The sequence below is a fragment of the Lepidothrix coronata genome, unplaced genomic scaffold, assembly GCF_001604755.1.
Source record: "Lepidothrix coronata isolate B3197 unplaced genomic scaffold, Lepidothrix_coronata-1.0 Scaffold206, whole genome shotgun sequence".
Taxonomy (NCBI): domain Eukaryota; kingdom Metazoa; phylum Chordata; class Aves; order Passeriformes; family Pipridae; genus Lepidothrix; species Lepidothrix coronata.
Genome location: NW_016690386.1, coordinates 171,508 through 243,596, shown reverse-complemented (window position 1 = coordinate 243,596; position 72,089 = coordinate 171,508). Strand labels below are relative to the sequence as shown.

Here is a 72,089-nt window from a genome sequence, read left to right as displayed (position 1 = left end):
TAAACATGTTAGCATTTCTCCCATAACCAAAAATTCATGTCTAATCTCTAGATATATCTTACCTTTGGCACTTCTAGACCTTTCTACAATATTCATGCAAAATAACAATAATATTGCTTAAAAGTAATTAAGAAATAAAAAAATAAAACTAGAACTTAGCCTTTAAACTAAAGCCTTTGGACACTTCTGCTTCTGAAATGACCACATTGTCAAAATGATAGTGATCCAAGGTTTAAAATGTTCAAAGCAAATTAATTGATCTCTCTAAAAAACGTTTTCTTGAAGCATCAAATAAAGTAATGTTTCCTGCTAATTCATTTAGAACTGTGCTGTTATCTACCCCACAGCTACTCAGACACAGAACTGTGTTTCTGTTGATAAATTCGGTTGGAATTTTGTTGGTTTGTTTTTTGGTTTTGTGTCTTCTGAATATATTAAAAAAAAAAAATCTTTGTTCTTACTAATTTAGACAATTACATTCTCTGCTGGAAATATTTAAATAGGATTCCCAACAGTTTGATACGAAATAGATTCTCCCTGTGCAATGTCTACCATAAAGTTTTTTTGTTTGATTTTCAACAAAGTAAGATTAAGATTAAATAATTAAAATTAGAATAACAGCACACATTTTTCATGTCAGTTATCTGGCATTTGATAGACAGACCTACCATAAAAATATCAGATTTACTGACGACTTAATTTAAAACCACAGATTTTCAGAGTAAGGTATTGTCTATATCAGCAAATAATTTAAATGCAGACACATCAACCAATAAGACTGTATATTTTCATTTTAAAAAGTGATGAGAAGTATCTTGTAGTAACTACTAAATCAGTAAAACTATTAAAAGACAAGGAATTTTAGAATATCTTTACCTTGCTTCTGTACATCAGAGATATATAAAATATGTTACATACACAGGAAGATTTTTCCCTGCACTCAGACTACCCTGAAAAAAATGTGCAAGGATTCCTGTAGTGTCATAAGGACGATAAATAGCATAGTCAACTAAAATAACCAAAAGCTCTATTTAAAGTTGAAAAAGATGGAAATTTGAATAAAAATGATTGCTAAACTAGCAAAAAGAAAAAAAAAGGCATCCACAGTAAAATTAATGTTATTTTCACATTTTTAAAAAACACATTTTCAATTATGTCTCTTAATTTAGTCAGAAAAATCTTTGATGACGTTTTCCCATTAATATGAAAATACATATACTTCCTGGAATCATGCTAATTTTTTTCAAAGAAGTCACTTAGACGAAAGAAAGAGTAGATACAAAATATTCACTCTTTCTTGTCATTAGGGGAATGAAACATTTTAATGTTAGTTTGGGAATTATTCTTAAATTCAGCATTGTGTCATGCTTTGATTCTGTTGAAACAAAATGCTTTTATCCCAAACCAGTCGTACACACGTTGTTTAAAAACATACAGATTTTTGAAAATGAAATAAAAATAATTTAGAAAAAGAAATACAATTGAGCTTTGTTTTATTTACCTGTACCTTTGTGTGCCTTTCAAAATATTCAAGTATTTTTTTGCTGCCTATACCCAGTTCTATGTTTTGAAGTTACATTTTGTTGAACATTTGAGTAATTAAGACGAACAACGATAATCTCTCGACACAGTGCACGGTCTGTGACACACACATGCACTGTAACATTTTGTTCAATTTCAGCCACAGCAAAGTACAACTTTGCTTTTGCCATGTTGAAGAACTCATGCAGAGGGAGGGGCCTCCTTGCTGAGCTATTGGCATTGAGCAGGGAATCATACCAAAACCTGACCACGTGTATTTTTCCAGCATTGGGAAACTGCTATTTGATATTTACAAGCTGCTTTTTTTCCCCACATTTCTCAAGTATGTCCAGAGTGGCTTAATTCATTCATGCTTGTTTGACAGTTGGAAGAAAATATATTGTTTTTCTTTATTACAGTGTGGATCACCTGCAAATGAGCTCATAGGCATTCTTAGCATTACTTGTGAGCTTAGTGAGATAATGGTTTTAAAATCTTCAACAAACCAGTATTCAGAAGATAATACACTTTATAAAACCACTGACTTTAGCTTACCACAGTTTAAATCCCTCTGGCATTTAGAGAAATTGGTGTCATTTTTTCCCAATAAAATAACATTTGTAAGGTGTTAAAAGTTCACTTTAAAGTACTGTTAATGCAGTTCACAGGAATTTGCCTTAATAGCTTTTGTAATCCCTGAGTAAAAAAGCAGACCATTTGCTTTAGCAGATTATTTGTTTGTTTGGTTGGGTTTTTTTTCAAATAGAAAGCTGTGGAAGGGATTTAGTTTACTGACAAAGCAAAAAAGTAAAGTAATTTCATTAACTATGCTAATTTAGATTTCCCTAGAAAAAAAAATCTGAAACCATAGTTTATTACATTTTCAATTACAATTAATCTATTTTTGAAATTCTAATTAAACGCCTGAGTGACAAAACTACTGGTTTTGGTTTTTTTTAAAGAGAGAAGTGTAGCATACGTTTTATGCTTTCCAAATTTGAAGTTACTTAACAGATTCTATCTCAGAATTACATTCCTGATGCTGGTCTTGAAATATAGCTTTTATTACTTTCTTTTGCAAACATAATATGTTTAACATAAAGTTTTGCTTTTAGGGTCCTTTCTGGCAGAGATGAAAAGGAGCAGAAAAAATTCTCTACTTAGACATTTTAGCTTAATGTACTCACAGTGCATCAAACCCATGTAAACTTCCTACTATTCAAAGTTGAAATTGCCAACTTTGAGTGATCCTTCATGGGAAAACCTCCCATTACAGGAAACTAGGCTCTGGGATGTAAGGCATGCAAAATACTTGCTTCGAAGGGAAAGGCATTAGGAAATTGTCTCACTACATGTAAGTTCTGTGATGGTACTGGTAATAATGTTACTTATGATGAAATAAAATGTGATTCTTTAACCTTAGTCTGTTGTTAAGGAACGTTTTTGGCAGAAACATTAGATGCACAGAGGATTATTATACACCATAATCAGAATTTAAGTAATTTCCACTGTAACACATGGGGAATTGGAAAGAGAAAGGATTATTCACTCTTACACATCCTTTGTACATAAGTTTTGAAGAGAGATTTCTGTAAGAAAAGACAAAAAGATAAAAAGTAGAATGAGGGTGGAGGAAAAATAGGCTTGATCCATACATGTCACACTAGAAGTTAAACCGCTTGATCTCACAAACCCATCCCCTTAGGGTATTTTTTATGCAGTAGTGTCAGCCATTTCAATGAGACAAAATAATTCTATGATAAAGTATTTTCTAGTATTGAGAACTACAGAAAATGCAAAATAAGAACATTCATTAAAACATGTCTTGCTGACATATCTAACAAATAAAACAGTGTATAGTAAACACTGCATCTGTGAAGGAGAGTTAAGATAGTCATGACTTCTTTTCAAACAGATAAATCAGTGAGCATGGCTTCCTCATACTGAGATTGATTCCAGAAATATAAAAGTTCCATTGACACGTTCAAATTAATACATTATGCATTACTCCTTCCTTTGTCGTCAGCCTGTTACTGAGAGAAGACAGAGTCACTTTGCCTCCCTGAATTTCCATGTCATCTTTCTCTCTGATTTATTTTAAGACAGCACTTTCCTGAGCCTGGAGAAGTCAGTTTATGCCCTTTTCCTGCCTAGTGGTATGGACTTGCAGTATCTCCCAGGTTCTCTGGAACTGTTAGATTACAATTCATGACAACAGAGATTCATTTGTTGAGGTATCTTAGCAACTCTTTTAACAAAAGAAAACAAAGACAAAATGGCCATCTCTGACATAAAAATATAATCTTATTTATCATGTAATAATAGCATGGTTTATAGCCATCTAATGAAAATAAGATCTGTATATTAGACTTCTGAAAGTTTTCATGGGCAACAGAGGGAAATGAGTCTTTCCTTTCTTGATGCAATGATGTTTGATAACCTACTTTGCACATCCTTTGTGGCTACAGAATCATGTCCTCCTGGTTGAAAAAAGAAGTCTTAATTGAATATAATTTAAAGTATGTTTTACCTGTGTCAAATTGTGTCCTCCTGTTCTGAGTGTAAATAAAAATCCCATGACAGAACTAAAATTACTTCAAAATCTATCACATTCTGACAACGTATCCCCTGTAGCATTGAAGAGAATATGCAAACTGGGCTTTTTTTAAAGCATGAGATGGGCAGCTCTTCATCCTTCATCATGGGAACACAGAAGTATATTTTATAGATTTTAGTGAGTTGAAACAGGCTCTGCACACCTTTCTGTCCTTGTACAAGGCAGTGTCTAACAGCTCCCATACTCTCCTGCCACTTCCCCTTGCCTCTAAGGAAATCCCAACTGTGCTACCAGTACAATCATGATCAGATTTCAGGGGTGTGATTTTCTTCCTGGGTTACGAAATGACTTGCCAATATCACTGCCTTTTTGTCCAGCTTCACTGTCTGCAACATCTGGGAAACTGAGATTTATTCTGTTCAGGGAGATGTATCTGTTAAGATCGATATTGTTAACAATACTGCTTAGACAGAGCAATTTTGGGGAAGAATTTTTGTTTGTACAGAGCACAAGTTTTACATCTAAGACAGGGTGACAGAGTATATATGCATTCTTGGAGCATGGCTTCTGTTAATCATGTGGGAAATAACATATTTTTTAAATGTTAGAGTTTACTTCCCAAGAGAGCTATTGCAGCATTCCTGTGTTCCCACAAGCTTTCCTGCTCAGAATGCAAACCAATTTCAGTTTGCCATACTTATTCATATTTTAATTGATTTAATGAATTCCAATTTGCTAAAGAAGGCATATCAAGTCTATATTTGACAGAATGAAAGTTTTTTATTTTAGTCCTTTGTGGTTGTCACAAAAAAACAGCTTAACAATTGCAGTCTGTAAGATGTATAAATTTGACTTTCTAGAAACTATATTTGCCAACTTTATGCAGTGAATGAGGAAGAAACCAGAAGAGAGTTTAAAGTTATCTATCTGTAAAAGGAAAAGCCCTTACAAAAAAGGGAAATCATAGGTAATTTCTTCAACTGACTGAGGATTGATTCCTTTAATAAGAATAAAGGCCTAGTAAGTAACAGTATTGTTGATCCTGTGGATTTAGGACTAGTCTGTAAATATATATTTTTTTACTGTTTAAGTTGGTGCATTGATTTTATATTGATATTTCCATTATCTTTGCAGTTTTTCCTTAAAAATCCATTTTTTGATTCAATGTCTCACTCAGGCAGAAGGAAGTGAATATTAAAAAAGCAAAGTCAAGTTGATAGTGACTACTGACAGCTCCCTGAGAATACAGAAACTGCCAAACTTTGCCTTTTTTCCAGTTTTGCACATCACTTTGGCAGTCCTTTTTTGTTTATGTTGTACACAGGCACCACTTTATTGCATCTCACAAAAACAATCCAGTGCCCATTGATGCAAGCTGAGGTGCATTTTCTTTAGTGCTTCATTGGCATTTGTTCTTGTCATCCAGTGGAATAATATGACAGAAACAAATGACGGCGTGCTTCCTGCTTGCTAAATACAAAATGGTCTGCACCTAGCTAAGAGAACTCTTACTTGTTTTGTTTTTGAAAGTGTTTTGTGGAAAATCAAATGCCAGTGAGAGATAGAACTCCTTTAACTATTTTCAGATTTCATGTAGACCTGACAGACCTCCTGGGAAAAGAAAATCAAGGGGTTTTTTTAACATTTTTTGATTTTTTCAGCTGTTTTATACAAAAGAAAGTGGCACATACAAATGGAATTCATATAATGTGAAATAGATAATCTATATCATTCATATAAAAAAGTAAAGAGCAATGCCATAAAAAATAGTCTTCAGAAATATGAAACAAGGAAAAGTATACCTTAGAAAAAAAAGAAGTGTGCAGTGATTATCATCATAATTATATTCGCTGTGTAGGTTGCAGTTTACCAGTAAAAAAACTGAAATAGAGCAAGATAATATTTGTAATTTACATTTAAATGATTTATATAAAACAAACAGTCATGCAATTAATACCTTAGGGAATACATCATCATAAATACTCTACTCAGATAATAACAGAGTACTTATAATTCAAAGCCTACATATTTTTATTAGTTGCTATCAAATGAATAGCAAAAAATGTGTATTTCACAACAGTTCATTTCTTTTTTTCCTAAAAGTCTTAGTTTCTTTTCAGTAATTTTTTTTTTATTTAGTTAGGAATTAAATCAATGAGGTTTAAGGGCAACCAAATATGATTGCTATAACTTTCCCAGGAGAATGGGTAAACATGCATGCTCAAAAGAATTTTATTAGAAGATCTTTAAAAATGTGGTAAAGAATAGTTATCTTTTGAATGGAAATATGAAATTTCCCATGGAAGTTACATTACTGGTATAGATTTCTGATAGATTGCTTTTCATGCATAAAAAGTTTACATTTTGCATTGCAAGACTGCAAAAACATAATTTGGAGAAGTGATGATACTGTGGGAATTTGGAATGCAGAAGTAATTTTTTCACTTCTGAATAATAATTTGTACCTCCAAAAAATACTGTAGAAGTCTAGTGGAGATGTTCTGGATGCTCATTTATTAATAAGGAAAACATTAAGCCTTTTTATTATTTGCCATCTGTCCTGATATAATAATAATGAACACTGGAAGTTAGGCTGTGATGGAAAATGCTAGGTCCATGTACCTAGAACATTAAGAAATTATTTACTTTTGGAAATGCAACCAGACTTGTCTATCTCGTATTGGCCTTTTTAGCCACCAGCACACTTGTAGCAAATGTAGGTAGAGCCCTTCCCAAATCTTCGTTTGCGAAGCTTAGCCATGATGACTTTTGGAAAGCAACTGTATTCTGGGCTAGGATTTGTTTTGTTTTGTTTTGGGTTTTTTTTGACAGAAAGCCTTAGACAACTGACAGACTAAAACAAAATAGTAACTGTGATCACTGCCTTCAGCCAACCTTTTCTCTTGGGAGATGTTTCACAATAAGGAGAGGTTATCTGTTTCAATAACTTCTTGCTAGCATTTTGGAGACAAAAAGGAGGGACATAATGGCTTCTAAATTTTCTTACTGCCAGATTTTGTAAAATGTTCCCATTCTCCTAAAGGAGGTGAAGAAGAAAAAGTGGCCATTCTCTTTTATTCACAGTGTAGATGTCAAAATGACCTGTCCTATTCTTGTCAGCTCCCTGTGCATGTGTGTACAAGGAGCAGTGCAATCATGTCAGCAGTTTTGTAATCTCAGAGACCAGAATCATAGAACCATAAAATGGTCTGGGTTGGAAAGGACCTTAAAGTCCTAGTTACAACCCTCCCTGCTGTGGGCAGGGATGCATTCCACAAGACCAGGTTGCTCAAAGCCCCATCCAACCTGGGCTTAAGCTCTTCCAGTAATAGGGCATCCACCACTTCTCTGTGCAACTTGCTCCTGTGCCTCACCACTCTCACAGTAAATAATTTCTTCCTAATATCTAATCTAAACCTACTCTCTTTCACTTTGAATACATTTCCCCTTGTCCTGTCATTACATGCCCTTGAAAAAAGTTTCTCTCCATCTTTCTTGTGTGCTTCCTTCAGGTACTGGAAGGATGCTGTAAGTGTCTCTGGAGACTTCTCTTCTCCAGGCTAAACAACCCCAACTCTCATATAGAAATCATCTCTATTGTGGTCATTCCAGCAAAGTGTTAATATATGATCGCCAAGTAAGACAGCACAAAAACGTTTCACCCTGCTAATAATACGGTTTCTAATTCACTTTTTATACAATAGGCAAATTAATTATATTACATTTACATCCTGGTCTGGATGTTCACAATCCCTCCCTACCCCTAAGGCACTGGGTTGCTTCGTGCTTACTAACTCTCTTTGTTCCCATTCTTCCAGGCTATGCACCTGAACACAATTTCTATAGCTTTACTACAGACTATCAGGTTATGTTCTTACTTTCAGCTAAGCCAGGAGGCATAGCTATATCTGAATATAGGAGTGCATTTTGGATAATTAACAGAAACAAATAGCCTTTTAATCACAGAAATGTAGACTCATTTTCAGTATTTTATAAAGTCTAGTTTCATAACTATTCATTTAATAGTTGTATAACAGTAATTTACACGTAACTGTCTTACATAAAGTCAGATTTTCTACAGAAAACATGCAATAGTTCTGGAGGAAATAAAAACTTGTCAATCTATTCCAGTCACATCTTCTTGAAATTTATTTGTAAATACATCTCAAACCAGGGTCCTCTGTTCTCCAGATGTTTCATTCTTCCACTGAAGTTTCTCTAACCTGAGCAGTGATCTCTACCCAGGTTTGACTTTAATGGACAATAAGTTGATGCAGAGAGAGAGACTAGCCATAATTAAGCTCTGTATTTTTAACAGTTTTCCCCTTCATATCTTCACTTCCAAACCATTCTTTTTCATTTGTGGTGATTTTCCATTTCACTGATGTCTGGCTGCAATTTGAACATTATCTGAGATAAGAGTGAAAGGTTTTTCTTGTGATAGTTTCATGAAGCACACTGACTCATTCCTTCTGTATATCAACGTCTGAAATAGATCAAATAAAACCAGTCTGAGAAATATTTCACTGTCTTTTCTCCTCTCTTGGAGACATTGACGTACATCTCTTGGAAAAAAAAAAAAGTTCTGCTCTCCCATCCATGGTGCTGACACATTGGTCTTGTCACTGCACAGTGACTGATAATAATAAGGGTTGAAATCACTTTCAGATATAACCAAATATGGTCTTACCTGAGCTTGAAACATTGTTCATGCTATAACTGTTAGAGGAAAATTGCCTTCATGGTTTCTACTGTTCCTGTTTTTTTTTGTTTTAGTTTGTTTTTTTAAATGTCCCTGTCTGAACTGTGCGATGAAGCAGTGAGAAGACTATGATAGTGAGAAGTCTATGCCAGACATGAACTATTCAAGTTTATATCTAATTCAGATTTATCTTCTATTTTTGAGATACTGAGATTTGTCTATATATCTATAGATATATTTATGGATATAGCTAAGTAATTGTATTTCAGATTGTTTCTCTAATCTTTAGAAAATGGTCCATGATTTGAATCTTCACATGATCTCATTTTTGTTTTCTGACTAAGCCCTACCAAGCTCAGATATTTTTTTGTGCCTTTGGTAATTGGAGCCTTGCTGGAGTGCTGATTACCGTTCATACAGAGGCTTTAGTAAAGCACTAAAATGGGTCCCCAGAAGCTGTGACCAATAGAGCACTGGCCAAAACAAGACCTCTTTAGGAGGGCTCGAGGTTGGTAGAGGTATATTGTCTTACAGACTGTTAGGATGACAATGTCAAGACAGCTCCTGGCAAACAATATTTTCAAGATACTATTATCATGAAAAGGAAACTTTTAAACAGCAGTTGAAGTGCCAAAGCCTTAACGGACATGGAATCAGAAGTGCCCCTTAGTCATTGTTAATACTAATGTCTGAGAATAAGGTTGCTTTTGTGTTTGAAAAAATGGACAGAAACATAGAAACTTGAGGCTCAACTTGTTCTAGATATGCCTCTCACTGATGAACATGACTTAATGGTGCTTTTCTAACAGTAAAATAAAAATAGCCATACTCAGTTTATTAAGAAAACTGGAGAGCCTCTCTTTTAACAGGTGGCTTGAAGAGTTTGGTTTATTCAGAAGAATAAAAGAAAGACTGAGAAAGAATATGACTGCTGTCTCTGAATAGCTTTCTGGGCTAAACTGCAGAATGAGGAAAAATGTCTTAAGTAAATATGTTATACCAGTAGAAGAGCCCTGATAACTGGAGTGAGATAGATTCAGGCTGGAAATACTCTAGCTTACTAGAGGTCACTGAGGTTGTGGAACAATATTTCAGAAGGAGGAGCAGTAAAAGATTTCCTTATTTCTTAGATAATTTATGTAAGGGAGCATAGAACATAATTTTTCACCATGACAAATAATGGGATTTAGAAACTTTTAAGTTCTTGTACCTATGATCCAGGCAGAGCAGCACAGAGAAGCAAGCTGGTTAAAGGAGGTGATTGCCTCACTCTACTCTACCCTAGTGCAGCCTTGCCTTGAGTACTGTGTGAAGTTTTGGGTGCCAGAATAAAAGAAAGATATTAAGCTATTAGACAGCTTCCAAAGGAGGGCTATAAAGACAGTGAAGGGTCTACAGGGGAAGCTGTACGAGGAGCAGCTGAGGTCACTTTGCTTATTCAACCTGGAGAAGAGGAGACTGAAGGGAGACCTCCTCCTGAGGGTGTTGTAGGCTCCAGGGTGAACAGTGACAGGACCCAAGGGGAATGCTTGAAGTTGTGTCAGGGGAGGTTTAGGTTGGATATTCGGAAAAGGTTCTTCACCCAGAGGGTGGTTGAGCACTGAAACAGGCTCCTCAGGGCAGTGGTCACAGCACCAAGCCTGACAGAGTTCAAGAAGCATTTGGACAATGCTCTCAGGCACATGGTATGATTCTTAGGGCTGTCCTGTGCAGTGTCAGGATGATGATCCTTGTGGGTCCCTTCCAACAGCATATTCTATGATTCTATGACTTTGTAACTAAGACTTTGTCACCGCCCTCTATGACATTGCTATTTTGGAACAAATCAAAATGCTCCCATTCATAGTGCTGTTAACCTGACATATTTTATGGATACTAAACTATATTTAAAATAAAACGCCATATGCAGAGCCAAAAGGAGCTGTTATTCCAATTGTTTGTAAGATGAATAGGTAACTGTAGTCTTGGAGATACAAATATCCAGGAGGCACAAGAAACTACAAAGTTTAAAATTAAAAATAGCATGCCATTGAAGTGTGATGAAGTTATAACAGCTTTATGGCCCTTTCTCCAGTAGACTGCCTTTGCTTTGCCAGCCTTGGTGTGCCATTAAATTCACTATGAAAAACAAGTTGGGAAAAAGCAGAGAAATTTCATGTCAAAAAATATATGGGGAATTAAAATTGTTCCTTGTTAGGGAGTCAAAGGATTTGGTTAATAACAACATTAATAATTTTCTAATTCTACCTTCTTTTCAGTGAGTATATGGTTGTGGTCTTATTTTGAGGAAACATTTGCTCTCAGTAGAAAATTTAAAGAAAGCAGATTAGCATTATGTACTGCAAACACTACATTTTCCAGTGCCTTTATACCTTAAAAATATCACAGAGGAAAAAACAAATCAGTCTGAATTCCCAGGGAGTATGTTAATGCCTAGATTCAGGAGAATCGTTAAGGCAAAGCTTTTCCATTAACTCCGACATTCAAAATTAAATTTTACCCATAAGAAAACTACTGTGCTTTTTGCTGTTGAGATGTACCAGTTTTTCTAATATACATATAGAAGGCTTGAGGAAAACAAGAAGGAACAGTCTCAGTCCATTACAAGGTGAGTAGAGGATAGGTTGCTTCTGGGTATTAATAAAAGCTGAAAGTAAGGAAAAAAACCCCTTAACAACCCCAGACCTGTAGGCCCAAGGTCTGATTATGTTCTGTGGTCCCGGTTTGTTACTGCCTGAACATGATGATTTGCCCTGGGACCTTAGAGTGGCTGACAGTTTTTCAGCTTGATTTTAATATTATCTTAAATCACTGAAATAATTAATTTTAAAAAATTCTTCATGCTTTGTTATTGCTGTAAAGGATTTTATTAGACAGGTTTAGTGACGCTTACCAAGCTTTAGTTTTCAAGAAAATGGCAGTCTGCAAGCAAGGCTTTACTTTGTATCGCAAACATTTTTCACTGGCACTTGACAAATGGGAATGTAACTGAAGGAGGCTTGAAAAAAGGAGATTTTTGAAGGCAGAGGGCTAATTGATAATCCAGTTTGCTCATGCTCAAGAGAGATTTTCATCAGCTAGTCACTTTTTTTGCACAAATCTTGTCATACATTTAGCCAGAAGATTCCCAAGAAAGATAACTCATTTATCTTATTTTATATTACTTTATTGATTTTCTGCTGTGCCATATCAAATGATATGATTAAAATTTGAAAAGCATCATATCTGAGACTTGAAAAAAGAATTCTTGAATGTCCTCTAACAACAAGATAAAGCACACTGTTGAAATTATATCTATTGTAAAAGATTTCTGATGGTAGGAGATTACTCAACTTAGCAAGCAATTTATTGAATTAGCGTAGAATTACAGTAAACTCTGAGGTTAAATTAGTGTGGAATTCTGTGTTATAACTGGGGTGCAAAAACTTCTTTATATCTTCATAGTTTCAACCCTTTGAATGATCACCTACTGTCATGAGAGTACAGTTAAGACAATGTCATGTCCTTGTGAGATAAGTGCTCTAAAAGGGGAGAACAGTGCTTCCCGTGTTTTTCATCTGTTTTTGGTTTCTATATTTCTTTGAATGAAAAGATGTGATTAACAGAGGTCCATGAGTTGATATCTCACAGTGTAAAACCCAGGATGCAGCTACTATCGTCTGTGGTATGACAGGTCTTTGGCAACAGCCTTTATTGCCCTCTTTGGAGGTGAGCATAGATGAGAGTGGGTAGGGGCATTGCATGAATAAAGTTGTCTGTGACAACTGAGTGAGGTGGTTGCAGGCTGTGAAATCATCTCTTGTACTGAAGAGTGAGAGAGGGAAAAGATTCATACTGAGAGGGAGCCAATGTCTCCCTCTTCATCAGGAAGGTTGTTAAACAGTATTGATTAAATGTACTTTTGGATCCCTAAAAATAATGCTAATTTCAAAATCCTAAAGCAGTTAGAGTTCATAGTAAATATATGGTAAATTTGGGTTTCAAGATGATGATTGTTTATGAACATCATACGAATTCATAGGCTAGAATATACAGTATGTGATGTAAAACTTGTGTCTGTATTGCATTTCATTCCTGATAGCAATGAAAGAACTTTGGATACCTCTGCAGTATAAAATAGAATCCTGACCAGCACAATTTTAAAAAGGATATGCCAGCAACAGACTTCAGATTTAAAAAAACTTTTTGCAAAGGCATATTATCAGGAATAATGTCCCGCAGAAGTTGGTTCTGAGATTGTCCCGATTTCATACATTCATTAGTAACTTCATGGTATGAACTAATACAAGTGTGTGTGTGTGATTTTTTGATTTGGGAGTCCTTGACCATGCCAAGATGACCAGAACATTGTACAGGTGTGAAATGTCCTTTCTAACTGAAGAGTTAGAAAATTTTACATAAAGTGCAAAAATCTAATAGTCCAAGCACTTCTAGTCTGAAGTAGCAATTAAATAGCTAGAATTAAAGAGGGGGGAAAGAGACCCATCTGTTTTGAATGATCATATAACAGCTATGAACCATTGATGTGGTTTGAAGCTGGCTCCCTGCCAAGTCTCCAAACCTCACCACAAGAGCTCCCCCTGCCCTCAAACCAAGGGAAAAGGAAAAAAACCCAAGAGAACCAAAACGAGAGAGAGAGGCAGCTAAAGCAATCTATATAAATATATTTACACTTATATTACATTTATATACAATTGAAATATATGTACAATTTCAAAAGGAAAAGGGAAAGGGAAGGGGGAAGGGAAAAAGGAACACAAACAAAATAAAATATACATGATCAATAGCCCAAGATCTAGCAACTAAAAGAATTAGCAAAAGAATATCTTACTACTCTCCTTGGGACAACAGAAAGTCGTGCTGGAACAACCGCCGGCAATCTCCGTCTCCCAAGGTCGGCAAGGCCTTACCAGGCCTCGCTCCCCAACATGACAGACTCCACAGCAGGGAAACCCGCACCTCAAAGCTGCCGGAAGGAAAGAGAGGATGAGGCCTCTCCTCCTTTCTTCTTATACCCTGGCTTACGTAAAAATCGTAGGGAATACCGGGTAAAATCTGGGCACTTCCTTGGTTACAAACTGGTCACCAAGAAAGGCCCGGACCAAACTACCACAAGCATCAATATGAAACAGCTTTGAAAAAGTTTCATGAAATTAAAGGATGAAGTAGGTGAAATACCTTTAGGGTCAGAGGTGGGACTGATCATTTTACAAGACAGTGGTAAAACACTGCTGTGTTCTGGTATACCAGGGTAAATGGAAACAAATTCTTAAAGAGATTAGTAAAATGATCAGAGCACTGAAATAACTGTATTACGGAGAAATATTAGAAGAGATTGGATTCTTAAGCTTAGTTTGACCAAATTAAGGTTAATGAATTACATGAAAATTCTTCATATTTGTGGCAAATACAGGGGAAAAAACCAATTATTGAAATTAAGCTTAATGTTGTAGAAGATCAATGTTTAGATATTAGTGTTGGTGATGTATTTCAGCACTCTTCTGCTATTATTCTGAACACAAATCATGAATCACAAATCATATAATATATTGAGTTGTCCTTCACTGCGTTTGTGCGTGATATTGGGTGCCCAGGAGAATTTTCACAATATGGCATTACGGAAGACTATAATTATAGTAAAATATTTCCTTCTTTCAGCAGTGTCCCCTTGGCACTCTCAGTCTTTCCAGTCAAGCTCTATCTTCATTACGTCAGACTCTTGGGGCTTTTATGGTGTCTGTCTTATAAAGGGCTGAAGGGTGTCCAAGATATCCATCCAGTATGGTGAACGAATACTGTGTGTAGTCCCACTCAAAGAAAAATGGAGTTGTGTATGGCTGGAATTTGAAGGACACCTGCAGCTCTAGTTGAGAATATTTTAAATATGTTCATAAAATTACCAGAAGAGGTGAATGAGAAGATATAAGTTCATGGACTAGTGTTTTCCTTGTTTTCTCATAACTGGGTCCTTTGATTTTCACTTGAGATAAAAAGATGAACATTTGATCCCAGTTATTGAAAAGGAGGCTTTATCTGGCAATATTATTATAATTGAGTTACTCCTTGTCTTTAGTTTTGTCAAATATTAGTCTAATGTTTTGCTTTTTCCTCTTGAAAAGTTCTCACTGACTTTAACTGTAGATGTTTGAGTCCCCTTGGCTGAAAGCTTTGCACATACACACAAATGGACCACAAAAACCCCCCGTCCAACCAAACATCAAAGATGAAATAATTGTGACTGTTATTATAACAGGAATGAAAGCAGTTTCAGAGAAATGGGGTCAGAATCAGACCCTGTGACAGACTGGAGGCAACTGCCCTAAAACATTGCTTCAGGGGAAAAAATCCTACTACCGTTGTTGTTGCCATTTGAATAAAAAACAATTCACAAAGGAATTATTTTAACTGAAAGGCACATTTATTTTTTTTATTGCTTTTGCCTTAAAAACCGTTTAAAGAATTTTTATTGAAGCAACAGATTCTCTGCACTTTACATTCCCACATACATACAAATATTTATTCTCCTCAGGTCTCAAGAGCTTATTGATTTCTGTAGCCTTGCCTTCTTTTGCTCCTATTGCAAACTCTCTTCCATTCCATCAAAAGAAGAAACCTTTGGTAAGTTTGACAAGCTAGTGCACTACTCCCTAGTTGGCCTAGAGTATTCTTTAGGGATAAAGACATTTGGTGTTGTATTTAGACATTCTGTCTTCATACCACTTCTGTATTTTAATTTTTCAGTGCCTTAAGTAGCCTAAGTAGGCTATTGATAGTAATTACTGTGTAATATACACTGGAGCTTGGCTATTGCATATGTAATTCTCTCAGGTAACTTGTTTGCTTTGAAGAGCACAGCATGCACTAACATGAAGTCGTTGAGAGGCAGTGGATAGAAGCAAGCATACCTGAATCCTATATCCTCCTTCCGTCGTTTTCCACGTGGGATTTCCTTTCCTGTCCCCACTGTTTTTGCAAACAAAAGTGGGCTTTCATTTTAAAAGAAGGTTACATTCTACCTAGAAGTCAGCAGTGACTGCTTCTAGTCTGAGACAAAGCTGTTGACAGTGTAATTGTTGACATAAAAATAACCATTATATGTGAACTAATAGCAAACAGGGACAGCATAAGCCCAAGTCTAATTTTGGACACCTGGACAAGTACTATTGCACTCAAGTGTACAAGTTACATGGTATTTGTGCTGAAAATACTATAATGTAAAATTGTTTCAGTTTTGCAAATTATAGCTTGTTTTTTTCCCTTAACTTTAAATACTTAGACCAGAAACCTTTTATGTTTTTAATCATCCTGAAATTACTAACACAATTTTCCTCACTACATGAACAATTTCAGCTAGACAAAACCCTGTTATATATTGAATAATGAGCAAGTTTGGTAGACAGAAACTGGTAGATCCACTGTGTCTTAGTCTTATTTCTTGCAAAAGCAGAGAAGAGGAGAAAATTGATAAGAGGATTTCTGTTTTACTGGGTTCCTACTTTCTTTTTAACTTCAAAAAAATGATAGTTGTTTTCAATAGCAATAGTGTTTTTCACTAAAGAAAAAGATTATTGCCTAGCAGACATTAACTTGTGTCATGGGGATAATTATCTTTTCTTAAATGTGAGAAATGTTTGGATTTGTGGCTAGCTAAAACTGTCAACATTTGCAGAAGAGTTTAGTGCGATTTACAGGAGAAGAACAAGCCTTCAGAGTTCAGTGTCTCTTTATTGTGCTTACTATTCTTGTGAAAAGATGCCTTTTGAAAGCCAGCATAATCCCTATGAGTAATCTCCTTAAGAAAACTTTGGCAATGTATTTCTGGCCTGAAGTCATCTCTGGCATGAATGATACATCCCACATAGCTGATTCTTAGTTACCAGATATCTACAGATTGTAATTCACACAAAACAGAAACAAGCATAATGCTTGATAAAAATAACCCATCTTTTCAAATTCAATTATTTTTACTTTGGTTCAGCAAGATGAAGCCAAATTAATCACTGGTTTTTGTAACACTAAGATGTCTCAAAGTTTAGAAAAAACTTGAGATCTAGATCTTTAAAACTGTCTGAAATTATGCATCTATATCCATTCTAGGCTGAAAGCAATTACTTTGAAAACACTCTGGACTACTGCAGTCATTTGGAGAGCAGTTTGGAGAAGTACAAATGTTCTCCACAATACCCATGAGTAATTTTCTTTTAATAATTGTTACCATTGGTGTTGAGAACCAATTATAATATTTAGCTTGGATTTCCTACTAATCTTCCCTAAGAATGCCACTGTCCTCTGGTCATTGTTCATCCACGCATAGTTCCTGCACAAATGAAACTGGTATTTTAGAAAGCAACAGTAAATGTGTGTTACACTTTTGTAAAAGCTTTGTGCAGTTCCTGTGCAGGAAGTAAGTTTTACTTCTTACTGAATAGGTCTGCCTGAGCACATGTATAAATGACACTGCATAGCATAACAAAAGCAGCCTTACATACTTTCAGTAGTGTAACGGTTATGTGGAGACAAGCCGAGGATTGTAAATTCAGCTAGATGTGAATTTTCATACTTCTAAGACAAAAATGTAGTGCATATGTATTGCACTTGTGAATTGATTCTGGAGATATAACAATGACTAAATCCATAGTGTTGGCATAGATAACAAATTTTTCTGCCAGCAACCCAAAAGCCCATTTTAAAGTCAATTTAGAAATATCACAAGGAGGTTATTAGCAAGACAAGTGTGTTTTTTTGCTGATCTATATGTCATTGGAAAAATCACTGCAATAATGAAGTGTTTGGGTTTAGAATCTGCACTTTAAGTGTCTCTAAATAGATTTCTATATGCATCTGATTTTGAAAATTGCAACTATTCCTGCAGTTTCCCTGTCTAAGCACCTTTGCTTATTCATGGTATCCTACTTATGAACCAGCTGACGTTTTTGAGAATTTCTCCTGAAAATTTTGATGTAATACAGGAAAAGAGAATAAGAAAAACTTGGGTTTTTTTCTAATATGAAATATATGAGGTTTCTGTCTCATCCCAGTGCTTCTCCTTCTGACTAGCAATCAGTGATGCTTTTATTTTGAGGTGTAAAACAGGAGTCATGAGGTCTCTGACGTGCAAGCTACACAACATATGCTTAATGCTTTGACAGGTCAGGGGAAGTCTTGTTCTTCGATAAAGTCAGAGAAAACAGGGTTGGATTTCACTCTTGCTCATTATAACTCAATGTACCTATCTGCAGACCAGAGTCTTAATAATTTTTACCTTCTATTAGGAATTGCAGAGAGAGATTATTTTGGTTGCACACATTTTCTAGTACTTGAATATTTTAATCTTCCTATAACAGTGTTGGTTTGAGGTGTGATGGCTTTGGGTTGTTTTGGGTTTTTTTAAGGAAAAAATAATTATCTAGAACCTAAATACCCAGTAACCACAGATAAATCAAAGATACCTTTAGGAAGTGAGCACATCTGCCCATCTGTATCCTGCTGCTCATTCACTGAAATAATCTCTGAAACACAGCTGGCTAGGTATGTATGACTTACTGTGTTTTCCTTATCTTTACCTTTTTGGCATACAGGAAAATAAAATCTTTTGATTAGAAGATAAAAATGGAGAACATCAATGACAAAAACCCCAAAAAACCAATGAAAAAAGTCCTATAAAAATATCTCCCTTCCAGAAAATAGAACAGGAAGATTTTTTATTGCCTGAATAGATAATCAGAAGAAAATTTTTTTAAATGCACATTGCAAATACATGCCTGAGCTTTTAATATTCCTGCTAAAAACATATTATTATCTTGTTTCTTAAACAAAAATCTAAAATTAAACAAATAAATAAATTCACCTGAATTAAAATTGTGCTGTCATATTTTAAGGCAAGAGCCAGGCCAGTTGTTGCCCATTCTCTGGTACTGAGTTGTACTGAGTTGTGGGCTGAATTTATTGAGGCACATTGAAGATACTTTCTTTCATGTTAAGTGTTGAAGTTTACCATAAAATTAAATTCTTTATTATTATGACACCTACTTCTCTTATGTTTTTATGATATATATTCAGTTTGAAGGAGAAAATGACAAACTGGCGTCAAGTTACTGTATCCTTAATTTTCTTACCAGAGCCTCATAACTTTCCCATTTTGCCCTCTAAGTGATGAAGTCAGACAGTAATATCAGATATGTTCAGAAACACAACTATGTCTTTTATTATGAGACTATCTAGAAAGTATAAGCTGTATTGTTTTTAGCAATTACAGCATTTTTTGCCCCCAGCTAGATGCACTCATTTATCTCATTACCGATGATAGAGATAAATGAACGCTGTGCCAGAACCTGCCCTCAAGGCCCATTCTTTTTCTGTTTCTACTTTACTTTGTATCTCTTTTTGCATTACTCTATATACTGTGTTCATTTCATCTCTGCATCTTTGCAAAGAGAGTACAAATAATGTGTAACACATTGGCATATCTGATCAGTAATGTTAAATATATGCTCACATATAAATTACTACAGAGATAGAAATGTAACAGAAAATCAGTGCTTTTGTTTTTGTGAAAGTTTGATTTAGGCTTCAAATTTATTGCAGTGAGCCATGAAGGTGAGAAATCAATAAGAATACAATGCTAACTCCAGTAAGAAACAGCAAAAGCACAAGTTATTTCTGGTTTCCCATGACAGGTCTGCCAGCCCCATTGTTGCATTATCCTCCCTGACTTCTGTGCAATATCAGGCAGACAAGATATTTGTGGTACTCATAAAGCAAACCAACTTTAAAACACTGCAGAAATGAGCATAACAGTGTCATATGAGAAAATTCTTCACTTTCTCCATCTGCTCTAAACCACTGAGATTATCATGAGTTATAATTTCCTAGAACAGGGTCTGTGATCTGTATGCAGAACTCTGGTGCATCCATCAATGCAGTCCAGTTGAAAAGCTTAATTAGAAGCACTGTTTTCTGTCTTAGTGTGTCTCCTTCTATCCTGAAAACATGTTACATTTTGTGGGAAGGAAGAGGAAAGTATTGAAGATAGCATACAATAAAACACTAAATATTGTCATTTTAAGAGTCTAAAATTGGCACGAAAAACTGCTAGTTTTTGTAATATAATAAATATAGTATTCTTGAAGTGCTGCTTTGACCTACAATGGGTGTTTGATTTCAGCGCAGTTCACCATTCAGAAAAACAACATGAACAGCAAAACACTCCTTCACCTCACATCAGGACATTCCATTGACAGAAGGGACTTGGAGAAAAAACAAATATCTGAACTCCTGTTAGGCAGGTTTGTACATGTGTCCTGAAACCAGAGAAGAGAGTTAGAGTTATGTGTGGGGAAAACCCTTACAATTTTCTTATACTTGAATATTCTGCATGTCTAAGGATTTGCAACCCCATTAGGGTGATGCCAAAGAACAGTACTGGTCAGAAGTAGAAGCGGTTGGAAAAATGAAGAGGAGAATGCCCAGAAGTATCCTTTGAGATACATGGTAACTCGTGTTCCCCGCAAACCTTTGGACAATTTTTTTCAATGAAATACCCCATGTCTTTCTTTGAAATTGCTTGGGGCAATTTAATAAGTGACCTGCATATAACATAGCTTCACAAATAACTCATAGAAGAGGTACATGGATCAGAGGTGGGGCTAAACCTGCTACCAAAGGGTCAATCACTGAGCAGTATTGTTGGGCTCGATACATCTTACTTTGAATTAAAATAATGACACTGACATATTGGCGGGGAAATAGTATGCCATTATCATATACAGAAATAAAGCTCTATTATGGGAATATCTTCTTTCAAAGACAAAAAAAAAGAAACAAACAAAAAAATGTATGGGAAAACCCCACATCTGCTATTGTTTACCTCAACAGTTTATTGGAATAACATCATATCACATCTCTGTCAAAGTGTAGGGCCTAGTTTGAAAAATTAACCATTTGAAAAGAAATGCCAGAAAATCCCAGACCAAATTAAAAGTATTCAGGTTTTACATTCGACTGTGTGCAATCAAATGCAACCTTCATCTGACAGACAGGACTTTCTGTTTCATTATCAGTTACTTTTCTATCTCTAAATGAATCTCACCAATGTTTTTCTGGCTTCCTCTCTCCTGTGCAAAATGTGCAGCTGCTTGAGAGAGAGCTGAATTACATATACAACTATAGTGAATTATGACAATGAGGGTGAGATGAGTGAGATGCTTTGATGTTTTCATGCAAACATTTATGTAAGCAAATTCTACATTTAACTTTGTTCCCCATAGTTTTGACAGTGGTGTTTACCAAAGAGCACTTTTAAAAGTGGATAAAGCATTAAAAAGGATAAAGCTCTTTGAAAAATATTTAGCTGGATGTCTACAGAGAGGGAAGTGATTAAAAACAAACAAACAAAAAAAAAAAAACAGAGGAAAGATTAAATTTCCGATTTTGAAAAACATCCCATATAGATTTAAAAAAAACCAAGCCACACATAAAAAAAGCAAACCACAGTTATAAAAGTATCACATTTTCAAATGGAAAAGTTCTGTTTTCTCTTGGAATAGCTTCATATGTTTTCTAATAAAATATATGAAGCTCTTCTATAACACTGCTGATGCTTTTGAGAAAGCACGCAGGATCACTCTTGAGGAGAAAAGACAATGCAGAAAGAATCGTGCCTTATAGAATATACCACCTAAGGACTCTTTCTACTGTGCCTTTTTGCAACCAGACATGCCTATCTCGTATTGACCTTTTTAGCCACCAACGCGCTTGTAACAAATGTAGGTAGAGCCCTTCCCAAATCTTCGTTCGGGAAGCCTAGCCATGATAAGAAGCTCCTAATGAAAATAAGTTGTTTTAAATTTATAAAAAGTTGAGTGTTCCTATTGTCTTAATAGATCTTATGAACATATTTGATTCATGATAACCTTTTAGATAACTCTTAAAATCTATACATAAAGCAATAAAGTATTTAAAATATTGATTTTTTTTTTCTGAGAAAGTGATTTCTCAGAAATCACCAGTGTCAGTCTTCTGCAAAATGTGGCAATAAATTGCGCTGCTTCCCAAATCCAGACACTAAGTAGTATCCCTTGAAAGACAGATAGTTTGTTGTTGATAGGACAAGGCAACAGGAACTTTACTAAAACAAAACTTGGCAGCAAGCAAAAAGTTTTCTATTCTGCAGTCTCTTCTCACAATCCTTTTTCCACCTTTGCCTTTCTCTATAGGAGCTGAATGCTAACAGAACCATGTAATCTGTCCATTGAGCTTGTCTGAATTGTCTTCTAAAATTCACTGCACTTTAGAGCTTAGCTATATTTTAGAACACTGTCTGCATTGCAGGACTTATAAGGAAAGATGGTAACCATAAAATTTTGCTCTGAATAAGGAGTGACATTAGCCCCAGAGCATTCCAGGGACTTCCCTGTGATTCAGAAAAGCCTAAGACTGTTTTTTCTTTTCCTGGTCTAGTAGGGAATTTTCCCTAGCTTATTTATCAGTAAAATATTTTATTTTCTTCCCTTTATTGAATTTTAACTGTGCTAACTACCAAAACAGGGAAACAAATTTCTGTTATTTTAGTCTTTGCTGACTGGACTTCACAAGTATTTTCTTCCATTTTAATTTATTTGGTTTTATATATTATGCTTCTTTCTGAATAACTACAGAATTAACCATATAATGAATTGCTTGTGTAATGAATAGGAGTTCTAGTGCCATCAGTACTGGTCCCTTTTCAAACATCACCTCCTAAGGGCACAGGAGCAGGCAATTCCCAAATGTTGGAAGTCAAGCAGGTGAGGCAGAAGATTGGCTTGGCTCAGAAGGAATCTTCTCTTGGATAAGGCAAAAAAGAAAGGTGTATGCCCATAAGAAGCAAGGTCAAGTGACATGGGAAGAATTCAGAGATGCTGTTAGACATTGTAGGGAGAAAATTCATGCAGCCAAAGCTCAACTGGAGTTGAAGCAGACCAGAAATGTGGACGACAATAAAAAGAGTATTTTCCAATACATTAATGGCAATAGGCAGTCTAGAAATATCATCGTCCTGTTACAGAATGAAGATTGTCACCTCACAAACAGGGACAGAGACAAGGCAGAGATATTTAATGCTTTCTTTGCCTTTGCCTTCAACATTGATGACAGATGAAGGGGGTCCCATGCCCTGAGCTGGAAGATCACGACTGTGAGAATGAAAAACTCCCAGTTTACCCTGAAGTTGTGAGGGATCTGCTGCTCCAGCTGGATCCCTACAAATCTATGGGGCCTTGTGAGATTCACCCCAGAATCCTCAAAGAACTTTCTGATAGAATCATAGAATCATAGAGTCAGCTGGGTTGAAAGGGACCTCCGAGATCATCAAGTCCAACCCTTGAATGTTGTTGCAAAACCTCTCTCAATGATTTTTGAGTGGTCTTGGGAATCCAGAGAAGTCCCAGCTGACTGGAAGCTGGTGAAGTTTTCAAGAAGGGCAAGAAGGATTCCCCTGGAAATTATGGGCCTGTCAGTCTCACTTCAGTGCCTGATTTATGGAGAAGATTAGTCTTGGTGGGTGTTGAAAAAAAACCTGAAGGACAATGCAGCCATTGGTCACAGTCAGCACAGCTTCATGAGAGGAAAGTCCTGCTTGTCAAATCTGATTTCCTTCTATGACGAGGTAACCTACCTAGCTGATCAAGGGAAACCAGCTGATGTAATCTTTTTGGATTTCAGTAAAACTTTCAATACTGTCTCTCACAGGATCCTTCTGGACAAAATGTCCAGCACACAGCTGGATAAACACTTCATGTGGGGGGTGAGCAATTGGCTCATGAATGGAGCACAGAGGGTGATAGTGAATGGGGTGACTCTGACTGGTGACCTGTCACTAGTGGGGTTCCACAGGGCTCCATCTTTGGCCCTGTCCTCTTCAACATCTTCATAAATTACTTGGATGCAGGACTAGAAGGGATACTAAAAAAGTTTACAGATGACACAAAACTGAGAGGAGCTGTCACCTATCTTGAAGGTAGGTAGGCCCTGCAGAGAGACCTCGACAAATCAGAGGACTGGGCAATCACCAACCATATGAAGGTCAACAAGTGGAAGTGCTGGATTCTGCACCTGGGATAGGGCAATCCCAGATGTATGTACAAAGTGGGAAATGAGATGCTGGAAAGCAGTGCTACAGAAAGGGACCTGGGTGTCCTGGTTGACAGCAAGTTGAATATGACTCAGCAGTGCCCTGGCAGCCAGGAGGGCCAACCGTGTCCTGGGGGCATCAGGTAAATCACCAGAGGGAGGTGATTGTCCTGCTCTGCTCTACACTGGTGTGGCCTCAACTTGAATATTGGGTGCAGTTTTGGGCAGCACAATAGAAGAAAGATATTTAGCTTTTAGAGAGTGTTCAAAGGAAGACAGTGAAGATGGTGAAGGGCCTTGAGGGGAAGCCATATGAGGAGTTGCTGAGGTCTCTTGGTCTGTTTAGCCTGGAGAAGAGGAGACTGATGGGAGACTTCATTGCAATCTACAAATTCCTCGTGAGGGGAGGAGGAGAGGCAGGGACTGATCTCTTCTCTGTGGTGACCAGTTACAGGACCTGAGGGAATGGCCTGAAGTTGTGTCAGGGGAAGTTTAGGCTGGATATTAGGAAAACGCACTTCACCCAGAGAAGTGGTTGGGCACTGGAACCAGGGCCCTGGGCTCCCCAGGGCAGTGGTCACAGCACCAAGCCTCGCAGAGTTCAAGAAGCATTTGGTTGATACTGTTGAGCACATGGTATGACTCTTGGGGCTGTCCCGTGCACGGCTAGGGGCTAGACTCAATGATCCTTGTAGGTCCCTTCCAACTCTGTATTATGTGATTCTCTGAATATATTTTCTAGCCATGTATGCAGATATACCAAGCAGCAGAAGCAATAACTCTTTCTAGAACTTACATGATTCTATGATTCCTATCTTAATTAATCTGGCTTCCATTTTATGGTTCCCCATAAAGTCCATATGATAGGAAGCAGAAATATGACATATAAATCAGTGTGATTCTGCCCTGGATACCAGTGCTCAGCATGAGAGAAGTCCTTTTGGTCCTTCAGCATTTTTTGGTTTTATTGCCTTTTATTCCACATAGGCATTGCAGATAGAGGAGGGCATGGGAAATTACTTCTTTTTAAGCTCCAATGGAACAAAACAGGAATGTTTCAGTGGAGCATTCTCTCTGATAAACAATGCATCCCAATGCAGAACTACTGCTACATCTTATCCTCTTTTTCCAGAAGTGCTTTTGTTTTTAATTCCAACAGTGGTCATATGGAAAATGCCCACACACATTTCCCATGCCAAACTCTGGAACCCAAATCTGACTCCTGGCAGCTCATTTTAGGTCCCCACCATATCGACATTCCTGGATGCATTGAAGGGCAGTGTTTTGGCATAAGAACAGGGAAAGAGAAAGTCAGAGCAGGCAGATGGATGCAGATGCCTGAGGCTGTGATGAGTCCAGAAGCCAGTTTGCCCATTTTGTGGGTGAGTGGGCAGCACCTCACACTGCCAGACATTTCTAATGGAAGGAAAGGCGGTGTGGTTTTGAACTAAGTGGCATGTCCTTAACAACAAGTTAGACCTGAACCTGTGGATGGAAATGTCTAGAATTCTTTAGGAACCCATTAAAGAGAGGGTTAAAGTGTTAGCTTTATATGGGCTGCTCTACCTCTAGAGAGGGTGAATGCTGTAACTCTAGTGTTGATATGTTGCTCCTATGGGCAACTTACGAGTGCCCTCTTTAGGTGTTTGTGTTGTCCCTTGCAGGGTGAGGAATGTAAAGCTGGACATATTTCCACCAAGATTTGGTAACTAAATTCAGTAACTGGAAAAACTATATGTAGTTATGAAACATTTGGCTGCAATGTGAACTTAAAATGGCACAAAGAGCATCTCAGTTCCTGTTCTCCTTAGGTCCGTTGAGCCCACTGGTGAGTCGCAGCAGGACTTTCTTTCCAGAACATGGACTCAGTACAGCAACCAAAACAGGAGTCTCAAGTCCCAGCAAAGGGGTTTGTATCTGTCACAATTAATAGCAGTCTCAGAGTATATATCTTTTTCAGTAGTTTCTTTTAATCTCTTCATTTTGTGATATGATAAAAGAATTTGGGATAGTTTTGTTCACACACTGAAATGTTCTCATGTCTGAGGTTATCTGGTATAGAGTTCTTGGGAATGTACACATATTCTGCATACGCTATTTTACTAGAACCATTGTTTTTTAATACTTACTAACCCATATTATTTCCTTATTTAAGAATTTTCAGTGCTTCTAAGTTTTATGAAGATTTTTGATAATTTGCAGAGCAGTTAAATCACAGATCACTAACACAAGGAAAAACTAATTTAGTTAAACCAGCTCATACCAGGATATTTTTTATGGTGAGAGGTAGAGCTGGTAACCTTCTTTTAATGTCGTAGAGGTAATTATTACTTGCCAGTTGTGTCAGCACCTAGTGTTTTTTACTGTTCTTCTTTCCCCTCCTAAACCCTTTTTTAATCTTATTTATCAGATATATTTGCAAAGTAACTTGGCAGCTAAAGGACTATTTCAACCTTGAGCTGCGTAAAACAGAGATATTTATGCCTCTCGTGGAGCAGGAAGATAATAGACCCTATCTGTATGGTGACAATGAAGGTAGAATATTGCACTGAGAGTTTTAGGCACCTTCTTTCTTGGAAAAATGTAGAAAAACTGTATGGAGTTCTGAGAAGAGCAATGGATAATAATCATGAAGAGGGAGGGATTGCTACATAAGGAGAGATTAAAAGAAACTCAGCACTCAGCTGTAACAAACAATAAAGAACTTCAGAAGATAAGTTTTTCCAAGCTTTAAGTACAAATATAAACCTGCATATATATGACTACCATAACGTTCATGGTATTTTCCATTTAGTGTACCAATGGCAAAATAAAAAGTGTTTCTCTGCGGACTGGAAGTTGGACAGCAGGCCATTCAGAAACTAATTTTGGGCATCAGAGTAAACTCCAGCAGAAGGACAAGGCTTCCTTCCTCCATCACGCCATGTCAGTTAACCTGCAAAGAACTATTACTGTGGTTCAGTAACGACTCATTCCCCAAATGACCTGTAAGCTCCACTCTTACAAGCTATGATAAAGGTCACAGAATCACAGAATATGTTGAGTTGGAAGGGACCCACAAGAATCATCAAGTCCAACCCTTAGCCCTGCACAGGACAGCCCCAACAGTCACACCATGTGCTTGACGGTATCGTTCAAACACTTCTTAAACTCTGTCGGGCTTAGTGCTGTGACTACTGCCCTGAGAAGCCTGTTCCAATGCTCAGCCATGCTCTGGTTGAAGAACTTTTTTTGATGTATGCATAACATTAATATTTCACATAGTAATTCAGTATTCCAGTTCCCAGTAGTTGTTTAGAGCTCATAAATGGGTAAAACGGGTTCTTAAATAAACACTCTGTTTCTGCCCTAATATCAAGTTTAAATCAACCTGGAATTCAATTCTGAGATACACCTAGTAAAGCTTTTACACAATGGCTGAGGTGAATGTTTAAATTTGCTTTCTTATCTCTTTTGAAGAGCTAGTCCAATCTTGCTACCTTTGCAACCATAGACAAATTGACGATGGCTCTGAATGGACTGAGGTTTCTCAGGGAGAACAGCTATGTGGGAATTCAGCAAGGTCTGAATTGGAAGCAAAATATGTCCAGAATTACCTACAACTCTATAAAGTTTTATACTTCATTAGGTGTGTTTTTCCCTAATCTGTTTAAACATATTTCCAATTTCCTCTGATACATGAGAAAAATTGGAAGATGCAATGCTATCTTGCACTGAGTGTCCACACCTAAGCTCACAAATTTATGTAAATGAGCCCTTAGTTTAGTAGAAAGGATAATGAACTGATTATTCTTTCTAGGTTTTGATCTTGACATCTGAGAGGCCTGGAGTCCATAACTGGTACAAATCCCTTATCTGCAGATTTATGCTCTGTGACATAAATCAGAATAGTTCATTAAATTTCATGAAAGGACACTGATTTTGCATTTGGTTTCTACTGAATTCGGGTATTCAAAATGACAAATGTGTTTGGGAAGTGACTCATGAGAATTATCTAGTGGGAACGAAGCTGTTCACTGCACCTTTAAAACAGAAATGATGGTGACACATGCTGCAGATTCTGCGATGCAGGTAAGCAAGTAGGGGAGACTCAAATGAGACAGCAAATCACTTACATCTGAAACTGGGCACTGCATGCAGGGTTCTAGTGGTGAAAGTGGAATTATATGTCAAAGTCAGTGTTCTGTGCTCAATGCTGTAGCTAAATTGTCACTTTAAATGCAGAAATCTGATTAAATCTGTACTGTCAAAACAGTAGTTGAGGGTGGGTATTTGAAATGAAAAACACAGACTGTTGGTTGCAGGTTTGTTTGTTTCAAAAAGATTGGGAAAAATGCTGTGAAGGAAATAGAGCACTAAAATTTTAGATTTCCACTGGGGACTCTATTACTTGGCAGTTGATATGTTGCTCATCTCCTAGAAATAATTATGTATTCAGGTCCCTCAGTTAAATTGGCACATTAAGATTTCTGACTTAGTGTCATAACTGTAAAGCAGAAATCCTGCAAGCCAGTGGCAGGTCTGCCCCTTGGGGTTCTGCCCAAATCAAAATCTCTGCAAGTGCAGTCCCGGGATGAGATCTGTTGCCAGCATCCCTTAGCACAGTTTCTCTGTAATCACCTGTGAGAGACCTGGCCCCAAAGAGATACTTATACTGTCTCACTGTTTAGGTCAAATGTAATCCTGCAGGCGTTCAAAGACCTGGGGGAGGACACTGGTTGCTGTGCTCCTATGGGAATGTGTTTCACTCTCCTGTTGAAGTCTTTTCAGATGCAATGTTCCTTGCAGGGGCTCTTGGACAAGAGCTGGCACTTGTGCACTGAGCAGGTCAGCTTGAACAGCGGCCTCTGGGCAGGCTGAGAAGCTATCCTGTTTCCCACACTGTCTCACTGATCTCAGCATGTGTACCTGGCACTCTGCTGGAGACAGAGTTAATCACATCAAACACACAGCAGGGAGATAATGCAGAGACGGTTGCTCCCATTGGATGAGCGAATATGAAACAATGAAGCTTTGCCATTATATATTCATCCTCCAGCAGATGCACTGAGAGCAGGGCAGGAGGTTTACACTGAATGGCTTCTGGCAGAAGAGCTCTTTCATGTCTTGAAACAACAAGCAGATAGGGAAGAACCATCCTGCAGAGCAGTAGCTTTGAGGGCCCTGTCGCAGATGCAGCCAAGTTCCAGTATTAACAGCTTGATGCCTCCTCCTCATCCCCTGGCCTCACACAGCTGTGGAGGCAGACGGTCCTCCTGGCAGCCACGACCCTAGGTGAGAAACGTAGATCTGTGATGCCAAGCTGAGACATGCAAGGTAAGTATGTCCAAAGCATTTTGTATCAGCCAGCCATATTTTTGTGCTTTCAGTCAAGGAAAAGGAGCTCAGTTTGAGGAAGGGGTAGTCAAGAGCAAGGCAGTTAGGGGCAGGAGGTAGGAAAAAAATTATTCTGCTGTAGAAAACATGGCTGAAATGACACATGCATTCCTAACCACTCTCATATCACATAAGGATGTTCTTGAGAAGAAGAAGAGTCAAGAAGGTCTGTGATAAGATAAAAAAGGGATAATGAATGTGTCTCATACAGGGCAACTGAAAGGCTTAGTCTTCTTTAGCCTGAAGGCTGAGAAGAGATATGGTATCTTTTTGTAAGTGCATCACTGGAGAAAACATCAAGGAGAAGGGCTAAGAATCTGTAAATTGGCTGGGAACTTAAATCTAACCAACAAAACTGTAAGGTTCCTGCTGTGGGAATAATAGGGTAAAAAAACCCCTTTGCTTTCTCAGAAATGAGGGCCAATAAATATACAGTGTCATGCCCACTCTATTAGAGCTCTCTTCTTGAAAACAAAGGAGGCTGGTTAGCTTCCAGTTCACTATTAAGGATCACTAAGAAAAGATGAGAGAAAAGAGATGTGTGTTGTAGAACACTATAGTATTTTCTAGGAGGCATCAAATAACCTGAAACTTCTGAGAAATCTCTGGAGCTGGCACAGCTAATGACATTGCAACCTTACACATATGACATGTACCCCTGATAATAACCACAGAGGTTTTGCCTATATGAAGAACCTAGAATCAGGTCTGTCTTAGTCTGTAGTTGGAGGGAAGGGGTGTATTTCTATTGTTTAATTCTTTCTTTGGTTATACAAGTGATTGCTGATTGCAGAGAACATATCAAGTCACCTATGTCATAGTGCAGGTTTCTAAGTTGAATAGAAAAATGAGCACAGTGTGGCTTAGGAATCCCAGAATACTATTTCTGTGCTCCCTGTATTTACAGCAGTAGTTTTGCTTGAGGAATTGTCCTCTGATAGGAAGATGCTATTTTCATTCCAAGATTTGGCAACGTATGAAATATATCATTACAATAGATAGGAGACATTTATTTTCTTTTTAATTAATGTAAGTAGTGTAATCAATGGAACCTGAGTCAGGACAGCAAGTTGGACTTCAGCTGTTTACTAGTGGCCTCAGGGCCTTAGGTTTTAAATGAGCTGTTTTGTGGCTAACACCACTTTGAGCACTAAGGGAGGTGCAGTCTCAATGTAGTTCAAAGTAACTATTGAGATGTGATAGCTTACACCCCATGAACATAGGCATGTACTCTTTTGGCATTCAGGGCAGGCAGTTCATACTCATAAGTTAAGGAATATCTGTATAAAACTTCCATTAGTGCCTGCTCGTCATACAAATCCTGCTAATGCCTCTCGATCCACCTGTGTGTCTCTGATGAAGTCTGGGCTATGCTGCCAGATTAGCATGTAGCTGTCTTGTGTCCTCAAAGCATATCAAATCCTCTAATCTTTATTCCTTACAGTTCAATAAGGACTGCATCTCAGTAAACTGAAGGATTTGAACTCATTTGAACACATTTGTTTTCTCTTTAATTTCCTTCTGTTCACTCACTCCGATCATTACACAAGGGTCTCAGACTAGGTTTCATCAAAAACCATACACAGATGTGTATTGTTGATACACATTTTGATTTGCCATGCGGCTTTTAGCTTTAAAGATCAACATTTTCCTTGTTGTAATAAAGAAGGAGATTCCATGCTTTATTTCATCATTTTATATACTTCTTCAATATCAATCTTCATCACTTCAGGGTCCTTTCACTGACAAATTTTCATTCAGATATGCCTTCATATACAGAAGATTATAGTTTCATTTATTCTCAGGAGATGCCAAATGTCTTCATTCTGTTGGTGACCCAGATGCTACAATTCCGTTGTTTTCTTCATTCTGCCTTTAAGTGTCCTGACTCATCCCAGTGCATTTGTCAGTAATCTGCTGGCATACGCTCAGGTGGCCAGTCTCACTAAAAGGCTTTTCATGTCAGTTTCGGAGTTTTCAATGAAATCTCATCATGCATGGGAAGACTTAAAAGAGTAGAAAGAGAAGAAAGGGTGTGGCTTTCTTTCTCAGGCATACTACAGGTTCCATGGGGAAACAGCTTACCATCTGTGGGACAAACACTTGAGATCCCCTTTCACCTGATGAAATCGTATATCATGGCTCTGATAATGCCACTGGTGCCCCTTATCACAGGTGCTGCAGTCATAACCTACAATTATTTCCCTTTCTTTACTTGCCACAGTAACACAAATACACTTTCGGAGAGATGGAACTCAATCGTCACTGCAGGAGGAAGGAAGATATTTTCTCACAGGCTTTGTCTGGATTGCTAGAAGTATGGCATGGTAGTGGGAAGTAGAAACAATCTATCTTACCAACACCTTATTAGTACAGGTCCTACAGCATCTTGATGCAGAGGGAATAATATTCTTCATATGTTAATAGAGTTGGAGATATTAAGAGCTCAGCATTCATCATTTAAAGTGTCACTTGAGGTTCTAAATACAGAAGGATGTTGTGATTATTGCAAGTAGTGGGGTGTTGGTTAAAGAATTTTAATCGTACCTATTATAAGAGAGAGAAAAAGCAGTGACCCACGTTTTTCATGCATAAAAGCAAGTGGAGTGCCTGATAGTTTCCACTGATAGATCCGGCTGTTGGGAAAATAACAAAGATACTTGTGATGCTCATGCTGAAATATACAGAGTCCAAAATCTTCTACCTTATATTCAGTTGCTATAACTTCTTTTAATGAGAATCTCTGAGGCATGAGAATATGTCCAGTGACTTCAATCTTGCACTTAAAAATTGCATCTTAAGTTGATGTATTTTAATATCAGAAACTTTATTTATATGCTTTGTTTTAGTACTAGGCTCCATTTAAATGATCTCCTCTACTTCAGAAGACTCTTAAAGATGTATGCATGTTTAAAGAAAATTGTGATTTTGTTGAAGTTTAGTTAAACAAGTCTCAGAAGTAAAGCCAAAGCTCCTCCTCAAAAAAAGGAAAAAATTACACAGAAGAAAGACAGACATGTTTTTCAACAAGAATTATATACACAATTACTATGTGACAATATTACTTTTTCTTTCCTTTCTTATAAAATCTGCTGAGTTGAGCCATGGAATTATACAGTTAAGAATAAAATCCTTGTGCCAGTACTCAAACATATATCAGGCTTGTGATTAGCTTGTTTGAGCCAAGTGGAAGCAAGAAAATTTACAAGCAAAATCCAAAACTTTGACACCAGGATAGGAGATGTGCTCAGCTCAGTCCTTGTTTTCCAGGGGGCAAAAGGTGTGGCTAAGATAGAGAGAAGTGCGTAAGGATGCAGTAGTTCTAAGATGCAACAACTTCTCTCTAGGATTATTGATGTTATTTATTGAAAAATGAACAAATTGAATGAAAATACAATAATGTTAATTTCATGAAGTAAAGCAATTTCATTTAGTTATTGGACCAAGGAGTGAAAGAATCATCCCATATAATAGAAATACCTGTAGGTATATCACAGAGCTTGCAGGAGATTCTGAAATTAAATCTTTAAATCAGACAAAATAGAAACTTGAACTTTTTTTCTGATATTTATTATAGTATACAGATGGATCTGGAGAGCAGGAAGCAAAATCTGCCTCATATTTTTTCACAGAAAAGGATAAACCAGTACATTCAACACTGGATTTCAGAGCACCTTGTAATTGTCGTCCTCATCTTTGCCTAATTGGTACTGTTTTTCAGCTAATTTTGCCTTTTATAGTATTTGGCAAACAGCCAATTGTAATTGAATGGCCCTGAATTTTATAAATAATAGTCACTACTTTATTCACATATCCCCAGGTTTCTCTATGCCCATATGCTCCCTTTCCCCTGCTCATGACTAACTTATCTCTTCAGACAAAATGAACAAAACAACAATAGCAAATTAATTAAGTTATTTACTTTTACTATTATTTACATGAGATGTGGAAAGACTCCAAATTTCATTAAGGAGAATAAGCAATTACATGGTATTCTGCTTGGATACTTTCAACAAGCTTGAAGAAATGCACAAAGAACTATCATTTTGATAATTTAATGATTTCAAGTCTACTGAAACAATTGCAGATTTGTGATTTTCTAACCAATATATTTATTCCACGATGAACAATCTAATATGAAAATCTGATTATAGGGTTCTCTCTCTTCATTGTTGGTTGTACAGTCCTTGAAATAATAGCACAATGATGAAATAAACTCCTTCCACTGGAGCTAAAAGCTGCCTTTGTGCATCTTTGATTGTAATTCTAGTGTGATGTTTGTATTTATATTATTACTGTAGAAAGGCTGGAGCCAAGATGGGTGAATATCGTTGAAGAATATTCACAAAAAATATATTCTTACAAAAATAAGAAAAAACCCCAAACCACAACCAAAAGCTCTTTGATTATGTTAGGAGTCTTTTTAATATATTCTCTAGAAGCAACTTTTTCTACCAAAAATGTCGTGGAAAGCAAGGTTCTTGTATGTACTCACTAATTTAGGCTCCCCCATACAAATTTGTTAATGTGTAGCTCACATCACAACTTTAGAACATGTTTAAATCCATTTCTTATAAATGTTTATGTGGGACTGCAGGATCTTATTTATATAATGCAACAGGGCTAATCACAAATGGAAAGTTACACAAATGCTTTTCTGAATCAGGTATGAGACATTAATGCTACACAGGGTTAAGAGCTGTGGAATATTCCTCCTCCCTGCCTAAAAGGACCCTATAGCACAAGACATTAAGTAACACTTCAAACCATTGAATCAACACTCAGATAAATCTGGCTGGTGTTTCTTTGCAAATATCACAGAATAAGAGAGTCCATGCTCTTATAGAGCACCATTATAGATAGATTAGAAATTATGAGAAATTATGAGAGAAGTCACACAGAACTGAGGGTATTAATCACCCTATTCAGATAGTGGGAACTCTGTCCTTTAGCACAGAGCATAAAAGAAAAATTCACAGAACGTGACACTGGAATTAGTAGAAGACACATTTTTCCATGGCATCCTGAAAGAAGAATAATTAGCAATAATGACACCCCATACATTTGGTTAAAAGGTTTCAAATAAACAAAATGTTGCTTGAAATGGTCTTCTAAACTTAACAAAAATATAAACCTTTAAATGACAACAAATATATATCAACCTTGTGTTAACAAATATATTTGTCTGCTTCTCTTTCCACTACTAAACTCTTCTACTGAATAGCTACAGAGCAGTAATAGGAACCAAAAATTTGTTGGCAGCATTCAGAACAATTTCAGTTCCACAGCGCATGTGCAGTGCAAATAGAACAATGCAGATTAATATAAACTAATTTAAGTATTTACAAACTATCAGTATGTGCCAAATGATTCAATAATCTGTTTTACTTATTGGAAAGAAGAGAAGTAATGAAAAATACTGCTTTCATTATGTCTTTTAACAATGACTAAAGCATTATTTCCTCTCATGTAATTTGAATAACATTTTTTTCTTTGATTTAGGAAGCTAAAGGATGTCCATGGACTGTGTGTGAGTAAACAGCCACATGTCTGGTGTGGGAATAGATACAAAATAGTTTTGATTAGTATATCTGATTTGTTTGTTTGAATATAACTTTTCCGTAAGGGTGGACTGAGTTATCAGTGAAACTTGGAATCTATTATTTATTCTGCCAAAGGAAGTGGGAACCGTAGGGCTAAATGTACACAAGAACTTGGGTCTCTCCTACCACAACTTTATTCTCAGAAAATCTGCCCTCAAGGGAGAGTATCTCACACCTGTGACTCCCAGTCCAGAGTTCAACAAAAGCTTGGCAAAGGCTTTGGGGAAACCCATTTCCAATAACAGCACCTACAGGGCCAGCTGCACTGCATGGGCAGATTATGGTCCCTTTGGACCTTTGACCTTCCTATCCCTGTTCACTTTTTGTACATCTGGAGGTCTTTCCACCAGCACAACTCTGAGGAGTGTGAGTCACTTCTGTAGAGACTGTGAAGTGTCTGATATCACCAGGTACAGGCTTTGTGTCTGTCCTGCACTGAATGAAGTCATGTCTTGTGTGGATTGCTCACAATGAGCAGCACTGTCAAACTGCACCACCACTGGATTTGTAAGAAATGCTGTATGTAACAACTGCCCAGTGTCAGGATCCAGCTGGGACAATCACATCCTGCAGCAGGGAGTGAGCAGGGGACAGCACAGGTTTACTCCCTTCTAAACTGTGCCAGAGACCAAGTTAACAATGCAACAGTTCAGGCTGTCTCATGCTGGCACTCAAACCTAAGTTCCATCTCTCTGATTAGTTTACTACTGCAGACAAAGACATAGTGTTTAATAGCCTACAAGTAGATTTATCTTCCTGGTATTTATCTGAATGCAGTTTGAGCACATGTAAATTTGTGGCTTTCAGAACTGATGGGAGTTTTACAGCCAATTTCAATGAGAAAAAACTCAAGCCAATGCCAAATGTCTTCAAATCTCACCATTCATCTTCTTGAATAGTTAAAGAACTCAAGCTCTGTACTTCAAATGGTTTAGAAAGCCTTTTATTATACATGTGAGAGAAACAAACCATACCTGATAATCAGTTAATAACTCAATACTCATATACACAGTAAACTGAATTAAAAAAAATAAGCCCAACTATTGGTATGAAAAGGCTATTTAAATGTGTATAGATTTTTGACTAATTGCTAATTTGTCACATGCCATTGGCAGATTATGAGAAAATTTTGAAATTCTTACAGCACATGATATTTTACAGATAATTATATAAACATTTAGCAGATTGGCATAGATTTAAAATCATTTTGCTATATCATTTACCATACTTTACATAAAATGAATAGTTATATAATATTTAAAATATGCCAGTTGCAATCTGAAATTTGTTAAATAATTACATAAATATTATCTATTAATTATTTAAGCATGCAAAATGCCATTTCATGAATTAATACCATGGATTTAATTTTTTTCTTGTATGTTTGGCCTCTTCAACGACATGACTTAGTAAAAACATTAGTTTTTAAAAATGTGAGACTACCTTTGTTGTAACAGCTGCCACATTAGTGTAACAGTATAAGAATGAACCTAAACACGTATTCAGATATTTGAACAGTCCCAGCAAAATAAATAGAATATCTTTGTGCCTGAAGTTAAGTTGATGACAAAGTGTTTTGCTTGATCTCAGCCTGCAGGTTCACAATTCAATTAAAATTGTTTACATTACAAAACCCAAGGGTCCAGTCTTGACACTAGTTGAGGAAGATGTGCTTGAAGAAAACTCTTACAGGTAGTGATATGCATCTAAAATAGTCTCCTGCCTCCCGCCAGTCCATAGCCAACAGAATTTCTCAACAAGAGAAGGCGTCTTTGCAATAAATTGTCATTGGTTTGATCTACTCCATTGACTTTTGTAGTTATTTTTGGAAATTGTATAAACTTCAACTTTGACTGTAAAAGAAAAGAAGGAGGATAATGTTATCCCCTTTACATTCTTAAAAACACCATAGTCTTGAAGGCATTAACCAAGTTGTAAAATGTTGGGAGTTATGTCATATTCAAAACATTACATCAAAAGATAGAACTAAATTATACAGCAGAAGGAATGCTATGCTATGAAGTTATGCTGTCCTTATTTTTCAGCAGTGCTCTTTTTATCAGTCTGTCTAGTTTTCCTACTCTTCTTAGCTCTTTGGTGCATAACTGGTCTTGGCAAATCAGGTCCAAATTAGATTCACAAGTTTCCTTAGCACCTTTTCCTATCTTTCCTCTGAACAATCAAAAGCTACTAACTCTGTTACTCCTGGTAATGTTGAGGACAAATTTTAAACTTCAAGTACTATAAAATGAAGATTTAGGCCATGTATTTGACTATCCTGTAGTTTTCTGGCTAAGACCCTTTAATACATGCAAGGAGTTGCATACCTTGCAGCCCAATATTGAAAAACAATGATGTTTTATGGAAATATTTTCAAAATTGACAGCTTCAGGAAAAAAATAGGCAATAAATTTCATGTGTACGCGAAAACTCTGTACTAAAGAAGTGGAAAAAATCCTGGATTTAATAGTTCAGACACATGGAGTGACTTAACTTACAGATTTTATTGGCTGTGATTCTGTCCACAAAACCATGGCATGAGTTGGTTGGTAAAAGAGATCGGGGAAAATTTTTTATATGCATTTTTAAATGGATTTTTATCCTTCTTTTTTATATAATTTAAATCCTCTTTATAGCAAGCTCCCATTCCTCTAAACTCTGACTAAGTCACATCTGAAAATCATTGAACTGGTTATTTTTGAGAAGTTCCTTAGATAATGGTCTAATCCAATCTATTACCCTCTAGTACAACCTATGTGTTTTGACAAGCTAATTATTATCCTGAAATTCCACTTTAGAGCAGTGCATCTCCTCTAATTACCACAGAAGAAACTCACTTACAAAGCTCCTGTGAAGGTAACCAGAGCTGAACTTGAAGCATTCCTCTATGCTTCATGTAAGGGTAGGACACACACTGAGGCTACTCAGTGGAAGCATGCCTAAAGCAATTGAAAGACAGAACTGCCCCCAAAGAACTATTACTTCTCTCACTTTTACACACTCTAAGTCAAAAGTATCCTTACTTTTTCCCTTGTTTTGGAAGAATTTCCAGAAAAAAGTCCCAAGTTACTTCGCACCATCAAATTTCATACTCACAGATTCCTATTGTTTTATACAGGATTTGCTCTAGGGTTTTATTTAGAGTATATTGCTTTGGCTATTCTTCTCTCACTTTTTGTCCCAGTTCACTGACATGCCGAGATTTGTTGTTGGTTAGATGAGGGAATACGGTTGGCACAGTTTCTCCCAGCAGGGTCATGCATTTTCTAGTCTTTGACCTTGTTCATTAATTCTCTTCCATGGTGTAATACATAAAATTCTCTCCATTCCTTGTTGTAATAGAGTCTATATGCATTTTCATAATACTGCCTTCAGGCAGTATATCAGTGAAATATAAAGTGATGGCAAGACTTGGATGATATACGTATATATTACAATGATGCAACCAAAAGATAAATTGGCAATGCGATGGTATTTTCACATTAGCCATTTTCTCAGAACATTGGCTGAGCAATGGTTATAGCAGAATGTGTTCAGAGAAGGATAACAAAGAGGGGAGAAACATAAAGAAATTCCTTCATACTGCAGGTATGAAAAAATCAGGTTTGTTTACTATAGACAGAGGCACCATTCTCCCTCCATTTCTAGGAAGTAATGTCATAAGACTGAAATAAAAACCTTAAAATTTACTGAGGTGATGACAGGAGAGAGAGGCATTGGTTTTATTTAGAGTACACTTAAGTCCTATATACAAAGATTTTTCCACAACTGGGATGTGCAAAACTGAAGTTTTTCACATGATCCTGTAACATGAAAGTTAAAAATAAGGAAGGAAATATCACAAGTATAATTTTAAAAATCGTGAAGGATAGGAACATTAGAGTAGTAAATGTATCTCTACAAGAAGAGAAGGGAGAAAATAGGCAAATGAGATTCCACTTAACCTTTCTTGTAATACATGAAGCAGGCTTAGAAGTGAAAGGTTATTCAAAATGCACAAATAAAATTCCTTTCACAAGGAATATCTTTAACTCGCAGGAACTCACAACCATTTCAAATAATGGTATGCAAGGGATTGATTAACTTCACAAAAGAATTAGCCATTCATAGAGAAAAAAGAATATCTAAAGGCACAGTGTATTTTAAAGTAAATATAGATTTATTCAGTTAGTTAAAGAGACAGATGGTTATCCATGTTTCAGGGCAGCCTCTCAGTATTAAGACTTGGAATAAAACTTGGCCTACAAGCAAGTCTATACATGGTAAATGCTGAAAAAAAAGTATTTTAGTGTTCAGATATATGGCTTTAGCACACTGACAAGTGTATCTGCATTTATTCATTCTCTATGATATGAAAGGAGCAGATGCCCTGAGTAGCATGATCACTAATAGAAAGTAGGAATAGATTTGGGTCATGAATTGTTGAAAAGATAAAGTCCTGAGTAAGCAATTCTGTATCCATACAATATGGAGGTATCGTTGGCTTCAAACAAAGAGTATAAACATGGTTTATTAGTCAGGCTAATTAGCTGTGCAGAAAAATGTCCAGGCTAATTAACTTTGTCAGAGTGCAATTTGAATATGACTATACTGCTCTGGGAGCCTACTTACTGTCTCTGTGCTAAGTAATGTAAGATTCGCTTAATATGTATGGTTCATTGTTAGCCTTTCCTACTATCTGGTTGCTAAGAGCTTGTATTTTCAGTGAATTTGTTTCACTGCTGTAAGTGTATGTACTGTGGTATGCAGTGTCCAGAGGCTCCTGTTACAGATGACAGGCTGGTTCAATCTACACCAGGACCCTTTAAGTGAGGTTGGACTAAGCAGACCAATTTTGAAAGATCCATGAAAGACAATGACTAAAACCAGTTTGATGTCTACTTACGGCTACAGAAATCTAAAAAATTCATAAAGGGGTCTGAATCTTCATTAGCAATCTTTTAGGAAGCCAGTTATTTCTGAAAAAAGTTTAATTGTTCTGCCTGGATTTCAGATCTTCCCACTTGGAAGCTGAACTTCTTTTAAACTTTCAGCACTCCTTCATTCTTAGAATATATTGCTGTAGTTATAGGCCAGTGGCAGAGGTAATTCTTCAGAACAACCATTACACTAACATAGTGCAATTTAAGATGTGAATATTCTTTTTCTTCCTCTAGTTAATATGTGGTTGTAGATAATGGGTAGTTTTGTCACTGCCAGACAAGTGGCTTCCCCTCTAGAAGATCTCTCTGTGCTCTCAGAAATTGATTCTTTGAATTACTTTCTTCTTGTGGGGTGAACCTTAGTAAAACTGAAACTTCAAACGCTAGCAAGGAGAAATGGTATTTTATTAGGCACTTACGTTGCAGTGATTTAGTAAAACAGAATCAAGTGTATTTTTCGCTGAAGTGCAGATGGTTGGCAACTTGATATTAAGAAAGGTTAAAGATGAATCATAAATATTAAACAGATCTTACAGTTACCCACAAACTACTATGAAGACAGTAACAGACTGGTAGGTAAGAGCTGGAAAAAACCTATATAGGCGTGCAGGTCAACCTTCTGTCAGTACAAAGGCTGACGAGGCAAAATTTCAAGGAAAGATAATTGTTTACCTATCCTTTTTGACAATAACAGAAGTATTACATTCATTTGTTAGGTCTCTGTCTAGACTAATTTATGTCTCAGTGGAGTGACCTGGTTTTGAGACAAGTTCTACTGAGGCTACCACCAATGGCGTGCTGTAAAATGTTAAGACAAAGGATATAATTGCTTGGAAGTGAGAAAATCTGAATCTTTCCAGGATTACTTTTTCCAAGGAAACAAAAGAAAGAGCGGCACTATGTCCTTCCTAATAAGCTGCACAGTGTAGTCATATGAAAGCCACTACTTTGAGGTGGCACAGGCATGCTTATTGTTCAGAATTGCCAGGGATTCCAGATATCCTTGGATATAAGGATATATATCCAGTTATCCTTGATTTATAAGCAGGAACTTCTCAGCCTTGGAGATCCTTTGCTACTGGAATCCATAATAAAAACATTGTTCCCAGGAAACAGCTCAAAATATTTCTTTGTGATCTCTTTGGCAGACATGCAATAGTTTCTGGTACATTTCCATATAAATACAGGAGCCAGTGGGCTGGTAACTAGAAAAAATATTATTATTTTCAAAATGTTCTGAGTCACAAATTAAATCTAGCCATTTTAATGACATTTTAATTGAGCAATCTCCAAGAAAATGTACTGGGAAATGGAGAACAGGAGTTGGAGCAAGACGATAAGTCTTTCTTGGAAAGCAGAAATTCATAGAAGAGCTTAGACACCCCAACATGATCACTTTATATATTTCTATGGCAAGAACGACTAATGAAAACTTTTAGTTTAAATAAAGGGGGAAGATGAAGTAGAACTTAGAAAGGCAAAATCGTCCGATCAAACCCAATCATCTAGAAGTCAGGGATCAAGCCCAAGCTGTCATCTTGATTGATAATAAGTAGAGACAGGTAGGCACTTCTAGAGGGCCTAACACAGCATAAAAAAATTGAGTATAATGACTCAATGGAAGCTGTCAGGGACTGAAGAGGGAACTGGGACAATTATTGTACACAGGGATTCATTCACGAAGCTCACCTGTTCTCCATTACCGTCTCTGTCCTGTGATGGAGCTGCCAAATATACAGACTTTATGCAGATGTCCAAGCACTATGTGAGATGTATCAGAATCATCGGTTTTGGAGTTGCCAGAGGAAGCAGGTCTGTCTGTCACTGGACATTAGATTTCTAATTCAGCATAAATGTAGAGACATAAAATATGACTAAGGCTGCATCCAAATAGGATTTTGTAGTATATCAAAAGTACATGATATTGCAACTTCACTCTTGGGTGAATTATAGTGGTCTTGATAGAGCTCAAGCTAGATCACCTGGATGTTCTTTGTATGCTTCAATTCTGGCTAAAAATTCAAGGCAGAATGGCTCCGTTCTTAGAGGTGCTAGAAACATTTTCCGGAATTAAACTTTGCTCATTTTGTAGTCTGGGAGGTCTATTTGGTGCGTTAGTGGAAGGATAGACATAGAAAACTTTAGGCTGCAATCTTTTAGAATTTTTAGCCATTGCCATAAATGTTAACGGTAAACACGTCAACAGGTTGGACAGGGAATATGCACTGCTGGGTTTGTCTCTTTGACACATTAGGGAATACAGAGCAAGAAATTAAAAATGAAAGCCAGAACCATTTAGCAGAAGATTCATTCTTTTAGGATCAATAAGTAACTCCATTTTAAATGTCTTGCTCTCAATAGAATTCATTTTACGATATACTATCTCAATAAATACTGTTGGCGATATGACTACGCAGCTTTTAGGGATTCTTACTCTTAACTGAAATAACTTGATTTTTGATTCATGTATTGAATATTTTTATTGATTCCATGAGTTACATTACACATTTCACATTATAATAAGAGATGAAAATACTGTCTCCACTCTAGGCCACGGGAGAAATGACCAAGTATTGTCTCTTATTTGGTGAAAAAACCTCATACAGTGTATGAAAAATGCAGTAATGAAATATTTAAAAGGTGTAAGATGATTAATAAAGAGAGATATTAAATGCCTTGTCAGAATGATGACATAATATCATTTACTAGTATGACCCCAAATAGTGGTGTCAACCACTACAAGCCACTAATCATTTAAAACAAAATTAGGAGAAGGGATAGAATAGCAAAAGGAAAAGGATCTGAATCAGTTTGTAACATAAACATTTATACTGAAAATCTCTTGACAATTTTCCTGGAGGTTTCAGCAAACAAGCTAGAATAAAATTTTGAAAAGTGGCTTTTTTCCTTTGAGTTTACTTTTATTTGGTCTCGCTGTAAAGCAGGTGAGAACATATAGACCACTTCAACGAGATTGACTGCAGTTACAGATGGAAAAAAAGGGTGATAATTAGTAAGCTTGCTGCATTTCGAAACGTGAGACAAATAAATTGAATTCTGCCTTTTGATGGTGTCAGTAATATGCCAGTAACACAACTATTTCCATAATAACAAACAAAGAGATAATGAAAATATGAACAAAAAGAGAGGGTGTATGTGTTGTAATTAAAATGTGTTATGTGGGTGTTGTGCAGAAAGAACACTTATGCATCATAAGTTCATGAGTAATATGACATCTTAAAGCACCAAAAACAAAAGTAAAAGAATCTAACCTACATGATAAGTGCAAGTTTGTAGAAACATTTACAGATTTGTTAGATGAGAATAGCCAGTAAACAACTTTAACTGTACAGGAAGAATATGAGCTTTTAATAGACATGTTCAGGCAGGGATAATGGGAAAGTTTTTCATTCAGGAGAAAGTGTGTATTATTGTTATTGTTTTATAAAGGTGACCACAGCAGGACCCTGTAAGACCATTCTGTGCATCAAAATCCCACTTTGAACCCTCTCAGAGAATTCCGCACCCAGACTGGAATACTTGCCTCCAACATAAGAAGGACATCAACTTGTTAGAATGAGTCCATAGGAAGGCCATATAGATGATCAGAGGACATGAGAATCTCTGTTGTGAATTTAAGCTGAGAGAATTGAGTTGATCAGCCTGGAAAAGGGAAGGCTCCAGGAAGACCATACAGCACTTTCCAGTACCCAAAGGAGGCCTACAAGGGAGTTTGAGAGGGAGTTTTTACAAGGGAATTAGTGATAGGACAAGGGAGAATGGCTTTAAACTGAAAAAAGGGAGATTTAGATTGCATATTAGGATGATGGTTATGATAATGATTATTCTTTTTATTAATATAATCATTATTTATTGTGAGGGTGGCGAGGCACTGGAACAGGTTGTCCAGACAAGTTGTGCATGCCCCATCTCTGTCAGTGTCCAAGTTCAGGTTGGATGGTGCACTGAACAACCTGATCTAGTGGAATATGTTCCTGCCTGTGGCAGGGCATTGGAACTAGAGGATCTTTAATGTCCCTTCCAACTCAAATCATTCTATGATTCCATGATAATTCATCCATGTCCCTGCTGGAATAAGTAACAAAGACATGCACAGTAATGGACTGTGTCAGTCAGATTTTGTAGATCCCAGTCAAAAATTATTCTATTGTAAATGGCCATGCTGAAGGTACAAAAATATCAAAGAAATTGTGTGTTACTGTATTACAATGGGAAACCTAACCTCACAAAGTATAAAAAGTGAGAGATTACATATCCTATTCCAGTAGGATTGATGCCATTTTCTTTGGCCTCTCTCTTGCCCCACTGCTATTTTAACATTTTTTTTCAGTCAGTTGGGCATTTACTTACAATGGGAAAGGTGTAATATTCTCAGTAAATAGAAAGAAAAAATGTAAATTGGGGACATACTGGAGCAAGACATAAGATGGAAGGGGGTGCATGTTGTGTATCTTTCACTTAAAGCTGCATAATTGCAGAATTGCCAAGAACAAGTAAGGCTCAGTGGCTGGAAGGGCAGTGAGAAATCCAGTGGGAAAACAGTTATTTGTTTCTTATTGGTCTGGTTATTTGCTAATTTAGCTAAATAGTACAAGACAAACCATATTTATATGGTACAAATTAGGGAAGATAAAATGGTAAAATGAAGATTTGTTTTTTATTTTCAAGCCAAAAGCAGGTAGGTTAGCCATATTCCAGGTACCAGTTGAAATACAATTTTACAGAAAATGGCATATCCATAATAGGATAGATGCTTTTTGCCTAAACCCCAGAATATTTTATTCTAGAGCTAATGAGAACTGAAGTGCTTGATTTGGTAAACGGCGTAGTATAACATTTTCAGAAAGGAATTTTTGATTTCATGTATCATCTTGTGCTCAAGTTGGCAATGATATTAGAGGAAATCAAAGCAGCTTAAATAAAACATTTAGTCTCTAATCATTGCACAAAACCATCCAAACAAATGAAGAAACCAATTAAAAAAAAAAAAGAAGCTATAATTCTCTGATTTTCCAGGTCCTATTTTGCTTTGGTCCAAACAACAGAAAAATTTGCTCTACCAGAAGATCCTTAGCTTCTCCCAAAAGAAATGAATATTCAGACTTCATGAAATCTTTCAAGAATGCTACAATTCCAACTGCAAAGCAGAAGTATGCATCCTGACCATATTTCCAGTCATTCTGGTGTTGCAGTTTCTGATCATAACAGCTTTACTGCCTGAAAATATAGAGAGTGGTGTTTTTATGTCCTATAAATCATAAGCTTCATCCCTGTTCTGTACTGGATGTTGGCAGAAAGGTGACATTGTGCAACAAACATTTTCGTGTAGAAGCTTAGGGCTTCTTAAGTACCCAGAGGTCCCTGCTGAAGAGTTATTGACATTATTTTGGATTTTTTGTTTGTTTGTTTTCTATGAATACCTGTTTTCTTAAAAGTCAGACGGTTCCTTTTTGTTCTAGTTCTCTAATTATAATTAGAGATTATAATTAAGTCTAGTCCATTATAGCCCGTTAGATGGTGTTAAAAAGCAATTAAGTTTCCTTCCTCAGTCCATGCCAACATACTTCCATACCCAATTACTTCCACAGAGCTTTAAAGATGAGATTTTCAAAAGCATCAACATTGGCAAAATGCTGTTTTCAGTAAGTCATGGTCATCCCATTGACTTCAAATCTACAAAATAGCAAATGTTCAAGTATCTTTAAAAGCTCAAAGCTGTCTAAATTATGGGAGAACACTGTAATACATTACAGCAATACTACTAAGCTAATTAGTTACTGCTTTTGGTGGCTTCATGTGTCAATATAATTCAATTGCTTAAGAGCCTCTTCCCCATTCTGGTTTTTGGGCAGTAATGGAGACATTTTTATTGTAGCTGACACTGGCAATTAGATTTCAGAGATTACTTTATGAACCTCATTTCTTTTTTTTTTATCTCCTCTGGATACACTACTTTTGAGAAACAGAAAACCAAATATTCGAACTTATGAGCCTTTCTATCAGGATGGAAAAGAAAGTAGAGACCATCACAGAACACGTGAAATTAGTCTACATTTTATAATTCACTAAACATCGGTTTGGAAGGAAAGTAATCAACTAAGACTTCAGTGGTCTTACTGCAAAATATAGAAATCGGATCCCAGATGCTTGTCTGAGTGGCAGGTGTGTTGTTCTACTGAACATCCTTTAGTGTCTTCCTCATTTTTGTTTTTGTTTCTAGGTTATATACTATTGTGAGGTGGTTTATCTCCCACAGTTTTAACTTTTAATATGTGACGTGTTCCTTTAACGAGGGAATTAAAGGACACCAAAGCTGTTTTTTTATATTATGGATATTATTCTTGTTAGTATTTTGAAAGCAAAAGAAAAATATTTTTGATAACTAACATTAGAGACTGGACGTAGGTCTGATGCCCGTAGGATCCAGTATTTAAGAGACAAGATGACCCTTGTGGTTCTATAACATTTCTAAGAAAGGCTGCACAAGGGAGGACAGATTATTATTCTGGCTCCTGGGAAGAAACTCAGAGCCCTCACTCAGCCCCTTATTGCTATTAAGCTTTCCAGACAGGTACCTCCTCATAGATCTAAAAAATACTGAAAAGTCAACCAATTTTTAGTCCTTGCAGAGTAGCAAGGAATAAGCTCTTCAAAGGGCTGAAAAGTATTAACCACATATGTTAGGTAAGAGAAGAGACATGTCTCTTTGCTTTGGCTCCATGGCTGATAATCTTGTTCATTCCAACAGCTCATATCCAAGTCTTGGAATCCTCATTTACCACTCCTTGTAGGCTGGTGTATCAATGCAAAACTGAAAATTGTGGCAGGCTATGCTAATTTGCTAAGCAGTGAAATGCAGAGACCGACAAACCAACAGAGGAACAATGGCAGCACCCTGGCCCTTGTGGGATGTCCCATGGCAGCTTGGGAGGCTGCTGGCACAGCCCTGAGGTGGGCATGGCCCCCCTGCCCAAGCCCCAGGGAAGCAGCTGAGCCCTCAACTGTGAGGGACCTGGATGGCATATAACCTTTGCTTATATGTGATTTACAAAGCTGGAAGAACAATCTTGTTAAAAGGAAAACAAGGAAATAAAGACAAAATAGCTAGTCAATTTTAGGTACAAGGTGTTAGGCATTGTGCCAACTCCTTTCCATCTGTATTCGGCATCTGTTGACTTTTGCTCATTTTGTTGTGTTTTCAGCACTTTTCATTGATTACAGATTTAGGTGTTGTGATTTCTACCAAGTATGATACCAGAAAATTGTCAAAATATTTGCAGCCAAATGCAAACCCATTCAAAATTTCACAGCCTTTAAACTCCAGAGCTTACAGGCAGAAAAGAAAATGAAATATTGCTTAGATTAATAATTTTCTTCAGAAAAAAAAAATGGTGTGTATTTCAATGCAATATGATGACTTTTAGATTAAAATTTTTACTGGGATTAGAATTCTCAAAACCAAACTTGTAAAAATGCATTGTTTCAGATTTTCCAAGGTTTATCAATGAATTATTTTTTTTTTTCCAGCCTGGAAGGAAGATAAATTGTGGTTTTGTCAACAGGGGAAACTAAGTGAGTTCAGAAACACTTCTTCACCAGTAAAGACAGACAGGACAAAAATAAATTGACATGGTACCTAGATTGCAGTGAATATTAGAGCACTTTGGTGATAAAGCAAAGGAAAAGAGAAAGGGAAGACAGTAATAGACTATTCTGGATAGCCCTTTGCTCTAATGTTAACACCAGGGAGAAATAAAAGATTTTAGATGAAGATCACACACACACAGACAAAGGAATTACATCTTTTTTTTTCCCCATTGAATTTTTTTGGTGAATATGCTGTTGAAGGAGACGAACTCTCAGCTTTCTGGGGTTTGTTTATTTGAGTAATTATATAAATACAGTAAAAGACAATGCAGAAGAAGCAGGTTGTTAGGTCATTAGAGTGTGGACACAGAAATGAAGGATCCAGTACACTTAATAAGAAAGCTCTACAGAGAAAGTCCAGCGTGACTTTTTTAAGGTTTTATTTCTTTCTTCTTAAGCTTTTAATGTTTTGTTGCTATTGTTTCCTGTCTATAAGGCTGAGCAAGGGCCTCAGTGAGATTTGAAGTCTCTGTAGATTTTCCTGCTGGCTCCTAAACTAAGTACAATATTCCCAGGCTTATCCGGCTCTGCTTTAAAAACCATTTGTAATCTACACAAGAGCAGTAAAGAAGAAACATATACCATATTATTGCTGGGATAATTGCTGCCTGGCTAATCTCAAGTTACACTGCTTCTTGGCTTTTTTTTCTTATTAGCAGTGAATGTTTATAATTTCAAGAGATTGTATAAGTCCTTCTTGCCTCATCTAGCCCCTTCGCAGAAAGAACAGTTGCCCTTGACTTTAAAGCATGATATATTCCACTTCATCTACAATATATCCAAATCCACTCTAAGCAGTCTTTCCATTTCTTGGTGAGGTGCCAGTAATTCTGAACAGTCAGATCCTGCCAGCTATTACTATTGTCAGTAGCCAACTGTCAGCAGAACAGACATGGTGTAAAGCTTTGAAGTAGTTGATCAACTATGCTCAAGTGACTGCTGCTCCCTATATGGATGTAGCCTGGATTTGCTGTACCCACTTTTTATTTCAGTACAAAGTCAAAGAAAGAGATCTGAGAAATGTGTATATTCATCTCCAAAAGCTGAAAAGAAGGTCTACATTCTGTTGCTTACATATGTGGCCAACCTCTTCCAGCACACCAGGAGCTCATGTTTCCTCTTTCCTGAGAAGGGCAGACACTGTGTTGCTTATTTCCCCACCTTTTTAAAATCATAGAATCAGCAGAGCTGGAAAGGACCTCCGAGATCATCAAGTCCAACCCTTGATCCACTAACACCATGGTTACTAGACCGTGGCACCCTTTCTGGTAAATCTGCATCCTTTCTTTCAGGTGAGTCCCTTACCACTACTTTGGGAGCTTCTGTTTCTTACTTTCTAGATCAATTAATATTTAAATATTTTAGAACTGCCAAAGCTCCAATTGGAGAGGTGCCTGTTGCAAGCAACACCATAGGTGCTGGTTGATACACGATCCCCAAAGACAGGACACTACAGGACTTATTTCAGGCCAAGCTTCCATCTTAGAAAGTGGTGTGTGTGTCCCCCATTCCTACCTTGTATCTTAAATATTCAATACATAAAGCAATTTTTTGCTGGATGTAACTGCCAGTCGTGGGATGTGAATGTTAAAATCTCATGGGGAATAGGAACCAAATATAGTGATTCAACTTCCCACATGATTGCTCTAACCACAGTACTATAAGAACAAATCTCCCCACCCTTCCCTTCCCCTTCCCTTTCCCTCTTTCTCCTCCTCTTTGCTTCTACTAGGGCTCAAACATTAGAGTGTTCACCCAGAATTGTCATATTCTTTTTTTTATAATGAAAAAGTGAGAAAGGAGTGTAATCAAATCCATTGTCATTCAGACATAATTGATATTTTTGGCTTGGCAGCTGTCCTCATTAGCTGCAAGCATGCCTGTATTACAAGATGCTGCACTAATAATCCTGACAGATTTCTCATTTCCTTAATTGCATTTAAATGTTCCCTACTGCACTAATAACTCAATAGTGGGGAGCTTAGATATAGTTCAGGAAGTGTGATAAGTATTTACAAATTTTCATGTCTCAGACTGTCCTTCCATCTATATGGAGAAGTTCAGAAAAGTATCTTTTCTACTGGAAAATATTTGGAGAAGGATTGCCTTTAAAATCATAATTTTTGAGTGTTTAGGTGCCTTGCTGTTTTGAAAACAGACAGTAAACAGCAAAGAAAATGCATTCCTGAGAGGAAACATGTCTATGAGTACACTGACTTCTAATCTTTCTCCTTTCTCCTTTTTTCTCTTATACATAAAAAATTCTAAATTTTAAATGCACTAACCAGGTTCTCCATTTTTCTTTTACCTCCTCTGAGGACTAAAGGCTTGTCTATTTTTGCCAGCCTCCTCTAGTGGCAGTATTAATTCAGAGTCCTTTGACAGGATATTCTGAAGATGTGGATGTCAGGGAAAGCTGAAGCATCACCATAGATTTATGCAAAAATATCTATTGTAATATAAATCCCTATGCCACAGCAATTTGAGCCTCTCATTTAGTCACTTATACAAGATGTACTATAATCATGGTGAAGGCATAACTTATTGTTGCATTGATAGATTCCGTACAATCAGTGCATTGTAAAATATGATGAAAATCAAGTTTTATTCTGGCAATTCAGCATTACATGAGAATAGAGACACTGCTCCCTTAAATCCTCCACAGTTCTCAGTCCTTTTTTTTTCGACTGGCTGAATCTGCTTTTCCCAGATATTTTGAGATGCAGACAAGTACCATCGACAGTCTTTTTCAGGAGATGTTCTCCATCTGACTAACAGAGCATCAGCTGGCTCCCTAACTCTTGCCGAGGAATTTCCCCGACAGATCTAAGTAAGTCACACAAAAACTCCAGCCCATCATAAAACTATTCATTTTTCCCTTCTGAACAGGGACTACAGGCCACAGATGCCAAGCTAGGGAAGGTCTTCTCTGAGAAGCTGCACATCCCTCTTAGGCAAAGTCCTTATGCTTCTGTCCTGGCATCACAGCAGCCACTGCTGGGTCACACTCAGCTGCCAATTGGTCTCACTCAGCCTTCCATCTGAGACTTCCCATCCATTTTCTTTGTATCTCTAAGATAGAAGACCAAGACATTTCCTGTAACCTCTCACCCTGAAACAAGCTTTTTGTGCCAATGAAAAAAGATGCATTTTCATAAAATTCCTGTCCTTATTTCAGGGAAAGAATTTGGTTTTGTAGGATCTGTCCTTTGGCTCCAGGAAGACAGACAGCAGCCTTCTTACTGTTTTTAATAAACTTAGGACATTTTGTGATGCTAAGTAACTCTTTCATACTGACAAGTTTTTGGAAAGGTTTCAGGACAGTAGTACATAGCCCTTTCAGTGAACATGCAGGTGTGATATGACAAATAGAATCTCCTTGAAACATGGACATGTATTGAGGGATGTTACCTTTGCAAAACAAACCAGACTTTCCCATAAAATTTAACAGAGTTTTAAACTAGTTTTTAAGGATAAAGGGACCAAACCAGGCTTTCCAGTGAAAGGCAGTAGGATGGTGCACGAAAACTGGAGGAAGTGAATGCTAGTGGGATCCCTCAATCTGGTCCATGAGGTGTTGGCTACAATGAACCACATCTGAAATGTTTCTATACCAATGCATGCAGTGAATGGAGTGCCTGTGACTGGAGTGCCATGTTGGATGGTTAGAGGCTCTTCAGGAGGAATAGGCAGGGCAGGTGAGGCCGGGGAGTGGCTTTTTACGTAACGGAAGGACTGGAGCTTAGAGTTGGCAATGTCACAGTTGAGAGCCTCTGGGCAGATGTCATCATGGGAGTCTACTATGGACTGCCTAGCTAGGACGATGACACCGATGACTTATTCTAAGGAACTAAGAGATACCTCTTAATCATCTGCCCTTGTCCTCATGGGTAACTACAACTTGCTAGAAATTAACTGGGTGCATCACACAGCTGGCACAAACAGATCCAGAAAATACCTAAAACACCTCAATGACAACTTCATGGTATATGTACTACGAGAGCCAACGAGAAAAGAAGCCCTCCTTGATTTGTTGCTTGCTAACAGACAGGGTCTCATGAGTGAAATGGAGATTGGTGGTCTTCTTGGCCACAGCGACCATAAAGCAATCAAGTTTAAAATCTGTTGATGGGAGGAAAAGTGCCAGCAAAATTTCAACCCTGGACATGAGGACAGTAGACTTCAGGCTGCACAGGCAACTAGTAGGTAAAGTCCGCTTGGAAAATGCTTTTCAAGGTGCTGGGATCCATTAGTGGTGGTCACTTTTTAAGTATTGCTTTCTAAGGGCCCATGAACAGGCAATCCCTAAATGCTGGAAGTGAAGCAGATGAGGCAGGAGGCCAGGCTGACTGAGCAGGAATCTTGGAGATAAGGCAAAAATAGAAGATGTATGTCCAGTGGAAGCATGGTCAGGTGATGTGAGAGGAGTACAGAGATGCTACTCACCACTGTAGGAAGAAAATTCATGTGGCCAAAGCTCATTTGAAGCTGGCAAGAACTGTGGGGGATAATAAAAAGAGGAGGTTTAAAATGCATTAATGGTAAAAGGCAGTGCCGAAATTACAGGATAAGGATGGTCACCTCACAAACAGGGACAGAGACAAGGCAGAGATATTTAATGCTTTCTTTGCCTCTGTCTTCAACACTGATGACAGATGAAGGGGGTCCCATGCCCTGAGCTGGAAGGCCATGGCTGTGAGAATGATAAACTCCCAGTTAACCCTGAATTTGTGAGGATCTGCTGCTCCAACTAGATCCCTAGAAATCTATGGGGCTTTGTGGGATTCAGTGCTTAAAAAGTTGGCTGATATCATCAGGATGCATCCTCCACTGATTTTTAAACTATCTTGGCAATCCAGAGAGGTCCCAGTTGACTGGAAACTGGAGAACATTGTCCCAGTTTTAAAAAAGGGCAAGAAGGATTCCCCTGGAACTATGGGCCTGTCAGTCTCACTTCAGTGCCTAAGTTATGGAGAAGATTATTCTTGGTGGGTGTTGAAAAAAAACCTGAAGGGCAATGCAGCCATTGGTCACCCTAATTCATAATGTTAGATGCTAGCACACTGCAAAGGCTGTGTACATCTCTATCTTGTCAGAAAAACAGTAAATGTATCTTTATAGTATTTTTTAAAATTCCTACAACTATTTTTTGGGTTTTTTTTTTTGTTTTGTTATAGATGCTAAGCCTGAAACAGAGATGATTCAGAACAACACGGAGGTAATCTGTTTTACAAGGAACTCTATCCTCATGAATACACATTTCTTTTAAAACAAGACCCATGACAGATGCCAGGTGGAATGATTAAAGCAATGAGTGGATTTTCCAAGTCTACTCCTTAGCTCTCTTAAAGAATTGACGGACACTACAGCATTCCTTCACAGACTCTACCCTGCTTTTCCATCAATACTTTCACTGCATTTAATTACATAATCCATTGTCTGCTGTCCAAAATAAAAACTTTAGCCAAAATTCAATTCATATCGTAATATCATACCTTACATATTAAACATATAGAAAAAACTGTCTGTAGTTTTTCCTACACCCTTTATACTCAGAGAAGCAATTTACATGATGCTTTTTATTACATTATTACTATAAAGTTAGGATAAAAAATAGGTTTAACATTTAACAGTAATGATGAAGTTTGAGGTCATTCTGATCCATCATGGAAGCAGGTTCTAAAATCATGGCCCAGTTCCTGGTTTTCTATACATAAACTTCACTTTTGAGATTGACAGTTGTATTGTTATAGCCATGGGATATCACAACAACATAGCAAGCAAGTGACTTTGTAATTTAGGTCAACCTCATTGAAGGATTTAAAGATTAGTTAAGGACAGTTAGAACATTGTCTAGGGGTGCTTTTTCTTTTTTTTTCCTTTTTAATACTAGAAGATGAAACAGTGTAACATTAATCATCCAAAAAAATCACACATAGGGGTGTAATTTAAACTGACTAACAAATCCTTCAAAAGTCATGAATTCTTCTGTCACACTAGTGGTACCTAATGATTCAAATGAGTGCTGCACCAAAAAAACTAAAGACATAAATGACAACTATCATGCTAAGTCAAAAGAAGTCATCTCATAGGGCTTCATAGTATCACCAAGACATGTCAGCAGTATATGCTCTATATGCAGTATATGCCTGGTCTTACTCATTGTGATGGATTGACCCTGGCTGGGCACCAGGTGCCCACCAAGCTGCTCTATTACTTCCCCTTCTCAGCTGGAAAGGGGAGAGAAAATAAGATGGAAAACAATGCATAGGTTGAGATAAGGCAGTTTACTAAAGCAAAAGAGAAAGGTTGCCATGCAAGAAAAGGAGGAAAAAAAAATAAATTTTATTCTCTACTTCCTATCAGCAAGTGATGTCTGGGCACTTCCCAGGAAGCAGGGCTTCAGCACATGTAGTGGTTGACTGAGACAAACATTGTAAATAACAAATGCTCCCCACTTCTCTTTTCTTAATTTTTATATTTGAGCAGACATCATATGGTACGGAAAATCCCTTCAGTCAGTTGGGGTCAGCTATTTCAGCTGTGTCCCCTTACAAGATTTTGCTCATCCCCGGCCTACTGTGCAGGGAAGGGAGGTTGGGGAGTAATGTTGGAGAGACAGTGCTGGTGTTGTGTCAGTGCTGCCCAGCAGTAGCCAAAACACTGGTGTGTTATCAACACCTTTCTAGCTACCAATACCAAGCACAGCACTGTGAGGGCTGCTATGAGGAAAATTAACTCCATCTCAGCTAGACCAGATATACTAATTTCGAAATCATGTACACATGGAATTTCATAGATTGTGAACAATATTTTTAGCTGAAAATGAAATCTAATATGTCTGTGTGGTTCAGGTCACATCACCAGGAAAAGATATCTTGTCAGCTGCAGACTTTGTTTTCAAGGCAAAGACAAAACTATGTTCTAGACCCATTTATGAGGAAAAAAATCTAGTCCTAAAACAAACACATCTGCAGAAACAATTAGAGCCAATGTCTTGTAATATATGCCAGGAAAAGGAAAAAACATTCAAGCTTGTTTTAAATCAAAAGAGTACGCTTAAAATCGTCAGCTCCACCTGACACAGTTTTGTATCTAGTATTTAAGCCTTTGGTAACTTGATGATACTGTTGTATCATTCAAACAAACGTTCCCTTCAGGCTATTTTTTCCTGGAAAAAAAAAAAAAGCTTTAATGGTTTGGCTTTTATCAAGATCGAATGAAATTACAGAAAGAGACACCATATGTCCAAGAATCTTGAGTGATGGGAAAAAATGGCATTTCTTCAAGTTGAGTGATAGATTGTAGGAGGTCAAATACACGGTTAAGCATTTAGAGTTTAGTTGGCTGAAAGAGAGAATGACATTATTGGAGAAAAAAAAAATCTTTCCCATCACTTTTAATTAACTCAGAACACTTCATTGAATAGTGTGACTTAGTAGCATGACTTCAAATTGATAGGAACATAGATGTTTTAAAGTCTGGCTGAGTTTTTGTGATTCAGGTCCACTAATTTATAACAAAAATGACAGTATTTAGCTTTTATTTATGGGCATTTTAAAAATAGCAAGCCAAATTCTGGTGCTCTGTTTCCATGCCTCTGATATAAATAAGGCAGACCCAGAACAAGTCGCTGAGAAATTTCTGTTATGTGTGTCCCTGAGATACATCCTTTACATAGCACAGGATCAATACTAGTGACTTGTGGAAACAAACCCCAAAACTCACAAAGAGTATTGAAGCAGGTGTGTTTATTTACAGCACCGGGTGCATGGGGAATAATTTCGCCAAACATGCACACCTATTGCCTTTGTTCAGCTTCTTTTATGTGATAGAATGTTACATATGCATTAGTTGTGTTACATATACATTAGTAGTGTTACATATGCATTAGCTGTGTCAGCAAATTCCTGAAAATTAGGAGGGGAAATCATTAACATACACCACTCCTACAACTCTGCCTCGGAATGCCACTTGGGGGTCTTCATTTGGGCGTCTTTTGGATGAAGTAAGAGCCTTCCTCGGCTCTGAACTATTCACCTTTGCAAAGAATGATGAGCTGGTACTGGCCACTCACCTCAAAACTGGTTTCATCTCTTATCTCTTTCTCTTGGAGCCCCCCTTTATCAATCTTCAAGGTCTCTCTCAAAGCTCCTTATCACAACTCCAAGGTTTTTGCTTCTGCTAGAATCCTCATTATAAAGTTAACCATGTCCTGTATGTAAGGTAGCATAAGCTAGCAAGGCCCTATTCTAATTTAACAGTATTCTATCAAAAAACTAGCTCTAGTAAGCAGCTAAGGCTACAATCTTTTATCACCGCTTTATATTTTGATCACCCCTTATCACTAGAGGTGATCAGTGGGAGCATGTGAGACTGTCAATGTGTGAAGCCCTCTGAGACACCCTGGATTGCCAAGGGTCTAGGCATCTGAGACTCTTCCTCTACTTCACCTTATTTTAACGCAAGACAATACCATAGTTCTACACCCTGAAAGGCTCAATCATGTACTGATAATTCTCCAGAATATTCTTCCAGAAAATTGAAATTCATGAAATTTCAAAATCCAGAAGTGGTAGGTTTTTAGGCTAATCATAAAATCATAAAATGGTTTGGGTTGGAAGGACCCTAGAGATCCAGTCCCCCTGCCATGGGCAGGGACAGCTACCAGTAGACCAGGTTGCTTGGAGCCCTATCCAGCCTGTCCTTGAACTCTTCCAGGGATAAGGCATCCACAACTTCTCTGTGCAACCTGTTCCAGTGTCCCACCACCTTCCAGTAAAGAATTTCTTCCTAATAAACCAACTCCCAGTTTAAAGAAGAAAATGACCCATTCTCCTATCATTACATCACTTTATAAGAAGTCCCTCTCCAGCCTTCCTGTAGTCCCCTTTAGATAGAGGAAGGTGCTATAAGGTCTCCCTGGAGCCTTCGCTTCTCCAGGCTGAACAATGACCTTGAATGACTTCTATTTCCATGATTCTTCTGTCATTTTCTGAACCCATAGAAGGATTACAGTTGGAATTTGGAAATAAAACAGATGTCAGTTCTGTTCTGGAGATACAGCCTTAAGAAGAGTTTGCAAATGGCTCCAAGCTACTCTCTAGCATGCACCAAGAGCCACTGAATTCTCCCAAATGTGAAACCATGGCCAGAACAGGAACACATAAGAAACTCAGAATGCTTATTTTCTGACCTGGACTGCAAATCCCTGAGCAGGCTGAATAGGTTTTTGAACAATATGACCCAAAACACAGAATATGCATAAATTCAATTTGACATAATCCTTATTTTTGGTAGTGGTATCAATAGTCAAACAAAAAATATATCAAAAGACTGTAATGTTTTGCCATTTTGAGTAGAGAAACACTCAGGAGGCTGAATAATACTGACAATGAACTGGGATTCCATGTGAATAAAGAAAAATTATGTTCTTCCCACCTGTACCACATGGTGATATGGATGAAAAATTTTCTTGCGTAAGTCTCTATAGAAGAAAAACATGGCCAGAGAAGCCCACTTTCAAAAATATCTTCACATGTAACACCTTTTCTGCAATTCAATTAAAGCAAGGTCCTTGCTGTACAGGGTGGTATGTGCTCCTGATCATTTTTCAGTATATTCAGCAATAATCCACTCTTTTTACTGAAGCTTGATTTACATGGAAAGCTAATGTTTTGCTTTTACTAAAGGACTAATTCCTTAGTGACATAGTGCCTCATGTGTGCTCATCAGTGAAACAAAAGAGGAGGATTTTGCTGTTGTCTTTCCCTTCCTTTTATAAAACACGGAAAGAGTGGAATTCAGCCAACCAAATGCGATGTCTACAATGAAGGTGTCTACATCTGAATTCACTCCCTTTTGTAGTTGCTGGAGAAAAATAAACACTTTCTGTGTATCATTCATCTCATCCTAAAGTCTAAAGCAGATGAGGTGCCCCCTAAATGTGTTTTAGTTTTTTTTTTCTCTCCATTTATCAGCCTAGCCTGATAAGATATCTATGATGTAGAAATCTGTTATACAAATTGATTCCCACCTAAGACACATAAAGACGTGAATAATAGTGAAAAGTACACCCAGACCACTTGTTTTCAGACTCATTTAAATTTATAAATTTACAGTTCATTGAAGAAGCCAGAAGAAAGCACGAATTTAAGGTCTGTCCACAGGAAACTGGTATCTTCCTTTCACCGCACAGTTTCTAATTTCTGCACTGGATTTTTCAGAGTAATTGGTGATATCACAGTACCCTACTTCTTGTTTACCATTGATCACTTTGAATGTCTGATAGCTAAAACACACTGAGATATCAGTTGTCTCATCCCTCTGTTACATTATTGATCAGACCAGGTAGTAAATATTTGTCTCTCGCGCTGCCAATATTACAACAATTACACCATTGGGCACTTTACTGTAGTACTACAAACCCAAACAACTATCAGATGACAGTAGTGAACAACATTAGGATAGTTTCATCTATGGGATTCTGCATTATATTGAAATCTGTGGTAATGCTGGACAAAATTACAAGCCTGAATAAAGCAAGTGCTGCTCCATGACTAAACAAATTTCTGTTGTAAATTCCATTAATTCAGTTAAGATTAAGATTATTGTATAAAAAAATATGCAGCAATTTTCTTAGTATTTTGCAAGAGCATTCATGACTATGTTACCTATTAGTATACAACTTCCTTTAATCATTAGTTCTAACAGATTTCCTGGGCTAACTTGGGAAATCTTAATTTGTTCATTGAGCACCAACTACCATTTCCCCACAAATAGATTTTTAAGCCAAATAATATTCTAAGATGTCTTACATTTGCATATATTAAGGAGTAATGCCTGGTTACTCTTTTCAAGATCAAGGACTTGACCAGAAGATTGAAATTTATCAAAAAAAATTGGTAGTATTTTAGAAACAAGACTGAACTCGTTTATGCTAATAATATTAGTTTAGTAAGAAAGCATACTAGCAAATTCCAATACAGTAGTCAAAACTATAAGGACTAGTCTGATAAGTGGAGTATAATTAAACTAAATATTTAATTCTCTATCAGATGACTTTCTGTTTTACTAGTACAATCTTTAAATAATAATTTTTCTTTCAGCTTAACTTCCCAACTTAGACAAAGAGTACTTTATGACTTTAAAAATGTCCCCAAATGTTTACAGGTAGCATACTGAATATTTTTTAAATATGTTTTCTAACATTTTTAAAGCTTCCTCTACTGGGAAGTAAATTCTCTTTCTTTCTTTCTTTAGTGCGATTATTCCAAGGACCCCAAGCCTACTTACTACATTCAGTCACAAAAATAGTATATTCTTTTTTCATACACATGTTTTTCTCTAGTTAATATACTGACTTTTTGAGCACATATTAAATCTGAGACCTCAGATGAATAAGATTCAGTGCTAAATATAAAAATTCGCGTTCACCTCTGCATATATATTTTTATATTTGTTTCAATTATCCTTGCTAACTTTAAAATGTTTGAAGTCTGATATTTTATACCCATATGTTGGGAAATGAGTAGTTCAACTTCCCTTACTGTAATTCAACTTGTGTTTTAAAAAAGATTTTCAACTATATTGATGTAAAATATTTTTAGAGTGCTTTCATAAAATACTATTTGTTCTGTAAAATATTTTGTATGACTCTGATGTGCTTTCTTCCTCTTTTTCCTCTTCCCTTGTTGCTTTCTGCTCTCCATTGCCCTCCTTTTGTTGTTTGTTGCTTCAATTTATCTTCATCTACATCAGAACACAGCTCTGTTGAAAATTTGGCCTGTTATTGGTACTGGTGTCTTTTGAAAGTATGCCCTAAGGCACAACTGGGCTATTGCTAATTAGTCCTGCATATAATTACATATATAATTAAATTAAAAAAATAAAAGAGTCTATTTAATAAATATTTTAACTACAAAATTTGTAGTCAAAACAAAGCTTGACTTAACAGAATTAACTACAAATATCTAAATAATTGGTGTTTAACTTCTCTACCACAGTGTCAGGGAAATATTGGTCAAAGCTCATGGTTGTCATGAAGGTTTAGTAACTTCTTTAAGCCTCAGATGTGAAGCATCCAGAACCTATTCTGTAGAATGCTTCAGCTGTTCAGGTAATACCAGACAATCATAAAGTCTAATAAACCTCACATGGAACAGATTGTTATGCCCTAGTCCACTTGGCGAGTTTAGGGGAAGGTTGTTTGATTCACTCTGGGTGGTATGTGGGAGAAACAACAAAATTCTTGGGAGGTTCAACGACAAACTTCTACTTGCAAACTTTAGAACACTTAGGTAGAATAAAGTACTTGGAAAATTTTAAAACAACATTCAGGCTAAATAAGGCACTTTATAAACTTTAACTTAGCAAGCTTTAACCCATCCAGACAAAGTAAGGCACTTCACAAACTTTAACTTAGCAAACGTGAACTTAAACAATTTTAACTTATCCAGACACAACAAGGGACTTGCTAAGGCATTGACTGAAATTTTTTTAGTCTGGTTTAGAATATATTTTGAGAGGAAGAATTTATAAGAAAGAGAGTGAGAGAAAAAGGATAAGAGTAGAAAGATATTACCTTCTGTGTATCCAGCAATGAGAGTTGATTGTTGCAATTTAGATGTCCGTTAGAGTCTTGATCTGTTGGGGGTGAGGGAAGCCCATGAAGCACAAAGTTCAATGGGTTAATATACACTCGGGCTTGGTGGGAATGCCCAGGTACCTCCGCTTGGGGCGGACTTTAACACTTTCTGTTGTAACACTGTGGATCGTGCACAGTCCTCTGGTGGGAAGCAGGCCTATGTGTGAATGTCCCGATATTTTTACTGGAGGTGGGGGGAGTTTTACAATTGAGCCAGTTATACCCCATGAATAATGTGAATGTCTTGATACTGTACCCGTGGGGGAGTTTTACACCCAGTAAGGGAGGACACTGGTGTGATAAAAAGCACTATCCCACCTCACAGGATCTGCTTCTTATTGGCCCCTTCCCTTATCTGGCTCAAAACACAGCTTCTTGCTAAAGGAAGGTTGATTTGTTGTGGTCATCCTCTGTATTCTGCCCTCTGCAGCTGGGCTGTTGCCTTGCACATCATCAGCAAAGCACTCACTGCTTTTGCAACTGGCTGACTATTTAAAGCATTAATCACTAACATTTCAGGCACAGATTATATTTAAATAAGGAAAGTCTGTCTAAATCAGTATCTTCACTTATCAGGAAACAAGGGGACATTTTAATTCCCTGGAAAGTTTCCTTTAAAAAAATCACATGCCATCAAAACCAGATTTAGTGCTAAATATTGTGAGACTGTCTGACATCCTTGGAATAATAAATTAGTTGCATATTCTGACTCCACCCCTCACTTCCTCTGCCCCATAGACACTTCCTTTTGACTGACTGTCATTTCAGACACTAACAAAAGGTATTAACTCAGCAGTCTGCTCATCACAGACTGTTTGCAGAGTAAATTATACCCTTATTTTATGCAGAACTAAATAAAGAAAAAGATTTGGCATAGCAGGTTTTTGGGTTTAAAGAAGATTATGTTCCACATTCTCAATTCTAAGGAAAAATACCACCATAGGTATCACAATATTGCAGCTTTTTCTGTATCTTTTAGAGATTCTCCTTTTTAAAACATCAGCCATGGCTCTCAGACACTTTTTTATTTCACTAGAATCATTAGCTCTATACATCAGTAGTGTTTTTATCTTCTATTAGTGTACTATTTCTATAATACACATAAAATTCCAAGTAGAAATATAAAACACCTATTGGCAGTTTAACAATACTGAGGGTGCACATTTATGAATAGACATTTTTACTAACAATCTAGGATTCAATTGTAGCTTGCTCACAAACCCTCAAGATGAAAAAGCACAGAATTGCAGCTGTTGCCAGAGCAGAATAGGAATGAAATCACCAGTAGTTTGGATTCCTGATCCAGATGTTAGCTTCTCTTTTGTCTTAGAAGAGACAAAGTATGGAACTAAACACTTTTCTAGTAACATTCTTCCTTCAGTCTTGCTTGTTGACACACTGAAAGCCCAGATTCACAGAATCACAGAATGGGTCAGGTTAGAAGGGACCACAGTGGATCATCTGGTTCAACCTCCCTGCTCAAAGCAGAGTCATCCCAGAGCACATTGCACAGGAATGTGTCCAGTCTGTTCTTGAATACTTCCACTGAGGCAGACTCCACAACCTCTCTGGGCAATCTGTTCCAGTGCACAGTAAAGAAGTTCTTCCTCATATTCAGGTGGAATTTCCCATGCATCAGTTTCTGCCTGTTGCCTCTTGTCCCATCACTTGGCACCACCAAGGGAGCCTGGCTCCATCCTCCTGACACCCTCCCTTCAGATACTTATAGACACTGATGAGGTCCCCTCTCAGTCATCTCAAGGCTGAACAGGTGTCAGCCTTTCCTTGTAAGATAAATGCTCCAGTCCCTTAATCACTTTTGTTGACTTAAAAACTTAAACCAGAGCCATGAGTCATGATGAATCCTTGGAAGAGATTCATAGGAAGAAGAAGAGTGATTTCCAAGATTGGTTTCCTGTATCTTGTGATGCAATAGGTGGCAGTTCCTTCTTCACTTTGTAAATTGGGAGCTCTGAAGGAAAAAAGTATTGTTAATACAGCCAAATGCCAATGCAGCCTGTCTTCAGAAAAAAAATGTATTCTGCACCAATGAGTCTATATAGATTTTAAATGTTTTCATGGACAAATAACTCTACACAACTGCCCACTGTACTTTTTTAACAAAATCAAGCTAATGTAAAAAAATAAGCAAGTGAAAGGAAGTGACTTGACTTAGACACAAATTTGAGAGAATACTGTGTACTGTTCTGGTATTCTTCAAAGGGTATTTTGCACAAGTTGCAGCATGGCAGATTTTTTACTGTACTAAGTTTAGCTATTCAGTATTATGTGGTAAGAAGTTATTGTCTGTTTGTTTTTGAAATTAGAAAGTGGACAGGACAATTGTTTTATATAATCAAACCCTCTGTTGTTAGGGTGTCTCTTGTACAGAAATCTGGATAGTAAACTCTTCTCATTATTAAATGTTAATACTGCACCCAGTATAGTGCTGACTGTGCCATCAAAACCTGATAAAAAGGGAAGGGGCAAAGAAGAAATTATGGCTAGTAGTAAAAGTCAAAAAAGATAGTTTTGCATGGTTTACACTTAGGTGGAGTGGCTGGATTTTGCTTCTGTTTGCTGAAGCATATTAGTACATAAATTGCCTGACTTCTACATAACATCAGAGTTTAAAATCATTTAATATTTTAAAGATTTGTGACTTCTGGGCAGTCTTTTCCTGCAAATACATTAATGTGTCTGACCTGCTTCTGCACATTAATGCACTGTTAATTAAGACAGTATTGCACTTTATGCAGAGATCCTTTTCAATTCCATTCATTTGAATAAAATTACATTTTTAATAGCATTAACTTGAAGGTCAATACTTTTTCTTTGGCATAAACTTTCAAATCCTTGATAATGGGGTGTCAGTTTGCAGAGCAGGGAGGGGCAGCAAAAAAAGCTATTTGCAAATAGTACCATTTCCATTCCGAAATATGTTGGCTTTATCAGCTGAATAATATAGCTCATTTTTTATCCTTTACAATACTGTTCTGTAGAACCTGCTGAAATCTATTACTGCCATGTGCCTGTGGGTGACTCAGGGCCAGGTTTTGTGTGAAAAGAGGTGTCAAATATCACACCTGCTTCTGAGAACTTAAATATTATCACAGTCTAAAGAGCACATCCCAGAAGATAATCCTGCTTGCTCCCATAACCTATTGGCATTCCTTTCTGTGGTCTTCCTTTACCACCTCATAAAGCCTCTGAGTTTTCCACAGGAGAGAAGGGTTTATTTTTCTTTAATTTTAAGATGTCTCATGAACAACTAGTCTTCTAGTTGTGAATTTGTAGTCCAGAGTAATTTAAGCTTATTTATTCAGATAAAAATGCCAGTCAGAGTAATTTGAAAGGTAGTGCGTTTGAGCAGCTCTTTTGTTTTTATACTCCAAGAACAGTGTACTGTCATCTCTGTTCCAAAACACTTTCATTTTGAGCCATTCAAGCCATTACCACAACATCTTAAAGGTTCATTTTCCTTAAACAGAAAAATACAGTGGTCACTGCACAAACAATGCCTCTTTTGATTATCGCTATAGAAACAAAACCATTCCAAACCTTTATGTGTGCACATCTGTAGACACAGGTATGTGCGTATGCTTTCAAAGGGAAAGGACTCTCATATGTAGAACTGACAATTCTTAGATTTTTGTGAAAAAGCCTCAAGGAAATGATGAACAAGATCCTGCTGAGGAGAGAAATCAAGAAATAACCATGTGTATATTTCAGAAATAAAGTACAATTTCACAGAGTTGTGCAAACCTTTTATGGTGAATGCTATTTTTGATAGCATAATCTAATACCCAGGCCAGTAAACAACATGGGTCTGACAGTGCAAATGATTTTTATTGTTGTTATTGGGTGGGTTTTGTTTGGTTTTGTTTGGGTTTTTAAGTGCTGGGTTGGAGAGAGGAAGGAGAGAGTCACTAAAAAGGAAGAGAAATGTAATTTTAACAAAGACATTGATGCTAATCTCTCTTACGTGTATATGGAATTCTTAGCACAAGCACCAGCTCACTACTTTGAGGGAGCTCACTATTTTGCCTGAATATAACCCTGACCCTGTTTTAACCAGCTTCAGAGAAGCAGGGTTAAACACAGGAAGTAATATTTTCCCAACACATATTTTTATATTTAGACAGCTTTTCTACATTGCCATGGCAAGACAGGGCTTGTTTACAGGGGGAGTTTGTCTAAGCATGGGACAAACTGTCAGAATAAAATAGTCTATGAAATGAGGCCTGACAAAAGGTTTTATGATCACCTGGAGTGCATCAGTGATTCTCAAGATATTATCTGAAAAAGGAACTTCTGAAGATGGACAGAAAGAAACTGAAGTTTAAACAGCTAGGATAATTCAAGATGCAGTTCCAGCCCTTTCTGGAAACACTACATTCAGGTGCAGAAATGAATGATGTAGGATCATGGGGAAGGCAAAGGAAAGCCAAACCTCCCCACAGATTTGATAAAAGGGAGGTGACTGAGTGTTTAAAATAAAAATTCTGTTCTGCAGTCAGAGCCTAAAGGTGAGGCAGGACTCAGGGATAATCCTGTAGGTCAAGGTCCTGCCAATAGGATAAAGTGTGAAAAGGAAATTGCAATGGCAACTTTCAACATCAACAGAAATAGAGAGTAAGTTTTTAGTTGACTTTATGTTTAGAAATGTTTGAAATGGTACAGGGTTGGTACATGACAGCTGGTGGACAGAAACGTTTTGGGTATATATGCATGGTAGATAAGAGGAGCTATAGCGAATAGAAGAATGGAAACAGGATGGAAATAAAGGGATGAATTCAGCAGAACAGTGCCTGAGAGAGTTATTACATATGCCTGAAGGAAATGCTTTGTCTTAGGGATATTGACCACAGTGCCTCATTATTGCTGTGTTATGACCTAACTTCAAACAGCTAAGTTCAAAAGTCTTGGTCTCCATATTTACAACCATAAGTCAGTAGTGAAGTCCAGAAAGCTTTAAAAATGATTCCACTAAGGTCAGGATGAATCCCAATAAACATATCTTGTTATTACTTCTAACACTAAGAAGGGCATCCTTAAGAGCACCCACCACCTTCCCTGTATGACTAAAGCTAGAGAAAGGAAGCTGGATTAGGTGGAATTATGGATCAGAGGCAATATAGAGCCTCATAACCTCTTACATTTCATGCATTAGGCAGAAGGAAATTCATGGCATATACAACCAAAAGACTTGTTAGTATATTTGAAATCTAATTCGATGGTCATATTAATCTATATCTAGTTGTTAAAGAAAAATATAATAACAAATTAAGAATACTTCTACAAAGAAAAAAATCAATAATAGTAACAATAGAGTTAAAATTGAAATACACACATTTAGTTTTTATCCTTTTCCTGAAGTTGTACTCATCCTTTCATTGCTCCAGTGGGCTACAAAGTTGGTAGCTCCATAGTGCTGGAGGTGGTGTTATTAAAAGGAGATAACAACCTCTGATGTCTCATCAGGAGGCGTATGGTGTTGATAGTTTCTCCTTTCCCCTCACTCTAGGATTCGGATTCACTTGGGATAATTTTTAAACATTTGGCAACATGCTTTTGCAGCCTTTTCTTCATCAGTCTGCATCTGCATGTTGCATCCACATTTACTATATGTAGTAACTTTTATGTAATAGATATTTTTTCCTTTTTTTTTTGTTACCTGTAAAACCAATTTTGTCCAGCTTCAGATATGCATTTCTTCAACTGACCGTTGTTGAGTTGTTTATAAGCATGTGGTCTCTTGCATCAAGATTGTACTCCTCTTTTACCCTTCCATTCCTGCAGTCTTCTATGCCACATATCCTCTGGCCTCACTTCTCAAAGCTTCTGCTATCATACTAAAGCTTCTGCTATGTCCACATTACTTGCTACTTCTTTATGTTAGAGGTGACAACATACAAAGATAAAGAGAACAAAACCAAATTCATAGTAGACACCTGGTCAAGTAGAAAAAAAATGGAGTTAAACCAAGCAAAACAAAGCTGTAGGCAGGTCAAGAAAAGGTCAGTAAGAGTGGACCTGACAGATTTGTCCCAAGGCCTTGCAAACTCTATACGGAGCTTATTGCCTGTTATTAGGAATGGCAAGGCCTTATTACAGAACAACACAAAGTTAAGAGGAAAGAAAGTTGAATTTATTCCTGTTAGAATTTCTTAAAGCTTTCTACTTCTGGAATTGAGCTTTTCCAGATGCAACACTGAAAAAGTAGAAATATTCTCTAACTGAGACTTATTTCTGAACTTGGTCTAGTTTGTAGTATTATATTAGAAAGTGGCCTGTGAGATCTTTTGTCCAAGATCTATAAAGGACACAAACTCTTCTCATCACCCTTACCTATGGTTCTCCTTAACAGAAATACTTTGTTTCCTCTTTGATCTCTCTTTTGTCTATTTTCCATACAGGCCTATTTTGTTTCCACAAAATATCCCAGGTAACACAAGAATTGAACATTTTATATCAATTGGATATCAACACCATTTATTGTGAGATTGCTTCTTTCTGCTGTGTTAAGTGCCACCACAATCTATGCCTTTCTTTGCTTCTCTCACCAAAGATCAGGTATTTCACAGCTCTGATTTATTTCAGTTTGGACTGCCACCATCAAGGAAGGGCACCAAACAGTCCTGTATTTGCTGTCTTCAGATTCTTTAGATTTTATGCTGAAATAATGATTTCAGCCTATGGACTGGAAAATGTGAAGTAACCATCTATTTTTCACTTATTCCTACTGCACAATGTTCCTGAAAACAGATGTTGTTCACTATTTTTTCTCTGGAGTCAATGACCTTTATTCTAGTCCTTTCCCACAACTCATTCTGGATTTCAAAAACTTTGAAGTTGTTGCTTCACCCACTCAGAGCTTCAAGCACTACAAAATGCTATTGCTGTAACACAGCATTAATTTTGATAGTGGAGCTGATGATATAACCTTATTTTTCTCCTTACAAGAAATTTCAGGCAGAAAATCTTATCCTCTCTACACTCACCAATTTTTTTGCTTGGTTGGATGATTGGGTTTTTCAGATAAGCAATTCATTACATCAATATTTTCCCTGAGTATAATTGGAAGTGATATTTTTCTAGGGTGAATGTTGATTTGAATAAGACTATCTTCTTGACTGGAAAATCTTCACAGTAAAATTTCTACATCATCTGGTTCATATATTTTTGCTGCTTTTATTTGTGCCGCAGTATCTATGTGTGTTGGTTTAGTTTGCCAAGGTTTTGGTAGGGTGGGTCTACAGCGGTGGCTTCGGTGAGAAACTGCCAGAAGATTCCTTCATGTACAACAGACCCAATGCCAGCCAGCATTATGACAGTGTAGGGGACCCTCTGGAGCAGTCTGTTCCTGAAGGACTGCACCTTGTGGAAGGGACCCACGTTGTAGCCTGTGGGAATAATTCAGGTTGAAGTCTGTGGAGGACTGTCTCCCATGGGAGGGACCCCATACAGGGGAAGAGTATGAGGAGGAGAGGAGGAGTCCTCCCCCTGAGAAGGAAGGAACAGCAGAGAAAATGTGTGATGAACTAACCATAGACCACATTACCTGTTCCCCTGCACTGTTGAGCGTGGAGGAGGTAGAGAGAAAACTGGGAGTGAGGCTGAGTCCACGAAGAAGGGAGGGTTGTGGGGAAGGCGTTTTCTAAGATTTAGTTTTATTTCTCATTACCCTACTCTGAACTGATTGATAATAAGTTAAACTCATTTCCCTAAGTCAAGTCTGTTTTGCCTGTGACAGTAATATTGCTGAGCGATCTCTCCCTGTCCTCATCTTGACCCAGGAGCCCTTGGTTTTCTCTCTCCCTTGTTCATCTGAGGAGGTGAGGTATAAAGTAGCTTAGGTGGGCACCTGATTTCCAGCTGGGGTCAACATACCACAGTATGACACATTCCATCAAATTTATAAGAATCTGAACCATCATCCACAGGGCAACTTCTGAGGGCATTTTTATCTTTATTCTTTTCTGAGACTCTTCCCACCAGCAGACCCTATCATTAAGCCACAAGACACCTCATTTCTAATACAACTAGGAATACTTTTTTTATTTTATTTTTTATCTCTGGATATATTACCAGAAGTTCAAGTATGGTACTTTCATTTTCCTAGGTAAAATGTGTAATGGTAAAACTGAATTGTTACTGACAAAGTTGTGTTCATTCTCTACTTAAATGAGTTGAATAACAAACACACAAAACCACCAACCAATCAAAAAGTCAACATTTTATTTTGAAAGAATAGTAACTCCAAACTTCCTTGAATTTAAAGGCTCATAACTAAATAACCATGAGGTGACCCCAAATCTGTGCAATTTTTTTAATTCTGATTTGCTATGTTTAACTTACCAAAATCATAGATGAGTGCACCTTGGAAACCTGCACCATTTAATAGCCTTTAACACAAAGCTTCAACATTCACATAAAAAGACACAGCCTTAGAGCTATCTTCTACTTAACATGTCTACAGGTAGTGTAAATTCAAGCAGTATATTACATGTAGTTTTGGTAAAATGGAAAAATATAGTACAATACATTTTTGCCTATAGCTTAAGATAACCTACTATGTAGCAAAGACTATATGATAAGACTCAGTTTGCAAATGTGTAAGTGTAAAAAAGAAAAAAACCTGGGCCTTAATTTGTTTGGATTTTCTCACAAAATTCCTGTTTGAGACTAGTGGTTTTTGTCTGAATTTTGTTTTGGAATAAAAAAGTAATGATGTAGACCACTTTAACAAGTGGAGTTCTTAATGCATAGGCTACACTAAAGGTTTCAAAATCCCTGAATAATTAACAGGTATTTACAGGAAGTAGCTCTACAAGGAGTTGATTCACTAAAGGAGGTTTAGTCAGCCTTAATAAAGGCAGGGACCTTGGAGGGTGATTGCAAGTCGAGTAGAACATTGAAACAAGAGCAGAAAGGGAAACAGCAGACCAAAGTTGATTGCCATCCCCTACTGAACTTTGCAGGAGAGAGAGCCCACGCGGTTCTGCCTGTCCAAGCATCATTCCTGCTGTAAGTACCTCATCAAAATGCTTATAACTGTATTACTTTGTGGAAAGAAACTGCTTCATTATAACTGGTGGTAAAGCTCAAAATACTATATGAATGTTAATTGGTCTTAGGTTTCAACAATGTTTCTTCCCAGCTAAATTACCTGAGTGTCTATGAGTCTATTCAATTCCCAAACTCAGGTTTTAAATCCAGTACTCAGGCTGTGTTGATTCAGTTGTTCCATGTGATGCTGCTCCAGATTATACTTAGGAAGAACTATGTATATTGTAAACAAATCTATAATGTCTGTCTGTGTCTCCTCATTTCCCTCATATAAAGGAAATACCCTGTTCTTTGCGCTCAGGGCATTCTGGCTGTTTCAAATTCCTGACAGAGTAATTTACTTTGTCTGATCTTTGCCATGCTTGTTTGATTCACATCACTTGGCAAAATGTCCATACAAGGCACTGTGGAGAATTTCACCTCCATCAACAACTCGTGGCTTACCAAATTTTTAGAAATATAGTAGCCCTGAAGTTGACTTCTTATTTACATTTCCTTATGAAGTAGGCAATAAACTAGAAGCTAAATTAAATCAAACAGCTTCTCCATTTTTTCTGTCCATTATCTTCTATAAGTTTCATGAAAACACAGCAATGAGTAATTTACTTGATTAACTTGTTAGACAACTAGAAGAAATGGCTAGTTAGCTATACTTAATGTATTGATAAAGGTAGGGTTCCAAGACATCTCTTCTGTGAAAGAACTACAGTTATTTCAAAAACTATTAATTCTGAGATATTTCTAGTATCATGCATATACAGAAGTAATGAAGCGGTTAAAATGGCATGAAGACAAGACCTTGACCCAAATTCATCCCTGGGGTAGTTTCAACTATTAGAGAGGAGTCATGCTAGGAACAAGGCTGACCCTCTTGTTTTAAATCTCAGGGATTTTTAAAGGCAGCAGAAAAGACTTAGTGATATTAAAGATGTTATTTTAATGAGATTGTGATTCAAAAGGATGTGAATATATGCTTAAGCATTCAGTTAATGTGATGGAGCTCAAGACCCAGAACAGAGTAAGGACTTCAATGACTATGAGTATTTGGCAGTTTATTGAGGTTCTACCCAGTAGACTGTGGTGAATATCAGACAAGGAAATGGTGATCCGAGCTTATTTGAGAGCAAATTAAAAATAAAATAATTCTGAAATAAATTGTTACAGGGAGGATTATATGTTATAGACACAATCCCAAAGAAGACACCATTTAAAGTGCTTCAGAAATATTTTTGTGTTTTCTCTTTGGCTAATTTTGCATGTAGGCAGGATAAGAGGTTTCCAGGAAGCATCAGAGGTGGAAAGATTCTATTAGGGATTGACAAAGTGGAAAGTGAAAAACAGAGACTATCTTGAGGGACCTATTGGAGAATGCAAGGCACCATAATTCAGAGGCAACTTTTATTTCATTGTTTGCATGAGGAAAAACTTAGTGTAAGGAAGAGGATGGTTCAGGCAGATAGCTCTCAAGCTCTCTGCCCAAGTGCAGATCTCTTGTAGATCTTTTAACTGGGCATACCTTCTGCTGGATATTTGCTTAGTCCTGATGAGCATATCTGAGTATGAGTTGTGGTTTGCTTTGTGTCTTCCCTGCAGTATGGCAGTAGCCATCACCCAGCAGCAGTGCTCTGAGGAACAGTGAGCTTTGGTGCCCATCACTTCCCAGGGCTGGCTGCTCTAATGCTGGATGCCCCACAGAAGCCTGTTTAATCTACCTTTTATCTGAGGATATATAGGTTGGCAAACATGACTGCCTCCCGCTGGTTACTGCAGAAGGTGGATCCCACTTGAATGCATCATCCTCTTGCTGGAAAAATACTGCATTTTGCTGCTGTGACCTTTTCCTTTCATTTTTTTTTTTTTTTTTTCTTTTAAAATTGTTTTCATTTTCTACTGCATCTGCACCTTGCTGATGTCACAAGCTTCATACTTAACATCTCTCACACACCCTATTTCAGCCCTCAGGCTGGAGAAATACCCCCCTCCATAGTCACTAAACATACCTCTTAAAGGCATACAATTCATAGAAGAGGTTGCATTTGACAAGTACAGAGGTTGCTAAAGATTCTGAAGAATTTTGCCAGGAACCAGAATTTTAGAAGCAAATGTAAGAAATTTTCATACACATGCAGCTGGAAAATAAGCTGTGTGTTTTATCCTAAACCCTGGTAGGCACTGGACAGCTTAATCGTTCAATTATCAGAGTTTTTCTCCCTCATAATTACCAGCACTTACTGCACTGAGGTTCAGTGTTATCAGAGGAACGACATAAGACAAAACTGCACAAATATCTATCCATCCAGAGGGAAGGCTTAATCCTGTGGGGCAATGCAGACCATGGAGTCCAGAGCAAAGTGTGGGCTGGGCAGATAAAATATCTTGCAGCTGATGAGATCTACTGGTATAACTCATTTCTAGACCAAACTGAACATATCAGGAAGCTAACCAAGTTTAGGTGAGGGTTTTTCAGTATAAAGTCTGTTAGAGATGACTCATCTTAGGAGGACATGTGCAAAATTGTTACTTGCTCCCCATTCGACAAGGCCATACCAGAAATAGGATTTTCTATTTATTCTGTAAGAAAGAAATTTCAAATAATGAAGAAAACCCAGCAGAAGTTCTGCTTTTGATGATCTATTTTATGAAAAATTGCTCAATTGGAACCTGTAAAAATGCCATTAATATATAGAGAGGAGTTGTACAGTTATGTTCAAAAATAAAATCCTATCTGCTATAACGAGAGATAACGATCTGCTGTTCAGAAATACAAACAAATCCAAAACCCAACCCGAAGTGAAACCTACAGTCACTCCTACAGAGAAAAAAGAATGACAGAAGCCTCTCTATGAATGTCTGTCAGCTTGAGGTTGAAGATGTGTAAAAATGCTGCCCAGGCACAGCAGGTGTGTCAGAAGTG

General features: G+C 37.2%; 1 long non-coding RNA gene across 2 annotated transcripts; it reads right to left on the bottom strand.

The window, feature by feature from the left end:
* Positions 1–41,547: 41,547 nt before the first annotated feature.
* Positions 41,548–60,137, bottom strand: LOC108506134. 2 transcript variants are annotated; one of them, XR_001877691.1, is made up of 5 exons: positions 60,041–60,137; positions 51,904–51,955; positions 45,383–45,483; positions 44,871–45,027; positions 41,548–41,628 (listed from the first exon to the last, which is right to left on the bottom strand). It is a non-coding gene; the product is annotated as an uncharacterized LOC108506134 (long non-coding RNA). The 2 variants fall into 2 exon arrangements; XR_001877690.1 differs by lacking the exon at positions 41,548–41,628 and having other exon boundaries at positions 42,135–45,027.
* Between the last annotated feature and the right edge of the window lie 11,952 nt (positions 60,138–72,089).